This window comes from Gopherus evgoodei, chromosome 2 (genome assembly GCF_007399415.2).
Source record: "Gopherus evgoodei ecotype Sinaloan lineage chromosome 2, rGopEvg1_v1.p, whole genome shotgun sequence".
Taxonomy (NCBI): Eukaryota; Metazoa; Chordata; order Testudines; family Testudinidae; genus Gopherus; species Gopherus evgoodei.
In genome coordinates this window covers 122,483,921-122,556,009 of record NC_044323.1, presented here as the reverse complement: position 1 = coordinate 122,556,009, position 72,089 = coordinate 122,483,921, and the positions used below count along the sequence as shown (strand labels likewise).

Below are 72,089 nucleotides of genomic sequence, written 5' to 3'. Positions count from 1 at the left end.
ACAGTAGAACTGTACTTGGCATTTTATGATGGAAGGACTCGCCCTCAACTAAGCAGAACCCACTAGGCAAGGAGCATGGGTTCCAAAGCCCAGTGAATGGAGAGAGGCTGGGGACAGGTATGTGTACCTGGTAAAGGGGGCCCCAAACACCATTTTGACCCCTCCTCTTTCCACTGTGTAATAACAGAGCTAATTTTGACTCCATTAGGAGTCTTGTTTCATGCTGCAGAGCTGAAATCACTGATACCTAGGTCTAAGCATTAGACCTACTTTAGGCTAGTGGTGCACCAGCACTGAGGCTCCCCTACTACCAGCTAAACTCACTGAGAGATGAAGTCACTAAAAAGCTGAGGTTACTAAGATCTGAGATCACTGAGAGTTGTGTTAAGTGTGTGCGGGGGCAGGGCTGAAGACAAGTTGGTGAGCAGCTAGCAGGATGGCTAGCCAAGAGGCACAGAGAGTGGAGCAGAGCAAATAGCAGGGTGGCTGGCAGAGAGCAGAGTGTAGCGGATAGCAGGGCAGCTGGAGGAGAGCAAGAGCAGAGCAGATAGCAGGGAGGCTGGTGGAGAGCGAAGCAGAGTGGATAGCAGGGAGGCTGGCAGAGAGTGGAGCGGAATGGATAGCAGGGTGGCTGGTGGAGAGACACAGCTGGCGGTGAAGACTGCAGCAGAACCCCATGGAGAGGTGTGGCATTCAGCCATCAACGCGAGCAGCGGAGCATGTAAGATGCCCTCCATACCTCCCCCAACTTCCACCCAGGCTGAGGTAAACTCTGCAGATAAACTTCTGAACTCTGGGGGCTGCACTGACCAAGGTCAGAAATGGTGGGTGGGGTGACTGTTGGGTTGTTGGGCTTAAGACCATGAGGGGGAAAGGACACTGCTAAATTTCCTTGGGGGTGGGTCTTTTGCTCATGGTTTGTGTTATGAATCCTGTTTGTGGTGTATCCTTAAGATAATGCTGCATTGTTTCCCTTCTTTATTAAAAGGCTTTTGCTACATTCAGAATCCATGCTTGCGAGAGGGGAAGTACTGCCTCTTAGAGGCGCCCAGGGGAGTGGTATGTAATTGTCCCAGGTCACTGGGTGGGGGCTTGAGCCGGTTTTGCATTGTGTTATTAAAATGAAACCCCTAGATACTGAACCCAGCCCTTGTTGCTGCCAATTCTGACTGGCAGAAGGGTTACTGTAAGGAGGCGCCCTGGCTCCCCACCGCGCCTGAGAGGGATGAGCCAGAGCAGGTGCCTCAGTGGGCGGAGCCGCCGCCGCCTGTCCTCGCCCCCCGGAAGTCAAGGGGCGGGACAGGAAGTATAAAAGCCCGGCTCAAGCGCTCAGTTGGTGGCCGGCTGCTGGAGAGGACAGATGCTGGAGCCCGAGCTTCTGCCGGGCCCAGCCTACCCTGTGCTCACTACCCGGAGGAGCACTGGCCTGACCTGCCTCGCGCTCGGTATCCGGAGGCGCGCTGGCCTGACCTGCCCCGTGCTCACTACCCGGAGGAATGCTGGCCGGACTTGCCTTGTACCCGGAGGAACATCGGCCTGACCTGCCTTGCGCCCGGTACCCTGAGGAGCGGCCTGAGCTTCCCTATGACTGGTATCCCGAGGAGCTGCCTGAGCCTCCCTACGACCGGTACCTGGAGGAGCCCATGGTCTGGGACCCCCCAGACAAAGCTGGTGAGAGACAGGTACCTAGAGAGGGGGAGGTCAGAAGTGGCCCGGGGGTAGCCGACCCTGGTTTGGCTCCTGAAGAGCCTGAACCCATGTCAGTGTGTTTCGGCCAGGATCCCCACTGACAGCAGCGTGCCTTTGCCGCTGCTAGGGCCCCAGGCTGGAGTGAAGTGGAGTGGGAGGGCCTGCGTTCCCCCTGCCACCCCCCCAAGGGTGGCAGACTCCCCCTCTCCCTGGCCTGAGGAGGCCTGCTGTATAGACTTCTGGGATACTGTGTTTGCTCAGCCTGCTGAAGGCCTGAGCCTGAACTGCTACTGCCCCGCCCTGCCCAAGGGCCTGGGCTGATATACTGTTGCTCAGCCTGCTGAAGACCTGAGCCTGAACTGCTACTGCCCCGCCCTGACCAAGGACCTGGGCTGATATACTATGCTTGCTCAGCCTGCTGAAGGCCTGAGCCTGAACTGCTACTGCCCCGCCCTGACCAAGAACCTGGGCTGATATACTGTGTTTGCTCAGCCTGCTGAAGGCCTGAGCCTGAACTGCTACTGCCCCGCCCTGACCAAGGACCTGGGCTGATATACTGTGTTTGCTCAGCCTGCTGAAGGCCTGAGCCTGAACTGGTACTGCCCCGCCCTGTCCAAGGGCCTGGGCTGATATACTTTGTTTGCTTAGCCTGCTGAAGGCCTGAGCCTGAACTGCTTACTGCCCCGCCCTGTCCAAGGGCCTGGGCTGATATACTGTGTTTGCTCACTGAAGGCCTGAGCTTGAACTGCTTACTGCCCCGCCCTGCCCAAAGGCCTGGGCTGATATACTTTGTTTGCAGACCCTTTATTCCCTCAACGCCTGTTGAGGGGTTAGGCCTACCCGGACTGCTGTGTGTAAGGAGGCGCCCTGGCTCCCCGCAGCGCCTGAGAGGGACTAGCCCCGACACCACCGGCTTACAGTTACATAAGAATCCTGAGTGGCACTACCACCTTGTCCAACCTGTCTTGGGGAGACTATGGAAACCTGGTTTAAATGCCAAACTAGAAAAGTGCACCATCCACCAGGTCATCATTGAATTTTTGGGTTGCATAATCTCCCTGAAGGGAATTCAGATGGACCCATAGAAGGTGGAAGCCATCTGCAACTGGACAGCACCCTGGATCCTTCGGAAACTGCAGCATTTCCTGGGCTTTGTGAATTTTTATAGCAGATTCATCACTAACTTCTCTGAACTAATAACTCGCCTGACTTCCCTCCTTTACAAAACCATGTGGTTTGCTGAAGCACAACTTGCTTTTGATCAGCTAAAACCACCTTCACCACAGCCCTGATTCTGGCACACCCTGACCCAACTCATCCATTTATAGTAGAAGCAGATCCTTTCAATGTGGCCATAGGGGTGGTCCTCTCACAGCAACTCAGACCCAAGTCAGTTCTGCATCCTTGTGCATCCTATTCTTGAAAACTTACCCTCAATGAGATGAACTATGAAATACTGGACAAAGAACTACTCTCTATTAAAAACTACATTTGAAGAATGGAATCATCACCTTGAGGGAGCTTGTCACCCAGGACAGGTTTTCACTGACCAAAAGAACCTCAAGTACCTTTGCAAGGCCAAAGTGTTGAACTAGAGGCAGTTGAGGTGGTCCTTTTACTTTTTTTTCTCAGTTTCACTTTACAGCTACCTATCACTCAGGAAAGTCAAATGGGAAAGCCGATCTTCTATTGTGGAAGCGGGAATACTACCAGGGAAACAAAGAACAAGCCACACTATCTCCTCAAGCCTGGTAATTTTGCCAATGCCACAGTTCAGAAAGATCTGTTCTTTCTCATCCAGTCTGCCTCAAAAGAGACACACTGGCCCAACAGACACAGTCCAAGCCACTGAGGCTAAGATGCACTGTTCTGTGTGGAATGGGATAACATACTTTTATGAGCACATATACATGCCCCTAGGGGGCCTGTGACTGGAGGTGCTAAGGCTGTGCCAGGACACTCATTTAGCAGCTCACTTTGGCCACAAGAAGACCTCTTGCATGGTTGTCCCCTTTTTTCTGGTGGCCCACATGGACTCCTGCAAGTGCATGTACCAAGACACCCTGAACTAGACCCACTGGGACATTGGTATCCCTAGAGATTCCAGCTAGGCTGTGGTCTTCCATCAGCTTAGACTTAATTATGGAACTCCCATCATATGATGGCCACACCATACACTGAACGATTGTGGACTGCCTGACCAAAATGTCCCTCTTCATCCCCTGCAACTACCTGCCTTCTGCCAAGACTGCTGCCCAATTCCTGCTGCACACCATTGTCTGCACTCCCAGACAACGTAATTTCTTACTTCTGGCACAAAGCATTCAGGCTACTGGACATCTGCCTATCCACCTTCACTGCATACCACTCCCAAACAGATGAAAGAACTAAATGGGGGAACCAAGCAGTACTTTAGGTGCTTCATAAATTATCATCAAGATAACTGGTCCACACTTCTGCTATATGCAGTTTTCATAAACCAATGTCATCCATGCCTCCACAGGTCAGAGCTCCTTCTTTTCAAATTACAGGTTCCACCCCCATTTTCACATAGCATAACCAGCAGCTTCACTGAGCCCCACCACGACCAACTGGGTCCAATAGATCCATCTTATTCAGGAAGAGCTCAGGAACCACCTAGAGGAAGCAAAGAAGGCCTACAAGAGGCATGCAGGCTTTCAGAGACAAAAAACTTCAATGTTCATAGTAGGCTAGATGGAGTGGCTTGCCACCAGACATATCCAGAACAGCTGACCCTCCCAGAAACTGGACCACTGGTTCCTGGGACCCTTGCCAATATGTCAGCAAATTCTAATTACAGCTTCCCCGACGTCTGAAAATTAATCCAGATTTCCATGTTTCCCTTCTGAAGCCCTACATTGCAATCCCTTCTCTGACCAAGCCACACTGCCATTTCCACTAGTCAAAATCCAGGGTCATGAGCATACCACCCTCAATTTCTGATAGATGCCTGTACTATCAGGTGGTCTGGGAAAGCTATGGCACCAAAGAACAGACAGGGAAGCCTGCTTCCCATGTCCATACCCCAGACCTTTGGGGTGAATTCCACAAGGCTCACCCAGACAAGCTTGGACTGACATCACCCCGAAGGGGGGGCCAATGTAAGAATCTGAAGGGCTAGAACTTGGGCTTATGGGGTTTGTGGGCCACTTATGCCTCCACATTGCCACTAGAGGTTTACACTAGGTGTCCTAGAGAGGACCCTGTAAAGCTAGACTTGGCAGGAAATATCATGCCCCAGGGCCTGAGTGCTGGCCCCTCACAGCCCACAGATTTGTAAAATGCCAGTATATAAACCAGGAAGTCATGAATGGGAACTGTTTGAGCAACAGTACAGACTGTCTGCCTGCCTGCAGTCCAGATCCTGCTTCCAACAGACCCTAGAACTCCAGCTCCTGGAAAGTCTGCAACATACAGAGGAAACCCATAGCAGGACTGTATAGTTATTTACTGCTTCAGGCTGAATATATTTTTAAGGACTTCAGTAAAAACTATTCAAGACAACAAGGGTAGTAAAAAAATAGATGATTTTGCCCAAAAAGTCAGTGATTTCTTTGAAGAGCTCTAGCACCTTTATGCTCTGGAGCAGAAATTTGGAATTTGGCATGGGGATAGTCCTATGGTCAGAAAGGTCCCTTATGCTAGCACACAGACAGAGCACTCAACACTGGATGGAGTGAGGAATCTGAATACGGCATACAGTTAACATGGCAGGGAAGTCATATAAGTAATAAAAAGTTCAATTCAATTCAGTGGGAATAGAATCAGAAATATTTTGTTCAGAAATAATCAATACTCTGTTAGTGTTCTGGGACTGACATATCCCTGTCAGTAAGTTAGGTATTGCACTGCACACTCCCAGTCAGCTATGAGTTCTGAATATTCAGTTCTGAGTAGAGCTTATTGGAAGATCTTGATGGCAATGAAATTCAAAAAAATGAAAATTAAAATTTTCTTGACTTTTCACTTGTCAACCAGCTCTTGTTCTGCTTCATAGAATCATAGAAGATTAGGGTTGGAAGGGACCTCGGGAGGTCATCTAGTCTAACCTCCTGCTCAAACCAGGACCAATCCCTTATTAAAAATTATGTAGCATGTATCACAGGAATTATACAATAGGAGTAATTAGCCATATATTTATGGAACCAGATTTGTTTATGAAAGACAATTGCATTCATTGAGATGTCTATGAATAGTCAGACTTGGAGGGGGAGCATACAATGACTAGACCAACAGGCATTGTGATTTGCCATTTAGATACTGAATCAAAATGTATGGGCTTGTAGACTCTGTACTGACATTGACAATATGTATGAACTGCCTGAAGGTACTGTGGAGTTAACCCCAGGCGAAATTAAGTATTGTTGAGATTGTGTTTTCATGTAAAATTGGAGTGTTCTCCTTTAGTTTGTAAACCACTTGAAGAAAATCTGCTTTGGCTTCCCGTGATGATATGTGGCTTCATATCAAAATAAATTAAAGGCAAATCAAGGCAGTTCGTATTTATTTATAAATTTTCTCTGAGGCAATTTTTTCCTTCTAATTAGGACATCCTTGCAAACAGAACCCTGGGCTACAATACTATGACCACTCCCGTTAAGCCATCTCAGAGATGACTGCTCCCATCCCAATGACACTAGTGAGATGAAAAGCAAAGGCACAGCACTCTTCGAGTTAATCTGAGGAGTTGAAGCTACTATTTTCACCTTTTAGGCAATTGTTTTTACAATGTTTGAGAGCCATACAAAATGCAACGAAATAAAACCTCTACCAATTTCAGGGCCTGATTATGCTTCCACATCAGTTTCACACTGGTATAATTCCACTGTCTGCAATGAAATTGCTCCTCATATACACTAGTGTGACTGAGATCATGATAAGATTTAAGAAGTCGAATCACTAACCTACGGATCTAGTTAGTTCTAGTCATCATAATGTCCATACTCAAATATTCTGTTATTGCATGTTTAGATTAGTATCCTAACAAATAAACACTAATTTATATCAAATGATTTTATTTGTATTGCCTGTGTTTATTTTGCAGTCAGATGAGAACAGCAACAGATAGAATTAAACTATTCAGTTTTCATCAGCTTCTTCTAGACACTATTGTGATTTAAAGTTCTTGGAATTTTAGCTGGAGAATCTGATTTTCTTGGTAACAGTTGTTATAAAAGAAACAATCCAAAGAGGAATTTATTGCTATCATTTATAATAGGCAAAGATTTGTGATCCTTGACATTATCTGTTGCCTGATGTACAACACTTTTTATCATTGTATCATTCTTAATTTTGTATAATAATCTTTTGCGAGCTAACCTAACACCACTGTGGCAATTTATCTGGTGAAACCAAACTGGCTGGAATGTTTTGTTCAGATTGTAGTGAGTTTTGTTTATATTAAGTTTCCAAATGTTGTGTAATTGCTTGTTTGTTTGCCTGCTCCTTTGAACAAGTATAGTAGCCATTATTGACCTTTAGAAATCAATTGCATTTCAGGTGTCCAACAACCATTTAGTGATTTGTGAATATTGAGTATTTGTATATACATCCCAAATGCATAGTGGTCAATATGTTTATTTAATTCTTCACTTGGTTCTCCAAGATATATGACCTCTAAAAAGTAGTTTGTATACTCAGGAGTTCTCCTTTTCTTTTGAGTCAGGAATTATACAGGTATCTTGTAATTTTTTAAACTTTTACATTTTCTATGTCTGTATTATATTTTCTCTAGATGATAACAGGGTAGTTTAAAAAGTATAGATTTGCTTTCTGTAGGTTTTTTATGAAATTTAAGATTCTTTTTATGTTCTGTTAGAATTCTTTACCCTTCAAATATAATATGTACCATGTGACTTGAGGATAAATTGCCTCAATAAATCCCATTATTCTGAAGAACAATAAAAATAACAAGATGGTGACACTGAAACAGTGATAAATAACACTTTTTATTTTCCTGTGCCATTATAATCTCATTCTCACTCTTCTGATGCTACTCCTAGTTCCCAGCTCTGTCAGAGTATGAAAGAGCTACCTCTGTTATTTTTGTTGAGGAAAAATATATTATTGAAACTAATAGTTTGTTAAATTTAAAATGTGATTTAGGAATTTAATACAATCATAATAATATTTGAAATTGCCACAAAAACAAAACTGCCAAACAAATCTTGATCTTGCCTCCCCTATTGTAAACAAAGAAGGCCCTTTTGAGCAGATCCTATTTGAGGAGAAGGAGTGCAAACTTCATGGCATCATGGACTAAAAGAGCATTATGGAGTGACAGCAGGAGCACCATGATTAAACTTACAATAATGTTTCCCTTGCAAGCCTGCTTTCCCATACACACACAACACATACTTCTAAAATCCACAGACAAAGGAATATCAGCATCATAAGAATATAAGAATGACCATATTTGGTCAGACCAATGGTACACTTAGCCCAGTATCAGGTCTTCAGACAATGGCCAGTGCCAGATGCTTCAGAAGGAATTAACCAAACAGGGCAAATTTCAAGAGATCCAACCCCTGTCATTTAGGCCCCGCTTTTAGCAGTTGGAGGTTTAGGGACACCTGGAGCATGGGTTTGCATCCCTGACCATCTTACTTAATAGCCATCAATAAACTTGTTTTCCATGAACTTATATAATTCTTTTTTGATCTCAGTTATATTTTTGGCCTTCACAACATCACAAGGCAATGACTTGCACAGGTTGACTGTGCGCTGTGTGAAGAAATACTCTCTTATGTTTGCTTCAAAACTTCTGCCTATTAATTTCATCAGGTGACCTTAATTCTTCTGTTATAAGAAGGGGTAAATAACACTTCCCTATTCACTTTCTCAATAGCATTCATGATTATATAGAACTCTATCATATCCCCACTTAGTTGTCCCTTTTCTAAGATGGACACTTGGGATTATGTTTTCCAATGTATATTTAAATAACACTTATCAACATTGAATTTCATCTACCATTTTGTTGCCCAGGCACCCAGTTCAGTGAGAGCTCTTTGTAATTCTTCACAGTTAGCTTTGGACTTAACTATCCTGAGCAATTTTGTATCTTCTGTAAATTTTGCCACCTCATTGTTCACTCCCTTTTCCAGCTCATTTATGAATATGTTGAATGGAACAGATCATTAGGGGATCCTTCTCTTTATTTCACTCCATTGTGAAAACTGATCATTTATTCCTACACTTTGCTTCCTATCTTTTAAACAGTTACTGATTCATGAGAGGACCTTCCATCTTATTCCATGACTGTTTAGTAGGTTAGGTCTGAGGCCTAGATATTTTTAGAGTTTTTAAAATGAATTGCATAAGAGGTTTATGAACTATGATACCCTAAAAGTAGAAGTTTTACACTAGAGTTCAAAAATCTGATTTTGTTTGCCATTTTGGGAGAGTGAGGGAAAGAATTTCATTTCTTTGATTTGCCTATCAGAGATCTGGTCCCCTAAACCAAAATATAGTTAATAAATATCAAATTACTAAAGTTATTACTACTTAATGTTGCTAAGAAACATTGGCTCTGGTGAGCTATTGCAATATCGGCAGAATCTAAGCTCACAAGCACAGGCACAATATTTCAAACAAATATAGAAGGGAGTCAGAAAAGCTATGATGCAGATGCTATATACACATGCCTTACAGCATCCACCCCCACATCAGAGATTCAGTGATTAGGAGGTGGATCAGGAACAGCTCAAGGGTGTAAAAGGAGAAGTTGAGGGGAAAGCATTAATACAGCTCTCTTTTCTCCACTCATTGAACCTGGTTCACAGCAGTGGGGCTACTCTCTGACAAATTACAAGAGGTCGGCCAAGTGGAGATAATCTAAAGAGTGAAATCCTGACACTATTGATTTCAGTGGGAATGTTTACATTGACTTCAAAAGGGCCAGGATTTCACTCTGAAAGGAAATACCTTCCCCTTGCCTTCCTCCTCTGCACCCCCAAGCTGCTCCTGAGTGCCCTCATTCAACCTTAACTCATATGCAGCTAGAACCCCCACCATAACCTCCAGAAAGACATCAAACCCCCTGACATCCTCACACTATTCAAAGCCTTCTCCCGCAGGTCTCCTCTATGACCTAATGACTGCTGAAAGCCTGTTCAGATGTCTAAGAGAAGATAGCATAATTTAGAAGCCCTACCTCTTCTTTTTTTTTTTCTCTCTGTGATAAACTTCCTGTGATTCACAGCAGTGGAACTCTCTTCTTGCAAATTCCATGGTCCCTGCACCCACAAGGGCCCATCACAATCTGGCCCTATATTGGCACCTTAGCAGAACCTTCTGCATTACATAACTTTAAAGAGTTATCTGGCTTTGCCTCCACAAACAAGAGAAGAACAGGATACAGTTAAGGTTATATGAGGCATCTTAAATATGAATTTCCCTGCTTTCAAAGGGGGATTCAAAAAAAAGAGTCAGATGACATGACAGTAGAAGAATAGATGGAACAATAGATGGGTAGTAGGGCTGTCACCTTACACATAAGCATAATTCCCTACTTCCCCTGTGACACTCCCTGGGAGTACCACAGGAGTTGTGAGACCGCTTACCACTACCTGCTCTTAGCATGAGTCAGTCTTGTCTGTGCCCGCTGTGAATCAGCTCCCTGAAACCAGCAGCCTTTCGCAGCACAAACATGGTCTTCCAGGACCTCACAGGCTTTGCTCTCTCTGAATAGGTAGCAATAAGCACATACTTACCCCAAATACTTGGAGTATTCCCTGCAGTGTCCAGCTCCTTATCCACTGAACACTCACAGAATTACCAGGCCTGCTGTTCCCAAAGTAGCGCATACCAGCTTGTAAAATTCAACTCAGGACCATCACTTTGCTTAGTGCCACACCATTGAGATATATTTATTGTGAAAACAAGAATAAGTTTATTATCAAAGAAAAGAAATTCGAGGGAGAGAGAGTGAGAATATTGGAAACCAATGGATGGAAATAAATAGTTATACATAAAACAAATTCATAATATGCTTTCTAGAGACTAAACGTAATTAACAAGTTACTCTCTTGTCTAAGGAAGCTTGTCTTACCCAAAATTCTTTCCAGTGTTTTCAGTGAAGCTTGGTTGAGTCCCCTTTCTCATGTAGCAAATGCATTGTCCTTTTACTTCTGCAGGGAAGGGTGCCACAGTGTCTTCTTTTCCTCTCAAATCTAGTGAACCGTTGAAGTAGTGCTCCAGATATGGTTCTTCCTCCCCATCCCACTGCCGTTTTTTTCTTCATGTTAGTTTCTTTCTGAAGTCTCCACAATCCTTCATTTGCATTCTGTTCAGACATGTGATAGGAGACCCAGTGTGAATGAGACAATACTCAATTTATATGTAAACTGATATACGGATAAACATCTCCTGTCTGACTGTAAACCTATTTTTCATCTTTGCTGGTGACCAGTACCTGGATACAGACTTTAAAAACATATTGTCAGTATATTTACATAACTCGTTATATAATATCTGTACAAACATTTCACGATGATATTAATTATCAGAGTAACATCGGCTTTCATTTGAGACCTCACATGACATTCCTTAGTGAACTAGAATGTACATATCAGATTCAGGAGATTCCTGTAGCCCCTCTACACCACCTTGCCAGTTGGCATTAAAAAGTTCTTGGGTCACCACTCACCACTCGGCCAGCAGAGGATGTGGACCTAAGTAGTATGCCTTCAGCATGTAAATCTGAAGAGACTAACAGAATGGAGAAAAATGAATAAACTAAAAGTGTTTCCCAAACTTGAGATGCCGCTTGTGTAGGGAAAGCCCATGGCAGGCTGGGCAGATTTGTTTACCTGCCACATCTGCAGGTCTGACCGATCGCAGCTCCCACTGGCTGCAGTTCGCTGCTTCAGGCAAATAGGAGCTTCTGAAAGCTGTGGCCAGTACCTCCCTCAGCCCACATCACTTCCAGAAGCTCCCCTTGGCCTGGAGCAGTGAACTGCGGCCAGTGGGAGCTGCGATCGGCCGAACCTGCTGACACAACAGGTAAACAAACCAGCCCAGCCCACCTGGGGCTTTCCCTACACAAGCAGCGTCCCAAGTTTGGGAAACACTGAACTAAAACTAAAGAACTGAAAACTCTCTTTTAAAATGTCCATTTTATTCACCTCACTAATAAAGCCAGTCTTTTGGACTTTCTGTGGATTTTATCTTATATTAAAGGCAACAATATAATAAGAGTTCTTCACCTCCCATTACTGCACCTGCTTGTATAGTTTAAATTAAAACCAGCAACACTGCAAATCCCACTTCACAATGCCTTTCAGTGTTCAGGACTCTGAATTAAAGGCTTTCATTGTTTAGGAGGATTATTTCATTGCCTTTTCAGGCTTCAAAGAAATAAGAATCTTCACTCACTTTTCTATTGATCCCTGTTGATCAGATTAACTTTGTTTTGGATTCCTAATGAAACAAAGGATAAATAGAAACATTTTAAACCCTTGAATGTATAGTTTTGTTCAATTCAAGAGTCTATTACCTATTACAAAGATTATTATTGGTTAGACAAAAAAAAATAAAGGAATTACTGTAAATTCCATTCACCCTAAATGCCAACAGTAAAAAAATTATCTCAGTTATAAAATATTTTGGAATGCCATGTAATCATGCTTAAATCATATAATTAAAAATGTATATTTTATTTAGTATAATTTACTATTTATTTATAGATGAGCCTTATGATTAAAAAGGACCACAGAACACTGGAATTAAATTCCTCTATTGACACTGCAAAAATACATTTAAAAATCTTTATTACTCCTAATCGCTTTAGATTTAAGACTTAATTCTTAATTACTTCTTATTATTTAATGTACCTTAAACGTATCATAAAGGTAATTCCTTGGAAAGGGAATATTCTTCTGCCCTTTCCTATATTTACAAGACAAGCTTTCATTTCACACTCTGACACAAACAGGGACTCAATATGAACAAGAATTAAGGCAGGGCCAGATTAAGGCATAGGTTGTGCCTTGAGCCACAGCTCCTGAAATCATACAGGATTACATCAAAAACTCATCTTTTTTTAAATGTAATTTTCTAGAACTCATGGTTGAATAGAAAAGCTTAAAAATATGATCTTCATGTAGTCAAAGCAGTGACTAGTAAACATGTTTATTATTGTAATACCTATGGACCAACCAGGATCCAAGTCCCACTTACAGACACAAAAAGTATAGAATCCCTGCTCCATAGAGCTTACAGTCTAAATAGACAGGACAGACACAAGACAGAGAAAGTCCAGATAAAACTGTAGAAAATGTTCTCTGTGTCCCTCAGTCCCTGCTTAAATTGCTTCTGTAGCCACTCTGCTGGCTTCAGTCTCTGGCTTCTCCCTGCAGTTTCTTGCTCTGTGCCCAGATTGTGTTGGGAGAGGGAGAATGCCATTTGGGTCCTAGTGCACAAGAAATTCTCTGATGATCGCCTCTTCACAGTTCTGAGCCTAGGGATGCTAAGGGGGAGGGTTGGCCCTGGTGGTGTTCCATTTTACCCCCTACCTCTGTAGTGGAGAAGTACCGGGCTTAAGCTGCTTTTGCAGCTGCTCAGTTAGGTCTGCCTGAGTCTGTAGACAGCCTGAAACAATAGATCTGAGAGATGTGAACTAACCCATGTATCTCAATGAGATGGTAACTCCAAAACCCACTTATCTCAACAAAAGAACTCTGGATAGCAAGAGAAAAATAGTGTATCGGGTCCAGCCCATCCACTCAAGCTGCTCGGAAAAGTATTGCTTCCATCTTTGCCTCTCTCTGGGGAAAATGAGGCCCCCTGTTGATCCTAAGAGGAAGCAGGTCTCTATTGCCACTACTGAATGGGGATGGGGGACTCATGCTGCTGTCCTTGTCTCTCTGGGACAAGAGGAGGGGAGGCACCTCCAAGGGACAGGGTCACAGTGCTGGAGTGGCACCAGATTGCCAGATACTTGCACTTAAACATGGCTCTCCCTTCCGGAACACACCATCACCTTTTTCAACTCATACCCCATCCCCACATACCTTAGACAGCTATTAATGCTGCACCAGTTGTGATAACATTATGTTTACTTTTTTAAAAAATGCATGTCTTCAAAAGAAAGTCAAAATATCCTAGGTGAATACCACTGAAGACTGAACTGAACACTGGTGTATATGGACAACTCTCTCTCAGGCCAGATTTTAGCAGCGTTAAACCGATTTAACGGCGCATCTGTCCACACTACGAGGCCCTTTATATCGATATAAAGGGCTCTTTAAATCGGTTTCTGTACTCCTCCCCAACAAGAGGAGTAGCACTAAAATCGGTATTACCATATCGGATTAGGGTTAGTGTGGCTGCAAATCTACGGTATTGGCCTCCGGGCGATATCCCACAGTGCACCATTGTAACCACTCTGGACAGCAATCTGAACTCGGATGTAGAGGCCAGGTAAACAGGAAAAGCCCCGGGAAATTTTGAATTACATTTCCTGTTTGCCCAGCGTGAAGCTGTGATCAGCACGGGTGGGGATGCAGTCCCAAATCCAAAAAGAGCTCCAGCATGGACCATATGGGAGATACTGGATCTGATCGCTGTATGGGGAGACAAATCTGTTCTATCAGAGCTCCGTTACAGAAGATGAAATGCCAAAGAGTTTGAAAAAAATCTCCAGGCTACACAGTGCTGCGTGACAAGCATAACAGGAAGCCAGAGACTCAAATGGACGCTCATGGAAGGAAGGAGGGGGTACTGAGGACTCCAGCTCTCCGACAGTCCACAGCAGTCTCCGAAAACTATTTGCATTCTTGGCTGAGCTCCCAGTGCCTGTAGGTTCAAACACATTGTCCAGCGTGGTTCAGGGTATAGCTCGTCAATTTACTCCCTCCCCCCACCACATGAAAGAAAAGGGAAAGAAATAGTTTCTTGACTTTTTTCAATGTCACTCTATGTCTACTGAATGCTGATGGTAGACGCGATGCTGCAGCGGTGAAGAGCAGTATCCGCTCCTCTCCCCTCCCTGGTGGCAGACGGTACAATATGACTGATATCCGTCGTCACCATCAGCCCGTGAGTGCTCCTGGATTGCCTCAGGTGAGGTCGGCCAGGGGTGCCGGGGTAAAAATAGGAATGATTCCTAGTCATTTCCAGTAGATGGTACAGAACGGCTGGTAACCATCCTCATCATAGCAACTAGGGGCTGAGCTCCATCAGCCCCCTCCCTTTCCTGTGTAAAGAAAAGTTTCTGTCCTGCCTGGACTATCATAGCAGTGGCATGCTGGGCTCCTCTCCTCTGCACCACTTAATGTCCTGCCTGGACTGTCATAGCACCGGGAGGCTGCCTCCCGTTCATTTTATCTCACTAACAAGTCAGTGTTTCTTATTCCTGCATTCTTTATAACTTGATCACACAAATGGGGGGACACTGCCAAGGTAGCCCAGGAAGGTTTGGGGAGGAGGGAAACAACAGGTGGGGTTGTTGCAGGGGCACCCCCCGTGAATGGCATGTAGCTCATCATTTCTGTGAGATCTGACACGGAGCAGCTGTGCTCTCTGATACACTGGTTCTCTAGTACACTTGTCCCATATTCTAGGCAGGACTGACTCTATTTTTAGAAACCATAAAGGAGGGATTGACTCAGGGAGTCATTCCCAGTTTTGCTTTTGCACCCCCTGGCCGACCTCAGCCAGGGGCACCCATGATAGCAGCAGATAGTACAGAACGACAGATAACCGTCATCTTACTGCCAATTTACAATAGCAGCAGACGGTACAGAACGATTGATAACCGTCTCTGCTATCATGCAAAAGCAAATGAATGCCGCTGTGTAGCGCTGAAGTAATGCCTCTGTTAGCGGCATCCAGTGCACTTATGGTGACAGTAAAAAAAAGCTGAACGGGCTCCATGGTTGCCGTGCTATGGCATCTGCCAGGGCAATCCAGGGGAAAAGGGCACGAAATGATTGTCTGCCATTGTTTTCCCGGAGGAAGGAATGAGTGATGACATTTACTCAGAACCACCCGCAATAATGACTTTTGCCCCATCAGCCACTGGGATCTCAACCCAGAATTCCAAGGGGCGGGGGAGACTGCGGGAACTATGGGATAGCTACGGAATAGCTACCCAGAGTGCAACGCTCCGGAAATCGATGCTAGCCTAGGACCATGGACACACACCGCCGAATTAATGTGCTTAGTGTAGCCACGTGCACTCGACTTTATACAATCTGTTTTATAAAACCGGTTTATGTAAAATCGGAATAATCCCGTAGTATAGACGTACCCTCACACTCACTTGCTCTCCATTTATTCTGATTAACCTAACAGTTACTGAAAGGACTGAAACAAAGCATAATATGCTGTAAAAACTGGCAAATGCATTTTGTAGGACAAAATCATGAATATGGACATGCAAGGCTACTTCTTGCATATCTCCTGGAGTAGGCCATTAATGCATCACAGGGGTGGAAAAAGCAAGTTTCTCAGCAGAGCAATGTCTACCCCCCAGGCTGTTTTGCTCACATTTTGCCCATATCTTAACTATTCCATATTCAGCTTCTTCTTGAGGAACAGCAAAGAAGGTGTGTAATAAGGGTGGGAAGAGAGTATGTCAGAGCTCAAGCTAACTTATTTTGCCTGATGAACATGCAAAACAATAGCACACTAGCGATCTTGACCTTACAAAGTTACTTCAGACCCAGAACAGGAATAGTAGTGCTGTTATGCAGCACGTTCTGATGGGAGTCAAAAGCTGTAAAATAATTGGCAGTCTGCCCCAAATGGCCCTGTGGCATGAGAGGATATGTTTTAAAAAAAAAAGAGTGTTATGAATTTAGGTATTGTACGTTTCAGGTTTCCTTTCTAGTATTCGCTCTTTCATTTCTACCTTCACCCTCAAAAAACAACAGATAAAGCTAAATAGTAGGGATAATATAAAAAGTATTCAAAAACTTGCATGAATTACTTCCTTACTACCAACCCCCCTGGTGTACTGCAGATCAATGTACTACAAATGGTGGAGTGCCCATCTTTAGTACTGTGTGAACAGATTGATTTCGGAGTACAAAAGTCCTTAATACTAGCTTTGATTCAAGTTTGGATTATATTCACAAACCAATAGTGGTTTTCCCCAAAAGTTGTTCACATACCACAAAAAACCTGTAAATGTTTTTGGTTGTTCCTTTTTGAAATCTTTAGTTCTGTCTGGATACCTGCAAATTCCTTCAGGGTGTATTTCAAGTATAAATCTAGTACGTTCAGATGGCCTGCATGATTGAAGTCACTGGTTTTTCACCTGAGTCCCTGATTTCACATGAGTGGGGGGTCAGCCCAGAAAAGAGAGACGCGGTATTTGAACCTGGAGTAGGAGTAGCAGTAGTGATAGGATATGTCTACACTACAAGCACTATAGTGATACAGCTGCAGCGCTGCAGCTATACCAGTGTAAACACTTACTACAGTGACGGAAGGGGTTTTCCATCACTCCAGTAAATCCATCCCCTCGAGAAGCAGTAGCCAGGTTGAAAGGAGAATTCTTCCACCAGCCTAGCTGCACCTATAGTGTGGATTAGCTCAACCTAACTATATTGTACAGTGCATTTTTTTCACAGCCTAGATTGACCAAAGTTGTAAGTGTAAACCAGTCCTTAGTGCTTGCTAGCAGGACCTTACTGAACTAAGCTCTGTACAAACAGACAGGAAGACATAAGTATCTGCTCTGAAAACTTTGTAATCATAGGTGCTGGAACTAAGGCCACTGGGGGTGCTACTGCACTCCCTTGCTTGAAGTGATTTCCATCATATACAGGGTTTACAGTTTGGTTCAATGGCTCTGAGCACCCCACTATACAAATTGTTCCAGCACTTGTTTGCAATCTTAAACATACACACACGCACAAAGGAAAGAGGTTACAACATCCAATCAAAGTGATTAGGGTGCAACTGACACATGACTTATTAGTTTCATTTATTCTCTTTATTTCTTTGTTTTCATTGTGTTTGGTTGGTTGTTTTAATTATGAGGTAAGCATGGGTTGAGAAGAATAGCAAAATAGGAAGTGGAAGATAGGAAGAAAGGGAAAGAGGGACATCGATGGGGAGAGGGAAAATGGAAGATGGAGAAAAAAGGGAGGGAAAGATCAAGCTGGTAGGGCAGTGGGGCTGGCAACCAATAATAATGACCAGTGTCCAAATCATAAATGTTATTCTGCTGTCATCAGTAGCCTCTGGAACTGTGTAGATGAATGAGAGCAAGGAATCCAGATTGGACTGCTCCACGTCTCATTGCCACTGCTTCCAGTGGTTAGCTTTCACCCAAGGATGTCCTAAGTATACACTGCTTCCTCTAGCCCACTGGTGCTTGGGATGTTATTTACATGAACTATGACCGAATATATCATTGTTGCAACCAGGGTCCCATGGTTTCACCAGGTCTTGTACACAGGAGGTCAAGTGGGATGTCAATGGCAAGGTTGTAGTTTTCAGATTATGATTATGCTGTCTGTATGTGTGTATCATTTTTGTATCTGAAGTTATTAATATTAGCTATGTACTTGTATCTCAATGTGTTTGATTCTAAGTAGCCTCAGTGAAACGTTTGGTTAGCTTCTTGAGAAAGGACTATTCTCAGTAAGTGCCCAGTCAAGAAACACTTAACTGACAACGGACTTTGGGAGATAGCAATCCACAGCTTTCCTGAGAACGTTCAAACTAATATGTAAACAATGGTGTCGGCCTGCAAAAAGCTGAATCATTCATAGATATGTGACTTGCTCAGGTGGCTACAAACTCCATCTTGTTCCTGTGACTTTGCAAAGAAGAAGAAAGGGGTTTCCTCCCACAAGAGAGAGAATATAAAAGGTCCTGGAAGCCTCTCCATTTTGTCTTCACCTGGCTCAGGAGATGGCCTCTCCAGCCCAAAGAGATGCCTGAAAGAAACTGGAACAAAGGACAGTAACTATGGGGGCGTGAGTGATTGCTGGACCCAGACTAGGAAGGAGTCCAGTCTGTGAAAGAAGCTTATTGGAACATCTCTGGGGGTGAGATTTCATCTGTAATCTGTTTCTTAATATATTAGGCTTAGATTTGCGTGTTTTGTTTTATTTTGCTTGGTAACTTACTTTGTTCTGTCTGTTATTACTTGGAACCACTTAAATCCTACTTTTTATATTTAATAAAAATCACTTTTGCTTATTAATTAACCCAGAGTAAGTAATTAATACCTGGGGGAGCAAACATCTGTGCATATCTCTCCATCACTCTTATAGACGGTGGACAGTTTATGAGTTTACCCTGTATAAGCTTTATACAGAGTAAAACAGATTTATTTGGGGTTTGGATCCAACTGGATATCTGGGTGCTGGAGACAGGAGTACCTGCTAAGTGGTTTTCAGTTAAGTCTGCAGCTTTGGGAGTGTGGGTCAGACCCTGGGTCTGTGTTTGAGCAGACTAGAGTATCTGGCTCAACAAGGCAGGATTCTGGAGGCCCAAACTGGCAGAGAAAACAGGCTCAGAGGTAGTCTTAGCACATTAGGTGATATTCCCAAGGGGGTCTCTGTGGCCAAACCCGTCACAGGTCTCAACTGGGGTACTGTACATGTATCCTGAGGCATACACAGAGGTCTTCCAAGGGGTACATCAACTCATCTAGATATTTGTTTAGTTTTATAGCAGGCTACATAAAAAATCACTAGCAAAGTCAGTACAAACTAAAATTTCGTACAGACAATGACTTGTTTATATTGCTCTATATATTATACAGTAACATAAAGTGCATATACATAGACATGTGTTTTAAATCATTTACTGAGGTGTGCAAGTATGTTAATGAGATTGAAGTTGTCATGGTGTGTTTGTGTTGCAATGTAAAAATGGATAGATTTTTAAAATGAGGAGCTGGAAATGGCAGTAGTGTTGACAGTGAAAATTGTAAGAAATTGAAAATGCCTGGAAAAAAAACACCATCATCAGTTCTGCAAGGAATATATTGCTTTTGGATTCACATCTACAAACAGTGATTCTCCTAAAGCTTTGTGTTTTCTTTGCAGAGAAACTCTATCAAACAACACTATGAAGCCAGCACATTTGCAATGACATTTTCAGACACAGTACCCTGTGCCTGCAGGTAAGCCGGTGGAATTTTTTCAAAGAAAGCTTTCTGAGTTCCAGACTTGCCAGCTTAAAATGAAAAAAAGTTTCAACTATTTCTACAAAAGCACTTGAAGCTTCATATGGAGATCATTTGGCCCACTTGACATCTGAGTTCAAGTCATATTTCCCCAACATTCAGCACAACTCAGCTCAACTTGACTGAGTAAGAAACCCATTCATTTTGTCAAACGCTAGCCGCAGTAATGTCTCTGACAGTCAGAAAGAAAATCTTCTTGAGCTGTCCTCAGACCATAGTCTGCAAATGAAGTTTAATGACTCCACACTAACCCAGTTCTGGTGTTCAGTACAGAAAGAGTACACTGACCTTGGGAACCATGCTTTGGATGTTCTGCTACCTTTTGGGTCAACATATCTTTGAGAAATCACATTTTCTCCTATGACTGCCATCAAGACAAATTGATTCAGCGTAGAGAAAAATTTAATTGTTGCTGTCCCTTCACTGCCTCCCAGAATGACAAGACTCAATAGTGAAAAAGAGGTTCAAGTATCACACTGAAATGTAAGTACAATATTTATACTCCAGTTGATTTATTCTACTATTATATGGTAAAAAATGAGAAAGCAATTTTTCAGTAACAGTGTTCTGTGACACTTTTACATTTTTCTGTCTGATTTTGTAAGCAAGTAGTTCTTAAGTGAGGTGAAATTTGGGGTACACAAGACAAATCAATCTCCTGAAAGGGATCTGGAAAGACTGAGAGCCACTGCTCTAGCCCATTTAGCTGGAGCAGAGAATAAGGCCTGCCGGGAATTACTGCCCCAGGGGGATTAAGGGGACTCTCAACATTAGGACGAGAGTAGGATGGTAAAGGGTCCTGGACTGACTTCACCCTGCCCTGGCTCCTGCTAGGAAAATCACTGCTATTACAATTGATGATGGTTTAAAAGAACAGGTTAAATTTGTAACTGGGCAGTGAGTCTATACTAGCCCTCCTGATTAGTGAAAATCTATTCAGCGTGTCCTCACAGGATTCCCTCCAACTATTGTAGTACCACTGCATTGCAGGTAACTCTCCCACAGTTCCCACAACAGATAAATAATGTGGGGATTTTGAAGAGCACTAATCCACAGCCAGAGAGGTGCTGTATCAATTGTATTTAGTTGAACCAAAGAAAGCTTCATTTGTCATTGTATAAAACAGTATGAAGTGATTTATAACAAGAAAGTAATCAGTCGCAGGTGAGACATTGCATAGAGTGGTTCCTGAAAGAATTACAGGAGTTATGTGGATTATGCTGGCAGTACCAATTTCATCAGTGCAACTACAGTACCAATGCTTTCAGTCTGCACTAGCACTGCAAGAGGTCAGAGAGAGACAATGCAGGATAAAATGATAGAGAGCCTGCTCTGAACAGGTGCAATTACCATGGTGCTGCCAGCACTCGTGTACCCACTGCAAACACATTTATGTGTGAGCATGAGGTATATTACAAGCGTGGTAACTACTGCAATGGTGCTTGTAATGCCAAAATTATCTCGGGTAGACAAGGCTACAGAGACAGAGAGAGCTCAAGGGAATGGGTGAGTGAGTCTACCTAACTGACCCAGTTGGAAAAGTCTGGGAATACAACTTAATTATTTTCTTCCAGTTCTAGCCCCCAGGTCTGTCTTTTTCAATTTCTCATAAGAAATGGCCTTTTACAATTTTTACTTTCATATTTTTAGGGAATGGTCTTACTTTTATTTTATACTTGGCCTTATTATAGTATCACCCAGTGTTACAAAGGGAATTTGTTCTTCACTGATATCTGCATTCCCTTGAGCCATCATCCTGATGTGTACAACATATTATTATAAGACAGAGGCCTCACAGAGTACATACTTTGATGCAGATTCTGCTACCCTTGCACACATTGAACAATAACTACATTAGTAATCTCATTGAGTTTTGGTGTAAAGTAAGGTGAGGACTCACTTCCCTGCATAGTTTTTTCTGCATAGAATAGCAAACCTCTAAATGCTTAAAAACACAGGACTGGGGTCGTAATTTGGCTTATAATGTTTGAAAAAACAAAGAATGTTCTGAATATGCAAGCACTGAGTAACTAACTATCATGAACCATTAATAATTATATCTTGTCTGCAAACATTTCTAAAGCATACAAAGAAAACACAGAATACACATTTGAAAAAGACAAAAGAAAAATAACAAAGAGTCCTGTGGCAACTTATAGACTAACAGATGTATTGGAGCACAAGCTTTCATGGGTGAAGACCCCTCCGAAGTGGGTATTCACTCACGAAAGCTCATGCTTCAATACATCTTTTAGTCTATAAGGTGCCACAGGACTGTTTGTTGCTTTTTACGGATCCAGACTAACATGGTTACCCCTCTGGTAAAAGAAAAGTAGTATCTGCATTATATTATACATAAACATCATGTATAAGAAGCCCTGTAAATTAATTAACTAATTTTGTATGTGAAATGAATCATGGGCTTAGTTCAGTAGTTATTATACCCACCATCCTCAACATTGGACAAAATTCACCTTTGTTATCTGCATTACAGAACTTTCATCTACACTTGTTCCACATGTAGAAATTCCCACTCATGTCAGTGTAAATGCCACACATGGATCAGATGACAAACGTAGCTTGCAAAGTAGAATGATTCAACTTTATAAACATCATGTGATATTGCACAGCACAACTATATACATGCTGTGGACCAAATTCTGCTTTCATTTACACTGGCACAACTGAGAGGAAAGACTAGTGGTCCCTCTAGTCCAGTATCCTGTTTCTGACAGTGACCAGTACAAGATGTTTCAGAGGAAAGTGATAAAAAGCCCACAACAGAAAATTATGGAGTAACCTACTTACAGAGAAAGTTTCTTCCTAATCCCATTTGTGTTATGCCTTAAAGCATGAGAGGTTTTATCATAACGTTATGCCATTGAATATAACTGGGGATATTTTCATTTTTCATATCAATATCTATTTTTATCCCAATAAATTATTGGCTTTAATGACATTATATAGCAATAAATTCCACAGATTAATTATGTATTGTATAAAAAGGTTTTACCTTTAATCAGTTTTAAATGTGTTGCTATTCAAAAGTATTGTTGTATTATAAGAAAGAATAAATAGGAGCAGAATTTGGCAATACAAAACTTAGAATATGTCCTTCCCCCACCCCATCTCTTTTCCTCCAAAAATCTAAGCAAGCAAACATATTCTTCTAATATATATCTAGACTTTTGCAAATTCATGTGTTGAATTGCAAGTGCCATGTGTGGTTTCATCCCATGGAAAATTACCACTTGATACATCTCTACAGTGGTCATTCTATAAAATTTATAAATCAATGCAACAGTTTATACCTATTAGGAAAATAAAATCATATAATCATATTAAAAAGTGTTATTGGACAAAACAAAAAGTCATCATTAAAAAGTAACACAAATTAGCAGTTACATAAATCAATCACATCAGCAAAGAGAGTGAATGTGCAGCTAAGAAAAAAAAGTAACCAAAGGAAGAAATTATACCCACTGCTACTAAAGCTGAAAAAGAGAAGACAGCTACAGAAGATATAGAATGGCATTGTAAAGTATGCTGTTTATAGTATATGAAAAGGAATCCTGCAAGCTTTTGTTCATAATTTTAATTCAACAAGTTCTATTTTAAGATTTATTGAATAGATGTTGCTTATCATATTGTAACTACATGGTTTAAATTAAACGTCTATATACTGTAAATAATAATAAACTGGAATGCATACCTCTTCCAATAGCTGGAAAGAATAAATACGTATAGTCAAATATGTCCTGTTGATTTATGTATTTGTTCAACAAAATAAATAGAAGTAGACTACATTATGTAGAAGCTTTGTGGCTATTGCACCCACAGCTTTAGAAAAAGCACAGGTACTCATGAATTCAAATGCCAGGCTTATGAGTCTATAGCACTTATGTCTTAAGCTCAAACAAACATTTATATCTAGTCACCAGTGGATTCTTATATACTGTGTATGGAGAATATATAATGGAGAAGAGAAAAATAATGTATTTATCTGCAATCTGCCACTGAAAAATTATAATAATCTCATCTTAACACCAGGCAATATTATAAATTTCTCAGCTCTAAGTGTGTAATATAAACCTTTAACGTAATTGTGGGAGCTGAGGTCTGATCCTGCTACCATTTACGTCATTATGCATTTTACCATTGTTAAAGTGTCACAGAATAAAGGCTACTCTTGAGATCAGACTACAGACACCAGAATATTCACCTGAGAATGTGAAATAGATATTCCATCACTTGGGCATACACATTTCTAATATAAAGCAATAAAAGAGCAGAAACTCAGCAACCATCATATTTCTCTGCTGTTCCTGATTAGAAGAACTCTAGTTATGCCATGGTATAACGTTTGAATATCTTGCTAAAATACATTGATCTTCAACTAAAGATCAAAACGTGACTCAAAAGTAGCACAAGCCCTGAGAAAAGTAGGGAATTCTTTCCCCTTAAATGGAGAGCACACACGCTCATTGCTCACCTAGGGTTGCCAATTTTGGTTGGATGCATTCCTGGAGGTTTCCTCACATGACATAATCTTTAATTAGACTCCAGGACAATCCAGGAGAGGTAGCAACTCTACCCACAACTCATTTCCTGTCTTATTTCTAGCATGCCACCAAATCACTCCAGAAGGTGAAACATTAACTTTACAATCTGAAAGAAGCTTCTTTGGTTTAACTACAAACTGCTTTAGCACAGCTGCACTACGATGTAATTAAGTAGTGTGCAAGCTGCTCTCAAATTGACTCAGGACTTGAGCAGGCTTGTCTGAAACAAACTAGCCAACTGTTGTGGAAACTATAGCAATCCTATATTTATTTAATACACCAGTATGGAAACATGAGAGGGCATTAAAAACAACTACTGAGTGGCTGAGTGTAATTGCTATTGAACTTGCAGAATCTCTGTCTATCAATCATACATACACACATTGCAGGAAGATGTCTCTCCCACACCACCGGCACGGGCGCTCCAGGCCTGAAACCCTACAGGACTATTACATTTCTGTTGCTTAGGGAGCCTGGCTGTGAAGAACCCATGCAAGGGAGGAATCTGCAAAACCCTGATGGCTCCGCAGGAGGCACAACGCCAATCTGCCCCTTGTCCGGAAAGATGCGTAAGTGCTTCCCAGTTTGTAGGATCAATGTCCCCGATCTGACAGCTGTGCAGCACCAAGCTGTAATTACAGGCGGTAGAAAATAGTTTCTCCCCACCACCTCACACTAACGTCGGAGACAGCTTAGAGCGCTTGCTTCCCGCTCCACCCCTCCTCAAGATCCCAGCTGCCCCCCAATCGCGGTCGGACCCAGGAGATGGGCTTCAGTAGGCAAGGAACATTCTCCACCCCTTCCCCTGAGAGGCATTTCCATCTTATTCGCAGAGCCCATAGGCTTTGACATTTTGAACTGTGGTTAAAGCTCCAGATTCTCCATTGCATGTACAGGGTGTTTCCAATTGAGCGGTGTGGTTTCGCATTCTACATGTCAACATGCTCCATGTAGTCACCTCGTCGGTTTTGTAACCAATTGCCTGAGCAGTAATATCGTGCTATATTGAATAGATTGTGGGCCCACCATTACTTTGGACAGGGTTTGCACTAACGTATCAAGATGGAAATGTGTAACTTAAGTTTGGATTTTGTTTTTGTTTCCACCTACCAACTCCCTCCTGTGGCCACACACACTCCTTTATCCCATCCGGAGCTACACCGAGAGGTATTCGGTCGGTTTGCTTAGGGGAGAAAAATGTACAGGCATTTTAACATGTTGGCTAATAGTCTCTCCCGGTGTTAATTGTCCACGCTGTTTTTGGTGATCTGTAAAGCTCATGAATAAACAACTCTTTTAAAATTTGCATCTATGTATTTCCATTCAGAAATACATATTATTTATTAAAAACGAACATGCTACCAATTACTGTGGCATCACATCCGAAGATTGTGCAGAAAGAAAAAAAAACAGTAAGATAAATACGCTTTCTTAACTAACTTGATCCACTCTCCACATCTTGTTCAAGGCCTGGCCACCATGACCTCCTGAATAGAATACTGTATTGTTGCTTTCAGTTGAAACTGGAAAATGCCTCTGTTTAAACATTTTCAGTCTCACTCGAATGCAAACATACAATAATCTATTCATGATAACATGATGGCTAATGCTAGCGAAGATTCCAAGCTCCAAGAGAAAGTGAAATTTAAAAAGTTAGTTTTTCAGGAACAGCTCAATGGGAATCATTAAAGAGAAGCCCAGAATAGCATATAAAAATCATTCCCCCTTTTTAAAGGGAAAATAATCCCACAGCTATGATGCTTTCAAACGAATCTTCTGACAAATGTTGCAGTTTAGAACCTTATGCTTTGTATCTTGGAAACAAGAAACGCAATAGCTGGAAAACTTGAGAACAGAATGAGAAAGGTCAAGGTTAGGTGCTGGTCAGTTTTTGTTTTCTTTACCACGATTTTTTTAAAAGTAACTGAAGAAGCATAAATAATCACAGAAGTATTACTAGCTGCACTGTATAACGCACAAATAAATTACATTGAAGTCTGAAATACTACGCTCTAAAATACTCACTTCCATAATATTTGCTTACCATGCCGTCTTCATATTGCACAGGGACCAAATGGAAACAAATGTTATCTAAAGTAAAATCAACTCCAAATAACCACCGAAAGGTGGCACACTCTGGAGTGAAGAATGAGTTCAATAAATTAATTGAGAGGAAGAAGGAAATAAGAGAAGTGAGCGTTTTATATAAATGTTCTATTTAAAAGTTCCTTATCGTACTTGGTATCAGGACATACTGTGCTATTGGGTTTGAGGCAGAACTTCCACAGAAATCAGTTGCGGGAAGTCTGCCTGAAAACCGATGGAACAATGTGGGCCTTTGTACTTATGATATGAAATTGAGCCAAAATTTGTTCTCTTTACTTAGATGATTAGTCCCATTTACCTCAGTGGAACTGCTCACTGGAGTAAACAGAAGGGGATTTGTTCTATAGTCATTGCATATTTTGCATGATAATAAATGATTAAAATAATCAAAGAGTTAAAAACATAAAACCAAAAAAACGTTTTAATAATAATGTTCTCATAACAGAAGTTCTTATCTGTGGATTGCACTGTACTTGGCAAACAAGCCTTTTTACCTTTTAAACAAATAATTCATTAGGTAATTAAATTCAAGTGAGATTACTCTAATTAAATATACACTGCTGTTGAATCATAATTTCTATGTGGCCTAGTTAAAGATGAGCAATCTCTTATTCCTGACAAAAAAAGAAAGCTTTAAAAGAATTCCCCAGTGACTGATTTATCCACCACCCTACAGAGGTCATTTCAAGAAAGAAGAGACACTAAACACAACATAAAGGGACTTTTCATGTCTAGAGATACTAGAATTTCAGGTTTTATTGCTCTGAGTTCTTTAAAAGACTTTGTGGAACCTAGGAGGAAATCAAAATCATCTTTCAAAAGGCGATAAGTTATATAAATATGTGCACAAACAGAAATGTGTCTCTGAAGGCATTAGTTCTGCATAATTTCAGATGAGTAGCTACTAGGCCTCAAAGGAAACAGTGCATCTTGAAATGCTCTGAAGGCTTACATTGGCCAAAATAAGGCAGGACTTTAGCAAAATTAGAAGTAACTTTGTAGCCAACGATGTGCTATATGTCCTGGTTCCCTTTAATAGCATTAGGAGTTCAAACCATAAAGACTAATCTGGAGAGTAGAAGTTCCTGCTCTCTGCTTTGATCTCCTTCCTCTTGGCTGTTTAAAGCTGACAGTTTGGCTGAACCGCATTCACTGCTTTCATTTGTAAGACATGGGTTTCCTAGTGTTCCAGAGCTAGCAGCTACACCTGTACTGCAGGAATTTACATTGCATTGCTCCAGGATGGCATTGATTTGGGACGGGTGAAATACAAACACAAACTAATTAAAAACTGCATAATGCAGCCCTACAGGAACAAGACAGAAAAACAAATACATACAACTGCAGCTGGCACAGCAATTGTGCCTCTGCCCCCAAGCAACAGTCTGGTGACATAAAAATATAAACCTTAAAAATCTCACATAATTGCTATTGATAATTTTGGAGGCAGAATGAAAATTATTTATTAATTAAGTTAGGGTCTGAAATAGATAGATAGATTAGATAGATTTGTGTGCATGTTTAAATACACAGACACGTGTTTGTGTGTAGCTTTAACTATTAATTTATAAAATGTATAAAAGAAATAATCTAATCAATTATAGAATCAAAATTAATGGAGATTAGAATGGAGATACAATAATAAAGCATTGTTAATAACTCACCATCAGATTTCCTAAGCATTATTTACTGTTTAATCTATAAATTAAAGAAATCAATATTTTTCTTTAAAACAATGTGATAACTCTGTGTTTACCATGTTCATTTCAAGTTTCTTTCCTAGTTATTAAAATGAGTATATTCAGACACCCTGGTTCGTCACTGGTAAAAGATTTTGAAATCTCTCTCTCTCTCTCTCTCTCTCTCCAAATTTAGAAAATCGCCCAGATATCCAAGATGTCTGGTTACTGTTTTGCAATAAAAAACCATTCATTCTTATAGTCATGAATAGTCAGAGATGCTAATGTGAATGAAGTTTTGCAAAAGGTGGTTTTCCTTTATATATATATATTTCGGTTAAAAGATGCATAGGGGATTCTGTAACTCAAGAGATGCATTGCCTTTCTGCCTGTCATTGTTTGACAGGTCTTGTTGTCACAAAGTGGGGTTGTTTCCCAGATTTTGCTGGAAAAGGTACAAAGTAATAATGACTGTTTAACAAGGCTCATAAATCAGGGTTGATGAGAAGTGATCTTGAACTGCATGTGGGATGGATGCAGGAGGAAGGCAGGCCCTGACTATAGATGACCAATGAAAGGAAAAAAATAACTTGGTTCATTGAAATGTTACTAACGATATTAGTATCACAAAAATACATATTGTCAAATGAAATACGGTCCCACCCTACACCAAAAATAATACAGTTAATAAAATCAGTCAACTGACCCAAAGAGTTGACAGTCAGTACTTAATTATAATCTAGGCAGGATATATTAAAGTAATGGACTTAATTCTGCACAAATGAACCACTAAAGTGTATAGCTTTGATACTTAAGATATCTTATCTTATACTTACACATGTTAATGATTGGGATGCTAGATGTAAAGAACAGTTCGTGAATTATTTTCATCTTTGTATTTTAGTCTAAGCACTGTTTCCACAAGAAAAAAATGAAAGTAGATTATAAATTTAACAGATCAACTTCAATTCCTTTCTATAGTACAAGTGCAAGCTCAACATCAAGAGAGGATTTGCAAAGAAATCGATATAAGCCTCTTTCAAAACAAAGAATAAAACAGAAAAGTTTTTCTTCTCAAGCCATAAACAGGAAGCTTTGGCAAATAGACATGCATCTCTTTTTGTATATATTATCAGCGCCGAATATACCCTGATTTTAATAATATATTTATATGCATGTGTATATGGATGGCTGTACAGGGCACAAATGTACATATCTATGTGAAAATTATAGCGGTGAACCGTATACCAATACATATATAAACCAGCTCCATTCTCAAATTGTACTTAGCATCTTATTCTCTCTATAGTTTAGGTGTCTTCTTTCAACATCTCTGTCATCTCCATTTGAAGATATTTTCAGCGGTTTATCACTGCCATCTCCAGCCCTGCACATTTCCAGCAGGTTATCACAATTGCCAGTCCCCACTTCCTGATATGTTCTGCTGATTACCATCAGTGCCCTCAGATATTTGGTGCGGATTCCTAGTACTGCAATATCCACTCTTAGGACATCTGGAGCAGATCAAAATCACTGACTTCATTTTTAGTAGTCAGTGTTAAAGCTTTCACATATCCTCTCTGCAAACAAACCTTTTAGCCAATTCCTGCAGACCCAGACTTAAGTTTTAAAATTCGGCCAAGCAGCGACCCCTATGTCTGGATTTGCATTTCTTATCGGACCTCCATCTAAACTGATTTGTTAATAATAAAAAAGAAAATCTCTTGGCAGTGGATGCATCGCCTTGAGAAACTGGAAGGATCACACTGTTTTAGGCAAACGCGTTCTCAGAAGGTGTTTCCTTTTTTTAACTGAAGTTTATCTGCCCACCGATCTTTGAATTACAGAAGCCTGTCCATTCAGGTCAATTTGTTTTAAATAGTATACAATGTATTTTAAACAATTGCCCTAGGTATAATCACATTATAACCAAGGCTGGTACCCATTTCCCTCTTGCTTGTTTTCATATGTAAATCCACTCTCCAATGGAAAGGTGACCGTGTTTTTACTCTAATCCCAATTCCTTTCTTTGCTACATGACTGATTGTTCTTGTCGTTAAAATGTGTTTAGCTAATGAATTGGCATTATGCTTTTTTTTGGTTAGGATTTTGTCGAAAGTTAAGGAGACATTCAAACACAGGATTTTAGAAATAGGCTGGATTTTTTTAACACGGGTCAATTTGGAGAAGAGAAAAACCTCTAAAAGCCAGCATTTTAATTCCTCCTCGTTAACAATTTCAGACTAATTATTTGGGGGAAGATCTCTTTTCATTGTTTTGGATTTGTTTGGTTACAGAGGAAGAAGTTTCTGTTTCTTTTGATAGTTGATGATGATGTTCGTAATTTTCCGTACAGTTTTTGTTCGTTGTGATTTTTAGTTGTAATTAAGCCTCTGATATAGGTCTTGTATGGGGGAAATAAACCCAGAATCTCCCAGACCTTCACTAAACTGATTTTGAAGCTAAGTAGCTTTGTACAGGAGCTCTGTTCCCATCTTATTTGCAGCGGGAAAAACATTAAAAAGGGTTTGAAAGATTGGCTACTAGACTGACATAAACTGTTGTAAAATGAACAATGTTAAATTTGCAAGTACTATCCACGTACTCCTGTTTTGTACTGAACAGGCTTACGAATAATTAATGGCGTTCGCGGAACGCTGCTCATCTATTACCCTGAGAACTTTGCAGACGGGGAAACAAAGCTCTTCCCCCAACGTTGAAACTTTCCCAATCTTTTGTTTTTAAGGACATGGTTGTTTACAGCCTTTTCCCGACTCTCCCGGCCTTTTTCTCCAGTTTTTAAATTTCACATTAAGAAATTATAGCTAAATTTTGCCTGAGAAGATGCTGGGTAACAGAAGAGCAAGCGACCTAATTTTCTGAAATGATCTGTGCAGGATGGAGGTGGAGTGGGGAGGGGATGATTCCCTAAGCCTCCAACAGGAAACTTCTCTAGATGTACATCCCAGCAATATCTAAAAAGCTAAGAAGATTTCGGCCGTGTCCATGGCTTATCCCACCTTCATTTACCTGCAACCCTGTAATGTGACATTTCAGTTAGCAAAACACTGCTCTAGTTTTCTGGGACCGTTTACCTTTGTTACAACGGGGCACTTGCGTGTTTGATGGCTCTCCTGGTTAGAGGGTTAGAGAGCTTTTGTTCTTCTCCAACGTTTGAGGCTGGTACTGGAGGGGGTAGGGTCTCTATCTCTAAATGGTAGAGAGGGTAAAAAGGAAGTTTAATCAACTCCTCGATGGAAAGGTTTCCTGGAGAGTGGGGAGGAAAGGGTTAGCCCGAAAAAGAAAAAGCAGAGGAGAAGGCGCACTTCAAAGAAACTGGGCACTTACAATCATTATTTGTGCTCTTAGTATTAATGATATTCGTGAGTGAATCAGTGAATATTTGGCTGTTCAGAGAAAAGCAGAGGGTAAAGGGGGCATGTGACATCTTATAAATGTTATATTGTAATATATCATATATAAATAAAAGCACAAATAAGGAATCCTCGCTTAGAATACGTGTTCGCAATAAGGTTGGAAAGTAAGCGAAATTACCGCAAATGCTTTAGTTAAAAAATCAGTGCGACATCCTTAAAATGAATGGTTTTGCAAAGTATAACAAAGTTCGGGTCCAAATGGTTCTTTTGCTCTTATTTCCCTTTAGTCCTTCCTTTTAGGAAAAACTTCATACCCTCTTTTTTTCTTCTTTATAGCAAATAAAGGAGCTTGGACTGTCGTGTTTGCACAGGATAAGCCTGCACATGAATGTGGAGCGGGGGTTGCTCTATCCCACGCGGCTCCCTGAGCCCAGGAAGACAGGGATTAGCCCAGGTGAGTGTGCCTTGTGCTTCCCGCTGTTGCTGTTAAATCTCTCCTGAACACTGGGATGGGACCTGCCTGCGAGGGGAGAGCGCGTGGGGTCCCTGCCATAGGCTAAACAAAGGTCCGAGAGGCACTCGCTACGGTGTGGCGAGGCAGGGGAAGCCCCCTAGGACCGTGTGAACTAGAATGTGGTGGCTGGGAGTTGAGAGGAGCCGGGCGAGCTCCCAGCAAAGGGCACGGCGAGACAAGGAGAGAGGCGACCTTAGGAGAGCGGAGAACCTGCCCGGAGGGGTCGAGGAGAACCCCCACTAGACAAGTGGAAGAAAATGCCCCAAGGAGGGAAGCCCCTGCCCGGTAGAGCAGGAGCACCCGCGGGTCTTCGGGGCTCAGCAGTGCGCAGGGAAAGCGGGAGGAGAAGCTCCGCGCCAGAAAAGGGAAAGTTAGTTCCGCAGCAGCCCCAGGGTGCCCGGGCTAACGCGCAGCTAACGGGCAGGCGGGGCCACTTCTCACATGCTGAGACTAGACGGACAAATCGCCACCACAAATCATTTCTTTAAGGCGGCTGGGTCTCCAGCTACATCAGCCCTCCAGCACAGGGGGTTCTTTCCCTCCTGCTGCAGAGTTTGTTGTAACCAAATGAGAAAGGAGGCGGGGGCAAAAAGATTGTTTTTAAAAATAAGAACACCCTTCCAAGAACTCATTTCCTCTATGTCCCTACCGACTCCAGGGATCTTGAAAGTTTGCAATAAAAAAAAAAAATCCAGTGGAGCATCCCGGTTGATTTGCTGGATTATTTATTACTAATGTTCTGGATGTTGCTGCAATGCTGCTGATATTGTCACTGAATGTCACTCAGGTGGGATAAAGGGGGGGGAGATCTAGTGATATTTGTAGCTAAAGATTTCTGGGGAGAGCTGCTAGAAAAGGTTGCCCCTAAAATGTGTTTGAGGGGAGTTGGGGACAGGCGTTGTGCTGGTTGCTATAGTTAGCATTTTTTTAGTGGTAAATTGTTACCAGTCCCCGGGCTGCAAAGCCCCCTTTCCTCCCACGCCACTCTCATTTGTTCCTGAGCCTGGCGACGACAAGGGGGACTCAGTGTTAAAGGTGGAAAAAAAACAGCAGCACAGTTGTTTTTGTTAAAAGAGGACACACTAAGGCTGCAAAACAGCAAAACCCCAATGTTGGACAACTGTAAAATCGTGTAGACAGGTTGTCATACAGCAGTGGGGGCTTTTCTGAAAGGAACCCATTGCTAAACATTAAATACACACACACGCAAGGCACAGCAGCTGCGCGGGTGTATACACACACACACACACACATCAACGAAAGTGGCCGAGCCGGGGCTGAACACCACGTGCTTCGCCAAGGGGGGTGGGTGAGGGCGGGGCGGGGCTTGCTGCTCAAGTGGCTGCCAATCAAAGCATCAACTTCAAATTGTATCTGAAAGATCAGCCTAGGACCTAAGGGCAGACACATCAGTTGGAGCTCAATTGTTGATCAGATCACATCTAAGGGATTTAGGAGCGCAGAAGAGCCGAGATTTGAGGAAAGGCACCCCACTGAATCCACCCACACTCCTCCTCCTCATCCACACCCACATTACAATACAGCTCTGACAGAAAGAAATCAGAACGAAATAGAAAATTATCAGATCGATTTTCCTCTCGCCTGGCCTGCCTTCTGTTAAAAAAAGAGCAAAGGCACGAGGGAGAGAGACCCGAACCAGCTGGATTTGTTCCGCCCCCACCCCACCCCGCTCCGGCTGCTCAGTTTCCCTCCTCCCCTGCCTTCTTCTTTTTTTCTTTCTTAAAATTCCTTCCCCCATTTTATACTGCTGCCGCCGCCGCCGCCGCCGTGTTTGCGCCCTGGAGATGTCCTTCCCCCAGCTGGGTTACCCGCAGTATCTCAGCGCCAGCCAGGCGGTGTACGGGAGCGATCGGCCCGGGGTGCTGGCTGCCGCTGCCGCTGCAGCCGCCGCTGCTGCTGCCTCAGGCCGGCCTGGGGGCGCGGAGCTGGGGAGCGGCTCGGCTGCTGTCACTTCGGTGCTGGGCATGTACGCGAGTCCCTACAGCGCCCCCAACTACAGCGCCTTCCTGCCCTACACCGCCGACCTCAGCCTCTTCTCCCAGATGGTAAGTCTCGGGCGCTGCTTCCCTCCTCCCTCCGCCCCCACACACCTTCCCTTCCCTTCGCTCTTCCCTCTCTCCGGTCCGGGCAGGAACGGGACCGAAGTGCTGGGGCTTTTGTCCCGCGTTTCTCCCTGGCAGTGGGGGTGGCTGGGGGAAGACCTGTGGTTGTGCCACAGAGATGGAGCCCACTTAGCAAACTGCTTGAAGCAGCAAGAACAAACGAAAGAGCCCGCAGAGTAACTTTCCGTGCTCCCGGCGGTTAGACACTTGCTCCCTCTGCAGCTCTGCAGATCCCCAAAGCGGTGCTGCTTTCCTGCACTCCTACTCGGTGCTAGTGCGTGTGTGGGATGCGATGACCGAAGACCCCAGCAGACAGGAGAGAGGGGTCTGATATGGAGAAAGTGTGTGTGCGTATGCGGGGGTGTCTCTGGGCACCGGGCTGATCGGCCGCTACTCCAGCCGGGAGCAAACTCCATAAATTTTTTCTTCTTGGTAGTGGATTTGCTGGGCAGGAGCCCTGTCCTTGTTGTTGGATTACCGTAGCAACTCAACTTTCCGTTTAAGAAAATTACTAATGATTTTTGTTGTTATTTAAACTGGCTTTAATAATATCCCTTTATCACCTTTTCGTCTGGAAATTTTATTTGACTGTGGAGCTATAAAAGAGTCCGTTTGTAAAAGAGAAAACAAAAAGACTAGAGAGCATTCTAAGTAGTTGGCGTATTTCCTTACTTCAGATGTTTTGCTCAAGGCTTAACATCGCCTGTTTAGTTGCATATACTTTTTATACTTTATTTTAAGCTTCACATATTTAATTTGCATCAAGTAGAATAGTGTATCTATACTGAAGTAGAGAAGAACATTGTCCTTAATTTGTCTATAACATTTTTTATTATTGTCCTTGGATCTGTTGCTAGAAAATTTACCCAGTGAAAAGCGAAACAGATCAGTTTGTTAACTAACTCCTTTTACTTGCGTTTTTTGTTGAAATACTAATAAATAAAATATCTGAATTTCTGAGTGATGACGTTCTTAGGTTTCGATTTATTTTTAAACACCTCTTAGCCCCCCTCCTTCTGCTTTCTCCCCTCCCCCCAGTAAGGTATAGGATGTGAATATTTATTACTATGCACACGTAAGGAATCTATTGTGCAGGTTTTTTTCCCAAATATATTTTATTTGAACAAGAGAAGACATTTGGAATGAGGTTGTTTCACCATACAATCATTTTTACGAATAATTTTTATTATAAAACGTATTTAATATTTTACCTCTATACAGTAGAAGTTGACACAGAAGCAATGAGTGATTTGCAAGTGGCTCCTTCAAAAGAATTCCCAACAGAGATTACAGAGAAATATAATGTCAGATACAGTAATAAAAAAACAACGGAATAAAGGGAGTGTAGCAAGACTACTCTGTGACAAATTATAATATAAACATTACATCTGGCCTTCTAAAGATGGGATTCTTTTCTTTGTGGACTGTTTATAACCCTGGCCTATGAAATTAAAATACATGGTCCTATTCAACTGCCTGCCAAAGTAAAATCATTTTCTTTGCAAAGACATTTGATACTTTTTGAAAATTAAAGACTTTTTGAACTTTTATTTTTCAAAACGGCTTGTATAACGTTTTGCAAGTGTTAAGACTATGAATATAGTCAAGCACAAATAGAGCAAGGTTGTATTGAACGGAACAAAAACAGAAATACAAGGTGGTTTCAGTATTAAAATATTTAAGAATATTCCCATTTGCTATTTGCAAAGATATCTGTATGTTTGCACACAGTGGCAATTCTTAAAATGGATGGTAATATCCTGAATTAATTTCTGGGCTTTTTATTATTTGGAAATAAAGAGGTAAAATATTATGTGACTGTCTGAACAATTTGCGATAATAATGAGGCCTAATGAGCTTATTATAAAGATAAAATGTTATTTACCAAAACACCTGATAGGATAATTTGACTTGCTGTGTTTTACTACTGATGATAAAAAGAATATTGATTGCAAATAAATCACCACCTCTAAGCGCAAGCAAACAATTTTCTCAGATCAAAGTAAAACTTAAGAGATAAAGTAACTGCATGCATATATATCATAAGTATGAATCCGTCTCCATTCCAGCGTACAAGGGCTCTTTTCTAACCAGTTAATATTTTATAGCACACGTCTGAGGTTTGTGGATGTGTGTGAAATTTCTCACATTTTAGTGTTTGTGATTCAAACTCGCATGTTACCTTTCTCGACTTATTTAACCTGTTAGCAAACTACTTTTTAACATTGATTTAGGGCTAAATAAAGATACTTCTGATTTAATTGTGATATACCCATAGCTAATTTGAAAATAGGTGTATTATTAATATGCGCTGACGTTAAATTTGTAAGTGTGAGGTAATCTCTCCTCTTTGCTGAGTGCTTTTTTTAAATACATAATAAATTTGACTCTTCGAGGTAAATGTGGAAACATTAAATTTTCATCGTTTGATTTGATTTGCCTGGAGGTGAGGGCTCAGAGGGTTGAGGAGTGGTGGAGGTGCAGAAAATAGATCTAACGTTTAGCAGATCCCTGTGCAGTCACTCTTCCCTTTCACCACAAGAAGGGGAGTCATTTAGGAACAGTTCTGTTCAAACTAAATGTGAATAATCTAGAATGAGGAGGCCAAAGTTTTACTGTAAAGACCCCTTGCTGTATTTTAGAGGCGTATTTATGCCTTGCTATGTCCCTGCCAGTGTATTGAGGGGAAAGACAGCTCTCTTAAGAAGGGAACAAACTGCAGCAGCAACATATTCAGGTCTGTTAGAGACATTAAAAAAAGAACTCATTTTCTTTTCTTCTCTGCTTGTCTGAATGTGTTGCAGGGCTCCCAGTATGAATTGAAGGATAATCCAGGTGTCCATCCTGCTACCTTTGCTGCCCACACTGCCCCTGGTTATTACCCCTATGGACAGTTCCAATATGGGGACCCAGGGCGTCCCAAGAATGCCACCAGAGAGAGCACTAGCACTCTGAAAGCCTGGCTGAATGAGCACAGGAAGAACCCCTACCCCACCAAGGGCGAGAAGATCATGCTGGCCATCATCACCAAGATGACCCTCACCCAGGTCTCCACCTGGTTCGCCAACGCCAGGAGGAGACTCAAGAAGGAAAACAAAGTAACTTGGGGAGCAAGGAGTAAGGACCAAGAAGATGGTAACCTCTTTGGGAGTGACAACGAGGGAGACCCCGAAAAGAACGAAGACGACGAAGAAATCGACCTGGAAAGCATAGACATTGATAAAATCGATGAGAATGATGGGGAGCAGAGTAATGAAGAAGAGGAGGAGAAATCTGAGCTCCTGCGACAAAGCAGCGAAGATGAACATTTGGAGAAAGAAAAGGGTTTGTCATTGTCAGCGTCTGAAGGTCTTAAACCCAAAGACTCTTTCTCTCTGGTAAAGGAGGCCTCTGACAACAGTACACGAATCATAAACCCCAATGGACAGAATAATTTACAGGTGCCACCTCACAGCAAACCCAAGATTTGGTCTTTGGCAGAGACAGCAACCAGCCCTGATGGCGCCCTGAAGTCTTCGCCTCCTCCCCCTTCTCATTCCCAGGTTAACCACACTTCCACCCAGATTCAGCATCCGGCTTTCCTCCCTAGCCATGGACTCTACACATGCCAGATTGGCAAATTTCACAACTGGACAAATGGGGCTTTCCTCACTCAGAGTTCCCTGTTAAATGTGAGGTCTTTTTTGGGAGTAAACCACCATCATGCCGCTCATCATAACCACCATATCCAGGCCCATCAACAGCCTTCCGTGTTAACAGCAACTTTGGGAGCCCTAAGCAGTGAAAAACCTACAGAGAGAACCAGTCCCAAACACATAGGTAATGTGATTTCCCCAAATACGGTGGAGAGCTGTTTTATTTTTTTTTAAATGAGGTCAGATACAGCCTTGTTGTAACTCACTGTCTTTAACAGACTTTCACCTAGCTTACTCTAGGGCTGAATTTAGCTTGTTAAATAATATGCATTAGTGTCTTTCATGTGGAATACTACCAGTCACACACCAGGCACCTCAAAAATAAATTAAAATCGTTAGGGTAGCGCTATTTAACTTATCCCCGGAGCTTTCTCTTGATTTGTTGTTTAGTTCAAAGCCCTCGGCTTCAAAGTGATTCAACAAAACAAAAAACAACAACAAAAAAAGTGGGAAGACTATCTTAAATCTGCTTTGGAACAACAAATAATCAATGAAGGCAATACAAACGTGAACTGATACCTATATGTCTTTTTAGGTACATGTGTGAGTGCACGTGAGTATGTGTTTTTCTAAGATGTTTCTTGGGTTTTCTTTTCCTCCAGAAAGAGAAAATGCACCAAGGACTGAAACCCCACCCCAGCAGTTAAAATCGCCTTTCCAGCCTGTGCGTGACAAGTGAGTTATTCTTCACTGAAGGAATGTTACTTATGTGATACACAGTATTTGAATAATAAAGACTAATTATAACGACTACTCATCTTCATATCAATACATAAAACAACAAGGATAATACAGCACTTCCTGCTGTAATCCTTTCAAAAGTAGAATAACTTACAACTATCCATAACCAGTTTGTAACTTTTTTGAAACTTAACAAATCTCAAATATCTTTTGGCATTTATGACCTAGAAAAATATTTTCTGTGTAATTAGCTAATGTCAGGCAGTTATATCAACAGACAGACACCGAAGCGATGCTTTCACTCTTTCACTGATAGATTGTTGCGTCTTTTTTCCCCCCTACAGCTCTTTGGCTCAGCAAGAGGGAACACCGCGAATTTTAACAGCTCTCCCTTCTGCTTGATTAAATGGGTTGGTGAAAAAAATATTTCAGAGACTGGTATAAAGGACAAAAAATATTTGAAACGATATAAACGACTCCCATCAATCTCTCTTTGCAATAAGGTGGTGCAAATCCATAAAAGCAATCATACAAATCTGTAGATGGATCCCCCTTCTCCATTGTACCATTTCAGATCGTGTTACTCTAACCATTCTTGAATTATTTGTTTGGTAAATGTTTCCCATGTGTTTGTGTTTTTTCTGTATATAGAGTGATTTCAGATTGTATATAGGGTGTCAGCAAAACTTGTCTAAATCATATATTTTTGTCTAATAAACTAAATGAAATTATGAAATCTCCTCAGGTATGTATTTTGTTGTTGCAGAATTTAAATTTAAATTTAAATTAGACATCTAATCAAACTTTTATTGTTTTCCTCCTAAATGTTAGAGGATTTTTTCCTTAGGTAATTGTACCGTAAAATCATCAAATTGAGGCTTTACTTTACTGTTAGTGAAAGGTATATCCTCTAAGCCAAGCTGTGAATTTTGTATTCCATACATGTACATTTAAAGAACTGAGTGCAATTTTTTGTTGGCTAGCTAGATGATAATTATCCTTTCAATTAGTAAGAGACAAAAGTGCTCAGACACATATGATCTTCAAAAGGGTAGGTGGTTTGATTTCCAGTTACTCTATACAATTAATTTTTGAAAGTAAAAAAAAGAGAAGTTTTCTCTCACTTTGCTAACATATAACTTGACTTTAAAAATCAATTTATAAATTGGATGGCCAGTATTTAGTCCATATTTTGGGCTAAGTGGGAAAATAGTGGAATAGGAAATTGTGCTTTGATTTTTGTTCCAGTTATTCTTTAAACAACTACATGGGAAATGTAACTTTTGAAAGATGTTTCCACTTGAGATCTAGTAAAATCTTAATAAAAAATAGGGGAAAATGAAATTGCAGCTACTGCACTTTTCCAGAGTGTGTCTTACCAGTTTCTGTGCTTTTGGTTAGAAGGAGCCAGAAGAAAAAAAAAAAAAAAAGAAGCCATCAGTTTATATAGACATGGTTTACATTGGCATTAATCTTCCAAAGACAAACAGGTAAAATTTGTAATATTTTCAGTGTTTCCTTCTTTTTTTTTCTCCTAAAAGAGAACACTAAATGAGCATTGAGGTGCTAATAAGCTACCAGATGGTTGTTGATGGTGGAAAATGGAAAGAAGCAGCTGGGAAAGTCATTAAGAAATAATGTGGTGACGCCCTATCCAAACTGAACAAACCTCAGAACAGGAGTTGTTTGAAACAAGACTAGATCTTGAAATAAAATAGTAATAAAATCCTCATCAAGGTTCAGAATATTGGTCTGAGTTTAGCTGCAATATCATTGAATGCAAAGATGGTTTCTGTGTAAACTACTGCTCAGAGACATGTTTACGAAGAAGTGAAGATAATTGAGTTTTATTTTAAATTTGTTAAAATTGAATCATATTCTTAGAAGAACTGGGGCAGAATATGTGAGGTCACTGACATGTATGTTGTTTCCCCCTACCTCCCCGCCCCCCCCGGAAAGCAGTTGATTTTGACGCACTTTGCAGGCTTTTAGCATACAACCTTTTTAATGTTTTTTAAAAATCCTAATCAACTCCACCTTTCTAATAATAAACTTTTCCAGTTTCAAACAAAAATAAAGCTTGATTATTTCGATAAAGTGTTGAGCACTTGAATGAAGGAGATAAACAGTTAAGCATTTAATGTAAATCATCCAAGTTTCTTAAAGCCAGTTACAGTACCAACTAACTGCTGGTATAAACTTGACCCGAATTCCTGCTCAATAGCAAATACATAGAAATAGCTGCGGTTCAATGCCCGTTGTCCCCGACATACTTTCCTTGGGCCCGATGTTCCTTGATCATTCATAACATAATTACCATTGCCTTCAGTGGTAGATCATGATACTCAAGGAATGCAGGATCGGACCTCTTTTTGCTACACACTTAGCTTTCATAAACTGGCATCTTTCATTTAAAAAGCATACAATGCTGCTCTGTGAAGCTAAGCAAACAAGGTGGTGCCAAATTGACTTGAGAGGAGAAGAGGGAGATTACTTTGCTTCATGTTAATGTAAGAGGGGACTTTAATTGTTGAGAGCGGGAGGGTGGGGGGAGGTAGGCGTGCGCCTGTGCCTGCACGTTGTGAGGGTTTTGGGACTGGAGACTATGGCTTCACTTGGATCACTTGCACTTGAGCTGCCGAACTGGGGAATCATATTTCTTGGGAAGGCTCGCAGCGCCCTCTGTAGGTAAAAGGCAGCACAGTCACCTTCCCTGAAGCAATATCACCCAAGGGGTGGAGACAGACTTGCCCTCAGCTTTTCTAAAACAGTTTTCAAGAAGGGGGCGTGTGTTTGTTTAAATACAAACGAAACTACCCCATATCTAGATGATACAACGAAATAATACTTTTATAATCATATTATGTTATAATAAAATAATAATAATAAAATAATAATAATAATAACTCTGTTGCCAATCTGCAACCTCTTTGGACATTTTTCTTTGGAATCTCATGTCTTAACTGCAAAGTTTGTCATAGATTATTTTTATTTACTCTTTTGCAGATTTTCTCAGGTTTTTCAATGTTTTATGAAAACTCGGATTCCAACCTTAAAATACCGTAATATCAGTTTTTTTCCCAGTCAGAACTGGTTCAAAGCTCGGCATGGAGATAAATCCTGATCCCTGCTCTGTGCCAGATGAGAGCAGAGCCGGCGCCGATCGGCATTTTTCCCAAGTAAACGGGTTTAATTTACTAATGAAACAACAGCAACAAGATCGCCATATGCCCCTCCCTCCCCACACACCCTTTTCTATAGTATGCTCAACTTTCAGGATCGTTAGGGAGTTGTGTTTCACTGCAGTCTGCCGGGGTGCATTTTGGTTGCTGGGATCTTCAAATCAAACAGGCGTTCAGCTCAAACAACTTGTGCAATTCATTCCAGCTGGGTTTTTAGGATATTCCCAACGTTTACTAAAAGGAAAGTGCTTTAGCTCCGAATTAAGACCAGAAAAATAATAGAAACTGAACATGAATATGTCTTTTTCTTTCTTTCTTTCTTTTTCTTTCTTTCTCGAAAATGAAATAAGGCTTCCGTAGGTATGTCCATAACACCTGTCACTCCTGGAGCGTAGAAGAGTTAATCTAGGTTTACTAACTTGTAGGCGAATAGGTAATTTCGGGATTTTCCCCTATTGACTTTCAAAACAGTTATTTTTCTTCAAGCAAGTTTCCGTTATAGTCAGTCAGCCCGTTTGATTGTCTCTGTGTATGTGTCTTTGTATATTTCATTATGTCACTGGGTCATTATGACAAAAGATGACACATCTGAAGGATGGTGTATTCTCTGCTCTGTGTAATATATCGATTTTGTTTGTATTCTTGTGTATTTCTGGTGCATAGAGGATACGTGCGGCGGTATTTGTGTTTGGCGTATAACGTTAGAATTACCCTGAAACGTTTATAGGCAGAGGAACTTTAGCAGAGGACGGTACTGCACTCTTAATGACATTTTTTACAAGCCCAATGGTTCTGCTGTATGTTTAACTTTTCACGTGAGTAACTCCAGAAATGATAGTTTATGTCTTTTCGCTGGGACATATTTTTGCAGTTTCTGTTGTATTCACGTTCATAAAAATCTGAGTATTCAAAGAAAAACAGTTCATAAAAATTTGAGTATTCAAAGAAAAACAGTCTTAACTGTGCTTCAAGCCGATCAAAGCAAACTGGAAAGTGGCACTTTCCTACTTTTTATTTCTAGTTAATATTTACGGGATTAATCCCTATGCCGATGAAGTCCATAGCAAAATTTCCACTTTATTCAATGGGAGCAGGATCGGGAGCTATTTTTTTTTTTAAGAAAATCACCAGACATCAGAACGCTTTCCCTTATAATTAAATGTCTGTATGTTTAACAATCCCTCACCTCCTTAAGATAGAAAGTAATTCATTTCTCCCCTCTATTATTTATTTGACATTTACGGAGGATATCAGAAATCTAAGGTTGTAAAGAGAAAACGTTGCAAACTTTATATGACCCCGAGTACAGCGAAGTACCTGAAATTAATATAGGTAAAGCAAACGGAATATTTGTTGGGGATTTAGCTTTTCCACAGCTACACAAAGTTACCGAACGTTCGTGTGCGTGTTTATGCCTGTGTGTATTTTTAACTCTTTTTCTAAAGCAGAGGTCTGTATTTTTAATGATTGTTTTTCAGAAAAATCGGGAAAAGGAAAGAGGAAATTCGTGGACTGCAAGTGCTTAAACTGATTTTCTCCTATATTGTGGGTCCCTTTCAGTTATTGTTACTCATTTAACGTTTTGGTTTATTTGTGGCTGTTTGCTCAAAAAACTTTGGCCAGTTCCAAGCCTGCAGAAGCCAAACTGTCGCTGCCAATCTGAATTAACCCCCGTTTATTGTATGTGTTTGCTAACGATCGTCCTCAGACTCGTTCTGCTTGAAGCTCCCCCTTTCTGTGCAGTGCACACACAGAGGCTGACTCCAGCGAACAGAGTCAGAGCGTTGGCTGTGGTGGGGAGGGAGATTCAGCAAGAGGTCAATGTCCAGCCGTAATCACTGATCGAGTTAAGGCTCCTGGTAACTTTCATTGTGTGATCATGCTTTCCTTTTCTCACGCGCACCGATCAATTATTCACAAGCACATTTATCTCCCCAGCAATATGGAGAATTCATATTCATATCTCTGTTTTAGTGGCCTGACACTGATTAATGTAATATGCACCATGGCTCCAAGTGCAGCTCCACTCTATGAATCATGCACTATAAAGTTTCAATCGTCCTTGTAGATGAGACTATTACAAAGAGTGCAGGCCGAGGGGGCGGGGGAGGAGCTGCTCGAGAGAAAACGGCTCTTCATAGCTGTGGGCCACTGTTCCTATGTTAAACAGGCTCTTATTTAAATAACCCCACGACTGATTGGGAACAATAAGTGTCCTTCATTAGTTCCATCTGGAGGGGATCCCCACTGCTGCCAGCGGCGAATGGCCGCAGGTCCAGAGCCTTTGGCAGCCTGAATCTGCCTCATGTGCCCCTCTCTTCGCCCAGGTACTTAGCTCCGCAGCGCTGATCTCCCCCAGCCCCTCCCGCGCCTCTCCCCGCCCCACAGCCGGGGGAAGGCCGGTGGGTGCGGGCGGCCGTGAGCTGTGCGGTGTAGCACGGAACTGAAGGCGCGCGGCGTGGACGCGCCTCTAGTGAGCCCCCTACAGGAAGGGGGCGGATCCTTGCTGCCTCCAGCCCCGGGTGGTGGAGGGAGAGCCGCGAACAGACCGCCGCAGGCCAATTCCCTGGGGCAGAGGCTCTCTGCCCGCCCCGAGCCCTGGTTGGTCGCAGAGCCCGGCGTGCTGCTGCAGCCTCCAGCCCCGCTGTGCAAGGGGCCGGGGGTGGCCAGTTGGCGGCCTCGCTCCGGCCAGGGCTTGACAAATTATATCAAGCAAGGAGCCGGGCGAGCGCTTTTCCAAGGGGGCAGAGTTTGTGCCTGGCCCCTGGCTCCTGCTGCCGCAGCCCACCCACACCGGCACCGCCACGAGGGGAAAGGCCGCGGCTTCCCGCGCCCTCGCTAAGCAGCCAGACAGTAAAGCCCGCTGCATTAGGCCATAAGTAAATGCCTGATTTGGAGCTGGACGGTCCTGTAGGCCCTAGTGTCCACAGCGGGTGCCTGCTTAGTCCCAGCGCTGCACCTAAGGAGAGAAGGTGGGGTTAACTAGACACCCACCCAGGGGCACAGCACAAGAAGCAGTTTCCAATTTGCTTAAAAAATTCTCAAATGTTCTTAAAAGGTGAGGTGTAAAGAATGGCTCCAGCTGGCCCAGGGTTGTTGGTCCGACGTTAGGCGCACACAGTGCAAACCACCGTGAGAAAGGACTAATGAGTAATAAATGGCTTGCAAAAGGCTTTTTCAAACTAGAGTCTCCAAGTACATTTTCCCCCTGGTTTGAGTTCAGGGCCAAGGTTGCTTTAATCCCATAGACACCTCCTGCTTAAACTCTACATTTAGTGCTAACTGCCTCCCATCAGGCCAAATTCAAAATGTGGAACAAAACCTAGCCGGGACATAATACATAAATAAAATAATAATAATAGTATCTTAGGAATCATAAAAGCCATACAGCATAACAAATTAACTTTTCACCATGAATAACGTTCTCAATCATTTTAGTTTCCTTAATCAGGCTATGGATGATGTATCCCCATAAACGTGAATAACATCAGGTTTGTGTGGATTTGTAGCAACTGTGAGTCCTTTTTCTTTATATAAGGAAGGGCAGTTGAGGTCGTATGGCACTGAACTATCCTGCTAACCATTTTTGCTCTCAGAGACACTACGCTATGTCAGTTTTTCAGGTTGCAAAGTTTTCCATTTATGCAGTAAATTTTACCTGGACCTAACATATCAAGTAAAACGCTAGAACATATAGTAAATGTGGCATGTGTGTGACATGCTTGCCAGTGAAAAGGTATATAAATGACTCTGGGCTAGGTTGGTGTTCCCAATTGTATGGTGCCCCCATGCAGTTTCGTTCATAGCTTGCCCATAAAACCAGCCATGTGTACCGGAATCACTGAAAACATACCAGGAGACTGAAATCACCATAGAAATAGGTATTCAAAATTTAAGACTTAGAAAATATGAGCTCTTAAAACTAAATGATGTACTCCTGTAAGGAATTAATTTACTTTAATTCCCTCATTATCATTAATATTGTTTTTGGCTCTCCTTTTGTATATATGGAGAGCATACATGCATGGGTGTTTGTAAAAACAGAACGTGGAAATTAAAGCATTTATCTGATTTTACTTACTTTAATTAGCATTTCAGACATCCTTTTGTTTGATATCAAAACTTGTTTCTCTGCATGTTTAATGCGGTATCAAAAGAATACAACAAACTGCTTGTTTAGTTTAACAATGAAAACTCAAGACACACTGAGTTCCATGTATTGCTTCCCTTAAGAGATTAGAAAACACTGAAGCAAACTTCATGCAGAATTAAAGGGCGAGTTTTAAATGTAACATTTATTTTTATTCTAGATTTATGACTGACCCATAGATAATGAAAGGTTTTATTTTTAGTTGTTGGCTCCACACAATACATTGTCCTTTGTTGCTGTACAAGTGGCGCTTTCCCTGCGCTGTCTACGGCTCAAATACAATGAAACAATCCATTTATTTTGTTGGTGAATTGCAGCACAAAGTGAGGTGGTCAGTGTTGAAAGTTTATCACTGTCTTGTCCCTTTGGTAGAGGCAGAGCATTCACACACTCTCTGCCCCAGTACACAAATGTCAGGCTTTTTGCAGGCTGCTGTTTTCTTTTTGAAGATGCCGATGGTGTCTCTGATCCACTAATCCATTTATCCAGTTTCATGAGTGCATTGGCTGAATACGTACACAATAGTCTTGCCCAGCTGGAAACAACAAGTCAGTGAGTCCAAGCGGTACACCCACCAATGCCTGATCCCGCTTTCAGCTGAGACTTTGGTACTTGCCTCAAAAAACAAAATGATGTGCTTACACTGAGATCTTCCTCTCCTTTTTAAACAGAAGTGTTATTTTCCCTTTATAACATGTCCCCACTGTAACATGCTGGAGGCTTGTATTATTTTCATGATATTCGACGGTATCAATGAGGTTTGAAGCATGCTTGAGAAAAAATTGCTTCGGGGACTCTGCATATTAAAGAAGCTGGTCAGTTTCAGCCCAGGAGAAGATGTGAGGGAACTGGCTTCTATTTGTGTTTATTGTTGCTCCGTTATTTGTCAGATTTTTTATTACATTTTAAAAGTATGTTTAATGACAAGAGTTATTGGTAATAACAGAATGTTTGAAAATATTAAATACATTTGCGAGCTTGTGTAAGAAAGAACTTAAAAGGTGGTTGGTGCGCAGAATGTTAAAAAGATCTCACAATGAAGTGATTAACATTTTTATGAATAAAATTAATCACGCATTAACTCTGCAGCTCAATACATCTGAATGCCAAATGTTGCACCACAGCCCTTTTCCCTAAACCCAAGAATTTTGGACGTATTATTGACCCACATCAAATACTCATCTATTAGGACTGGCAGTGTATTTATGAGAGACATTTTAATAATGTGCGTTTAAATTTGAGGCAAGCAAGTAAATGGGGGTGGGGGAACAAACCCTGGGATTTTTCTTTGTGCGTGTGTACTGTTAGGCACATAAAACATGTTAGGCAAACTGTCAAAAGGGGCAAGTGATAGGAGAAAAAGAGAACTTTATGTACAACTCAGAGAAACAAATAGCAAAGTCATTATAGTAAACTGTGTTCAGAGAAATATGCTTAGCACTGATTGGCGCTTATTAGTGCTTTCATTGTTTTGGGCAAAGCTTATTAGGTTGTAAAACAGAAACTTACCCATTATAAAAATTTCCACTGTGTCAGATAATAAAATGTGATTTCTCTTCTTCTGTTCTCTCTCCTCTCACCCAATCGCTTACCACTGTGGTTTTGGGATTATTCCAGCAGGCTGTACAAAGGGAAGCAAAGGCATCTGAAGTGTCACTCTACAGCTGTGGCAAAGTAACAGAATTTCCATTTTGTTGATGCTCCCAGCACATGTGTGCAGCAGAAGGTGATATCAAAGGAGCCGTTCTTCCTCAGTTCTGCACATTATTTTTCACTGCTGTGGCGAATCTCTCTGAGCTCCGTGAACCAATAAAACAACAGTCCCTGTTTGAGTTGATATATTAATATTTACTGAGGATTTGCAAGGTCAGGGCTAAATGTCAGCAGATTGCTGGGGCAGTACTATGGGGAATAATTAAACAAATCTCAGAGCAGTTCAGCATCCTAACATCTTTATTAATCTTTTTGAAACAGTACACTGAAATATTGCTTTCCCAACCTTAGTGAAGATTCTGGAGAAGTTTAAGAATAAAATCCTGGCTTGGAAGTATTTGTTTTTGACAGTTTTTTGGCCCCCTCACTGGCAGATGTTAGTTCGTTGGGAAGGCTATGATGTGTGAATTATCCCCAAGCTGTTGGGATTCTCACCTGCCTCTCTATCAAATTAATCTTGACCAATCTGCCAAGCATAATAATATTGCTACTATAAATTGACACTCAGATTAGCTAGTTAAAGAGGTCCACTTGGTTGCAGAAAGGTAGTGGGGGACCCCAATTCAGTATGCATGTCTTCCTTAACTTGATTATAGCCAGCACTTTAGTACAACTTAGACAATTCTCTTTAATAAGTTTCATAATTAGTGTTGGGATGCCTCATTACAAGTCATTGCCTGTAGCAGTCCTAGGCCAAACAGCCCTTCTCAATCTGATTTTTTTTTATCAGGCAGCAGGAGCTGTCTAGAGCTTTTTGTTTGTATAATGGGGACTTGCATTAAGCCCCCAGTGTAAAAATACCACAAGGAAATTAATTGCTTCTGTGCAGATTCACCACAGATGTGTTCTGTTGTGGGGAATGGTATATTTCTGACATTGCTCTACTGCTATGAGCTGTGTAAAAATAATAAAATAAATTGAAAAGCTACCAATGCAAACATATTAGCATCGGTATAGATTCCTTATGGCATAACTGAAAACAAGAGATTTAAAAAGTGTATCATATGCCTTCAAGAGTCTCTCTTTTTTTTTTTTTCAATATGTAGGGCTGCCTCCTCCACCTCTTTCTTTTATTGTACAGTATGTATAAAAAAATAAAAAATAAAAAAGGCAGCAAAGCTCACTAATAAAATGCACATGGTCACAAATTCTGTTTGGTAATGGTTGATATATGTGATACTTAAAATAACACACACTAGGAGTGTGGTGACTCAATGCAATAAGAAGTCTGACACACAAACCTACCCTCAAGGTCAGTGGTTTGTTATCTATCACTGTTGGTCAGGCTGTGAATCACAGCTGTAAGTTTCAGCAAGTTAAGGGGAGGAGGAGTATTAGAGGGCTTGCCCTGTGGAAAAGAAAAGCTGAGCTGGTGGTTTGTCAGCCATGTCTAAACATCACTTTGCAGCTTCTGGGTAATGCCCATTCCCCTGTCACTAAAGCAGACCAGGAAAGTGCCTTGATCTAGAAAGATACTCTGCTCTGATTTGTTTACTAGAAATCAAGTGTAAAGAGTTAGGGTATGCAAGACCACTACTGGAGAGACTTGTAGTGAGAAACAGATAGCACTGCCCTACATTTATTTGTTTCAGTCTTTTTAATCTCCTTTCTTCTTACTCTAGTTTTGACTTAGGGGTCATTCCTCTAGTGTAAATGCATCCATCTAATGCTATCTCTCTTAATAACTCTTTAAAATTGGCCTGCATAACTATTACAATAACGGAACACATGATAAGGTTATGTTAATGTGTATTTTAGTGGTAAGAATTACTTGCATTGTTCCCATGCAGTTAAGGAGGAAGAAGATCTGTATTTATCAGTTTGAAAGGTAAACCCCACCCCCAGCATTCAGCCTAGTTAGAAAAGCAAATAGAGCAGCAGCAGGTGTAATAAAGCAGTTCCAATAATGAACCTCCCAGGCTGAATTGGATAGGTACATGCCATGTGAAAAGTTCAAGGGCATAGTTAGTCTTATATACATAGGCATAGTGAACCTTGTAACCCTTTTAGACATTAATAAATACACACCATTATCATAAATTTAAGGCTCTCAGAAACGCATATATTATTTAAGGTGATAGTGGGGAACTTGGGAATTAACAAGCCAGATCAGCCCAGTGGTCCATGTAGTCTAATACCCTCTCTGGGACAGAGGCCAGTACAGAAGCTCCAGAAGAAGAGCCAAGAAATTCAGCAGTTTGCATCTATTGCGTAACATCCACTAGAGGCAATGTCTTCCTAGTTCCCATAAGTGACTGGTTGAGTTTACCATTATAAGGCCTTAAAAATAATGTTTTGTCCATATGTATGTATGCTTTGTATTCAAGAATATCAAGGAGCAAACATTAGCAGATTCACAACCCTAAGTGAAAGAAGGAAGCTCATATGTATTTGTATAACAGTCCTTGGTCACACTGAGCAAGGGTCTGTGCAAAGTAAGAGTCAGTCCCTATCCTGGGCAGCTTACAATCTCAACAGACAAGGCAGACAAAAGATGTAAGAAAGGAAGTATTATTATTCCCAGTTTACAGATGTGGAAGTGGAGCAAAGACATTAAATGATTTGCCCAGGGTTATATAGGAATTCTGTGGCAGGGATGAGAATTGACCCATTTTACTTAATTTCAGAGGTAAAATGATTTTCCAAGGCCACAGAGTGAATCAGTGTCAGAGCCAGATTTAGTGCCCAGGTTTACTGACTCATGATCCCATACTTAGTTCATTAGGCCCTCCTATTCCAAAGTAATTTAGACCAGAATTTTCAAACATGGGCCCCTAAAAGTTAAGCAACTAAATCCTTATTTATGCATATAAGTAAAAGTGGCTTGATGTTCACAGATGCTGAGCACTCAGAGCTCCCATTTACTCCCTTTGAAGTCAGTGGAACAACTTACACAAGGAAAGGTTACTCATAGAAGTAAAGCTTTGCTGGGTTTGGTCTGAAGATTCAGATTTTCAAAAATATGAGTTTTAAATTGAGACTTGGATTCTCAACACTTTGGAAAATTAGGCTGCTTAGTTCTGTGCCTGAACTATGAATTTAGGAGATTAAATTTAATTTCCTATTCTTGAAAATTATGGCTATCTCTATCTAATAAAAATCTTTAGTCCAGATTAAGGATGAAATCATAACTAACATTATTTTATAAACAGCTATTTTTTGTGAATTGCTTTGTAGAAAAAGAAAGCCTCTCAAATTTAGTTTAAAATTTAGTTAACTTATTTTGCTACTCTGCATAAATATGCATCCAAAGAAATTTTGTAAGATATTTAACAAATGGTTAAAAATGTATACCAGAGATGTTAAACCTTGGAAAATACTGTTTTGTAAGAGAAATTAAAATACTTGTATCTGTACATCACTATATATAGTGTTACTGTTACCTGAGGTTTGCTGAACCGAAAACTATGGTAACTAGTCCTTGTTTTTCAGGTGGCTTTAAGACATAAATCAATGGAAACACAGCTTCTTCATCTGATAAATGATTGGTACACACAAGAGTGCTTTCACAGAAAAACCCTTGTTTTTATTGAGTCTAAAGCACACATGTAAAATAACAATAGTCCAGAGCACCCCAGATATAGTTACTCAAAGTCTGAGATGGTGTTGTGTGGTCAGTAGCAGGGTTCTGGTGGTCAGCCTTCCTCTGAGCCACTGGGGAATTGAGTGTCAGTCTTCTAGCTAGCAGCTGTTATGTCAAGTCCAGTTCTCTCGTAACATTGCCAGTAGTTTTATGGAGTAAAAGAGAATCAGATTCTTAAAGAAATTGTGATTCTAGTCCAGTTTACCTCTTTATAGAAGTGTACTTAGCCAGGTACAAATTCTACTCTTTCTCCATCAGTGAATCCATTGGTGACCTCCCAAGTATAGCAAATTAAAAAAAGAGAGAGGAGGAGGGAGGGGGAAAAAAACCCACCCACAACTAACTATGCTTTTTTCAAATTTGTATGATCGCCTATAGATTTTATTCTTAGATTTTGGATCTTGTCCCAACACCTTATGCTCCTCTATCAAAAACATACCTGTTTTTTTTCTTGGTTTTCAATACTATCAACCTTAGAACATTATTTTAGTGTGTCTTTAAAAGTATTCTGTTCTTATCTTTCAGTGATAATGCAGTTAAACTCTAAAAAGTTACAAAATGGTGGGTTATGAAGAAGTGGTGCTAATATTAACAGTTGCAGCCCATTTTGAGGCATCTGGGACTTTCCCAACCAATCACCAAGATCTTCGAGATCTTCTAATTTTGCTTACTTGAATGATAATTATCAAGAAAGCAAGGAATGTGTGTGTATGTAGGGCACGGGAAAACTGTTCCCTGAGGACCTACTAATGAGGACCAATTTATGGGTTTGAGTTAATGCGTATGGACAGGATATAAAGGGGATGGCTTGTGGTGGGGCTAGGAGATACACATCATCCCTACAAACTACATGGTGAATCCACTAGGAAGCTAATGAAGCTAGATCTTGAATTAACTTTTATGTGTCTCCTAACTCTGCACAGAAATAGCACTAAGGTCTGTGCAGAAGAAAACTCTCTGTAAAGGTCAAACACAGCCCATGGTGGGGCATGAACAGGCCCATAAAAACCTCTCATGTCCAGCCTTCACCAAATCCCTATTGGGCTATGTGCGATCTTAGGAAGGGGAGAAAGGACTCTGCTCTGCCCAACAGTTCCTTCCCCTTGCCTGGCCCCACCAAAGACCCAAGCCACAAACCAGTGTGTGTCTGTTTTCCACTTTCCTAGTTCCTCATCAAGTTTGCCTTCTTGTTTTTTAAAAAAGAGTATTGAAAAATATTGGTCTGCCATTGATTGATTTTTACCAGCTTCCTTAAGAAAATAGTTAATTTCCAGATTGTGAAACCAGTCCTACAGGGCATGAAAGGGGCTAGACCACCATGATGTGAGTGAATAATTGAATATTTTTGCTAAATAAAAGACACATAATATAGTGAGCTGGTAGCCTACTGGAAACCTTGTAGCCTACTGGAAACCTCTGTATCTGTGGAGGGCACTTAAACAGTCTTACCATTTTTGATAGATTCTGCAATTTCTAGGAGCATTAACCAATATACAGATAGACTCTACCATTTCCAGTGCTATTCTCTTTCAGAAGTGAAGAACTTTATAAGTACACTCACCTGTATTTTGTTGTGGTGGATGCAGAATGTTCAAGGTGTCCTTCAGTTGTGAGCTCATAGTGTTTCACCTGTTTGGTTGGTGTAGGCACACAAATCCGTCAATGAGCTTATTTGCCTTTTGGTTATCAGTCCACCATAATTAGTGTGGCTTTGTTCAAGCCGCCACTAGTCATGTGAGTGAAATTCTGAATCAGCTACTCACAGGAGTAGTCCCCTTGGCTTCCAGTTGTACTCACATTAATTTGGGTGGCAGAATCAGTCCCATTTTGTGTTTAAATAGTTGTAAAGCCTAAAGACAAGGGAATTAGTATTTTTAGGTTGCCAGTGGGTATGCCTATGGAATGAAAGGAGCATCATCCTTCAGACGCAGATTGGCTATGGAGCAAATGCATGGGTTATATATTTCCAGTGCAGAAGCCATGCTTTGTATCATTTCATATCATTTTTGGTAAATGTTATCAGTGGGAACAATGATCTTGTGTATATTTTCGGGTACAGACAGGCCTTGTAAGAATCTTATTTAATTATGTGATATATTAATGTTATATTGATTATGTTATTGCCTGTAAATCCTGTTGCTTAATAAAGCTGCAGTCATTTTGCAATAAAGTTGTATTTGCAGTCAATTAATGGGTGTCTGGGGGCAATGGACTGACTATGAAGTGGGGGTACTGGTGTTAAGTAACCTATAAGAAAGAGTGATACTAGGACTGAAAGTGGAAAACCAGGAAAACATAAAGGTTTGGATTAAATAAAAAGGAAAAAAAATATTTTTAGCACTTCAGGCTCCACATTAGGTACATTGATTCACAGTTTTCTTTAAGGTCCAACAAAAAAGCGGCATTGTGTGAAGCATATGTATGTGAATACAAGGGAGGAGAATATTTGATTTAAAAAATACAAGTAAACTAGAACTGCCAATATTGAGACCATGTGAAGGCAAAGGAACAAAGCATACTTTCATTGCTAATCATGTTAACATCAAAGTTTGAAGAGTACATTCGCCTATTCAGAGGAAATGCCATCACACTTCTGACGATCACATCTGCCACTAATATCATCCGGCATGTGGTCAGGTCTCTGTTCTGACTTTTATCTCTCTACCAAATTTCATGTCTTGATTTTAACATCTGATGTTGAATTCAGGTCACTACAAAATAAGTACAACTTTTATTCCTTTTCCACTTTCATGATGTGTCCAAGATGTGCATTTTAAAATAAAAGTATGTAATGTGAAATAAATGTTAAAATATTTCTCTGTGGCCTTTTTGTTTTATTAAGGCACCTTAGCAAACATTGGCGTATATCTATATAAAATGCTTGTCTGATTCATCATTGAAATACTCAGGTTTTATGCTAGAAATAAATAAAGACACATAGAACTAGAGTAGTGCAATCAGGCCTCGTACATTTCTAACTCAAACAGAGATGCTGCCTTTTACTCAAACCAAAATCATTTACAAATCTATTATATGATTTCTTGAACAATTTTTTCCTTAAGTCTGGCTGATGACTAGAGCCCTGTGCAGAAACAAAATTTGTGTCCACACCCGATCTGCTATCCGCAAACATGGTCCGTGGATATCCTCAGTTATAAAGTGGATATCTGCAGATTTGCCGGGCTGTACTGATGACAACAATATATACTCTAGAATTCATAGTACTACTCTTAAGTAGTGCCCGTAATGCCAAATGTTTCTCCTTTTTGGTGGTGAGAGATTGAGCCCTAAGCGCAGTATCAAGATCTACAGCTGAGATTTAAAAAATGAATGCCTAAGGTTAGGCTTATAAATCCATGTTTAGGGGCTGTTAGGTGCTCAGTACTTTTAAAATTGGGACATCTAAATAGGTGCATAAGTATGGACCCAGAGACTGACTTTAGGGTCTCAATTTGAAAATCTTAGTTTATAGGTCTAATTGTTGTTAGGCAGATAGTGATCATGAAATAAATATTATAGCAAAATATACAAATTCTTTCCTATATGTGTCAATATAGCACTCATCTTCGGATTAGAAAGCGATAGGTTCAAGTCCCAAAGTTGACTTGGAGAGTCTTGCATTTACATAGAGGAGTTAATCTTCAGTAGAGATGCTAAACCTGTGTCCCCATGTGTCCATCTACGAAGGTTCATTAGGTGGAAGCCCACGGAATTTTTCAAAATAATAAGAGGATAAGTCTGGGTTTTAGTCAACATTTCCTTTCAGTAACAACCGGTGGTAATGAACAAAGGTTGTGTATGTTTTAGTTTTTGCTAAGTGTACTGTGGTTGATATGTTAACTTATAGAGGCACTGTAATATCAATCCAATTCATTGTAAAGAACTTTTGGATATGTTTGGAAGTAGAAAATACACTTAATGACTTTCACTGGCTCCTATTGCTTTTTAAATCAAATTAATTCTGCTTGTTTTCACCTTCAAGACCCTCCACATCTTAGCTGCTTCCTATATTATTAATTACAACCAGTAGCTGAAAACCCATGCTGTCATAGGGGTGTAATTCACAAAGTCAAAATGGCCGAGAACTTAAAAATTGGATGGTAACAGACTGCGAATACCAGCGATGATTGAACCTGGCGCTATTCTGAGCTCTCAGCCATGATTGTAGTTGTTTCTATTGTTTCACACTGACTCAACAGACATTCCAGGCTTCAGAGTGACAGACACACAGATAGGTAACAATTCTAGAAACTTATTGTACAAATTATTATTAGGCACATGTAGTAGTGCCTATGTGCCCCAGTCATGATCCAAACCCATTGTGCTGGGTGTGGTATAACAAAAGAATTGTCTGTGATCCAAAGGGTTTACAATCTGCTTTCATTGTTTCATGACCTCTTTGCTTAGCCCAAGATACTGACTGCACATCAGGTCCTTTTACCTTGTCCTCCTCTGCAACTTTTTTTTGGTGGTTTCTTCTGTTGTTCCTTCCCCACTGCATCTCCTCTTCCATGTATCAATATAGACTCACATGACCATGGTTCACAGAGGTGTACACCCTCTGTCTCAGTTGTGGGTAGTTTCTCACACATCACGAACTATGAAAAACTAAACCAACAAAATTTACCATAGTGATTTTTTTGAAAAGACATTTTCTATTGGAAAAAATGTATTGAAGGGAATTTTTTGACAAGCTTTAAAGATAAGTTAAAGCTTCCAGACACACTGAGGTCCTTTTCACATAGGGAGCAAAAATCTTGGATCTAAAACCCGATTTAAACACAGTTGTTGCTAAGAAGGTAACAGGAGTTTCCCCTAGCAGTGTGGACATAGAATTTCTTTGCTTTCTGATGACCAGGGATGCCCACATCTTTGTATACATTTAGTGCAGGTAGATCCAATAAAGATAATGTCAGAAAGCAGGCTGGAACACTACTGGCAACACCCGCTTCGGCTCAAGCATGGGCCAGGCCACAAAATATAAGTGTTTTATTCAAATAATAGAGTTGTGTTATGTATGTTTCTTGTTAAAAATCCATGAAAATTGGTGACTACATGGTTGTTAGTAAAGTGCTAGCAAAACTGGCCCATTTTTATTACAATATGGATATATAAAAATGTGTTTTAAACTACTTCAGTATATAAGATTTGGGCAGTTGTACTTGGGATTATTGGTTCTGGAGAACTGTAGAACCAGGACATTTTGTGCTCTAATTTTTCAAATAATGTTTTAATATTAACTGCATGTCTCCCATGCACAACAATGGAAATCCCCATATGCCATTTAATAAAGTACACTTATCCAATCATCTTTTTTTTTTAAATCATTTGGCCCTTTCTGCAAATGCTTAATATTTTAAATCTTGACTCTGAACAGTCACACACATTTCTATATACACCAGATGGCATAATTTTCAGTTTTATAATGTAAAATTTTCTTATTAAGATTTATCAGGAGAAGCACATTCTGTTGTCTAAAGATGTACGAGACAAATTAATACTGCCAAATTGTATTTTGTGAATTATTATTTCAAATCATTTTAGCAATTCAGTACAGCACATTGTGACACGAGCAAATGTACTGTAAGTAAGAACTCTTGGTGTATTAAACATCTTGTAATGTTCTGGCTGAATTGTAATTTAAAATGGATAAAAATTTCACTAGAAATCATATAAGGTTAAACTTTTCTTTTGTTTGGAAAGGAAAAATGCTTGATATATGCTGTAATTTTTTTTAATGAGACTTTGGTAAGTAAAGGAAGCAGATAAATTGAAGACACTATTTTTAATAGATATTTTAAACATGTCATATATCAACCTAGATCAGATATTCAAGTTTACTGGATTAAAACTTGGATCAATAATGGTTCCTTATTCATTTTAAATATTAATCAGGAATGTCATCTTTCGGCAGTTTTTCTTTTCCTCCTCCATAAAGATTTGAGTTGGGTGTTACAACACTACAAACATTAAATATGTGTATTGCCTTTTCCTTTTAAACTCAGGTTAGTACTGCTGTGGTACAATTAATAGTTTAAAATATATAACAGAACTGTCACAGTTCTAGAAGTTGGTATGTAGCAAGCGGGAGTGGATAGCAAGGACGGGGTTATACTAACTAGCTAATGAGCATGTGTCTGACGAAGTGGGTATTCACCCACGAACGCTTATGCTCCAATACTTCTGTTAGTCTATAAGGTGCCACAGGACTCTTTTCTAGCTAATAAGCAGAAAGTAATCCTGTCTAGTGTTTGCTTAGCCATTACTATGGCCAGGGGTATGGTGCAAATTATCTGCTCTTTTAAGATAGTAGTATATTCATTGTTTTTACCTCTTTAAGAAGCACTGCAGTAAAAATCTTTATAGTCCCCCAAGACTCTTAGCATGAGGGGATAAAATTCAAATTTCACAGCTGTGCTAACATTAGACATAGGCCATTTTCAGTACATATTAATCACAAAATATTAAAACAACACTAATGGTCTGATGTAAGCCAACAAATGCAAAGAAATCAGAATATGAGGTAGGAGGAGAAGAAAAGCAAACAGGAAAAAACCTGGTCTTTCAGAGAAATTGTATGAGGTCTGAAATTCTTTTGGACAGAATAAAATGCCACTAGAACCATTAGGACACAAATATTAGGGGATCTTTTTCAGCATAATGCATTGTGATTTATCTGATGACTTCTATTAATATTAAATTGGGAGCTACACCCTAACATATCATAGTGGGAATTTACTGATTTCTGTGCAGAGTTCCAATGAACTCCTTTGGAGTTTTCATAGTGTGCCTATTAGGCATATGATGCTACAGTACAAAGCATGTAATAATATGTATAGTGAGGCGATCTTATAGAAAGCAGTTACAGTGTGTTCCCAGAAACTACTATTCATATATATAAATATGTCTTGCTCTGTGTTTATTTTGGGGAGAGAAGTGGGTGAGAAAGTTCAACTAGTTCGAGTCTATTTTAAGAAATAACAGTTACATTCATGTAGAGGACTATATATCAATGGGAGTTGCATCAACATGACATAACTAGAGTTGGTTGCAACATTTTGAAAAAAATAAAATTCTGTCAAAAATGAAAATGAAAATTATGGGGGATTTTTGTGACTGTTTCCATTTTCTGACCAGTGCTGGCAAAATGTTATTTGCATAAGCCCAGCTGTTTAAGCTATACTACTGAATGAAAAATAACATGATAATTCTGTTTATTTTCTTGTGCAGCTCTAAATCAAAATAAGACAAAGAGATTTAAATACACTTTTGTTTAAAAACATGACATCTAAACTGGAATACATAAATGCAAAAAAAGTATGAAATGCCAATTTAGAGCACATTTGAAAATGGGGTTTGTGATGAAAACACATATGGTGAATCTGTAACAGCACAGATATTCAGCTCAGTTCTGAGGTATATGATATGCTAATACAACTGCATGAAGCTTCATTAGTGACGAGTTCTCTTGAGCATGTCATTTGGCTAGTCTCTGCTGTGTTATACAGTTGGGCTTCATCAGACACTTAGTATCTGGAGTAGGAAGCTAGGTTCTGAAGTGCCAGTCTCTGTTATCATAAGGTGATTGATCTTTTTAAAGGCATGAAAAGTCAAAGGTCTTCTAATCATCTATCAATACAAGCTAGACTCAGAATTCTCTCAATGGGCTCAGATATTGTATCTTTGCTTCTCTCTTTTAATCCTGCAGATATAACCTTTTCCCTTAAGACAACAACACTACATTTTGATTTCAACCCAAGGGCAGACCAGGGGAATTTTTTATACTTATTAAAAACAAGTGAGAAAGGAAAAGTGATTTTTAGCATAACTTTTTTTCAAGTCTTGCTTGACATGCTCATGTGTGCCATAACTATCTTTATCAGAGACGGAATGTTGCATAGTGAATCCAAGTAGAGACAAATATAAAATCAATGCACAATAGTTACAGGTACTTAGGTGATGTTAATTCCAAAGGTTCATTCTCAGTAGGCCAAACAAGTACTGCATACAAGTTCATTATGTTTAGTTCATTATAGCTATATATAAATATACTGAACTTTTATACAGCATTTGTATGTACTTTTCTGTATAGTAATTATAAATACATTTTCCATTCTATTTCTATATATTCAAACGAATTCACAGCTCTTAATTCATTGATATAAAGACTGGTAAAATATCACACTGAGAAGGTAATTTTTTATATTTTGGGGTGATCTTTTAGTTCAGATATCCATACATAGTCCTGTAGTTTTATATCTGATATTTTTACTACAGAAAGTTTTAATTAAAATATAGTCTTTAACCAAAAATGCTAAACATTGTTTTCAAAGGCACCATCAAGTCTCAAATTTCTACATTTTTTTTTCTAGATAGGGACAGAGACAAGACAGTTATAAGCAGTGGGAATATACAATACCTTCTATCAACATAAATCAATTAAAAGATAATGGAAAAACTCTCATAATAGAGCTACATTAAGCCTGATCCAATCTTTATTAATTCAAACAGCTTCATTGCAGTTTCCCAAAGAGTGATATTACAATCAGTATTAAATAATGTTTCTGAATGTGCTAGCAATCAGAGGCAACTTCTGGGTAAGTCTGTAGGTGAAAGGAAACAACAAATTTTTAAATAAAAAGGAAAAAAGCAAGCAAAATCCCCCAAAGAATTGATAGGAAATTTTACATTTAAATTAGCCCATGAAAATAAGGAAATTCACAATTAAAGGAGAAAGCTTAACACATGTCGGTACAATGTGTTGACATTTTAATGGTTGTCTTATTACAGCCTATTATAGTCAAATATTTGAATATACAGTATACTGTATACATATTCTGGGCACTTGTGGTTCTTATAGTACTTTGCAGTGGGAGGAAAGAAGGTTAGACAGGTGATCAAAAGGGTAATTACACGTAACAAATTCTGATGAAGTGATTAATTGTTTCTGCTGTTCACCCAAACATGCACGCTATGGGCTGACTCCTGATAGAGGGTAATTTTTCAAAAGAACCTAAATGAATTAGAAAGCTGAGTTTCATTGCAAGTCACTTAGGTGCTTTTGAAAATTTTATCCGACACTCTCAAAAGCAAGAGCAGCAGTGCATACCCAGATTCAACAGCAGGTATTTTCTGCCCTGGCAATTCCTGTTAGCATGGCCTAATTTGCTGTAAGGGTACCTGTTGAAGTTGCTTTCTCATGGAGCACATTGTTCATTTCTAGTTAATCTTTTAGTTCTGGTTTATGTATGCATACTTATTTGCCAGGTCTTGGTTGACCATGTCCCTTTTCCATGTTGCAATACTCATTTTTTCTGGGACAGTGTTGAATATTATCTTACTCTGTGAGTACTGTTGAATATTATCTTACTATGTGAGTAGTCCATTGATTTGAATGGTGCAGGTTGCGTGAGTATGAGTATCAGAATCTGGCCCTCAAATGTTTGTCTCTCTTGGATTTATATCTGCATAGCTCTTTCTGCACTCTTCCCCTAGGATGGGGTTCCATCTTTCCTCCCTTTCCTCCACACTCACTCCTGCTTGTGGACAATCACTGTGTTCTTTTGTCATGTAATGGGCTTGTGTACACTGAATTTTTGTAGCAAATGAATACCTCAAAGCATCTGTATAATAGCAATCCAGTGTAATCTTCACAGTAACAATTGCCCCTTTCCTTACTTTCCAAAAACTTCAATAGCCAGTTAGCAGATTTATATTTTAGATAAGAGTCACGTAATTGCATTCCATGGTATGAGAAAAAATAAACTTACAAGAAACTCATCTGTCTTGGCTACAAAGTGAGTTTACAAAAGAGCTCTAGTTGTAGCCTGATTTGGGGTGGGTTACTAGGGTTGGTGTAATTTATCCACTTAATTTAATTTTATTTGATTAATTAATTTAGTTAATTATTAATATTATTAATAATTATTATATATTAATTAGTATGGGTTTGGCTCACCAATATATTTGATCAGAAGATAAAGTTCATCCTGAATCAGGCTTCACAGAGTTTAGAAAAGGAACTTCAGGGTATATGACAGGAGCTTACACTGAGACAGATATAGTCATAAAGACCTTTTCATTAAAATCAATGAAACAATAAGTAAATGTTAAAACAGTTCAAGATTACAAAGTTACAAAATATCACAGTTCTTTAAGAGATATATTTATGATAATACACTGTTATAAGCTCACTGTGTGTAGTGCAGTAGAACTTTGGGTTTTTTTCACACCTTTGATAGGGTACGTCTACACTACAGGATTATTCTGATTTTACATAAACCGGTTTTATAAAACAGATTGTATAAAGTCGAGTGCACGCAGTCACACTAAGCACATTAATTCGGCAGTGTGCATCCGTGGTCCGAGGCTAGCGTCGATTTCCGGAGCGTTGCACTGTGGGTAGCTATTCCGTAGCTATCCCATAGTTCCCACAGTTTCCCCCGCCCCTTAGAATTCTGGGTTGAAAGCCCAGTGGCTGATGGGGCAAAAATCATTGTCGTGGGTGGTTCTGGGTAAATGTCATCAGTCATTCCTTCCTCTGGGAAAGCAACGGCAGACAATCATTTCGCACCCTTTTCCCCTGGATTGCCCTGGCAGACGCCATAGCACAGCAACCATGGAGCCCATTCAGCTTTTTTTTTTACAGTCACCGTATGTGTACTGGATGCCATGGACAGAGGCGATACTCCAGCGCTACACAGCAGCATTCGTTTGCTTTTGCATGATAGCAGAGACGGTTATCAGTCGTTCTGTACCGTCTGCTGCCGGTGTAAATTGGCAATGAGATGATGGTTATCTGTCCTTCTGTACTGTCTGCTGCTATCATGGGTGCCCCAGGCTGAGATTGGCCGGGGACGCAAAGGCAAAACTTGAATGACTCCCTGAGTCAATCCCTCCTGTATGGTTTCTAAAAATAGAGTCAGTCCTGCCTAGAATATGGGACAAGTGTACTAGAGAACCAGTGTATCAGAGAGCACAGCTGCTCCGTGTCAGATCCCACAGAAATGATGAGCTACATGCCATTCACGGGGAGTGCCTCTGCAACAACCCCACCCTTTGCTTCCCTCCTCCCCCAACCTTCCTGGGCTACCATGGCAATGTCCTCCCCATTTGTGTCATGAAGTTATAAAGAATGCAGGAATAAGAAACAATGACTTGTTAGTGAGATAAAATGAGGGGGAGGCAGCCTCCCGGTGCTATGACAGTTGAGGCAGGACATTAAGCAGTGTGGGGGAGAGGAGCCCAGCATGCCGCTGCTATGATAGTCCAGGCAGGACAGAATCTTTTCTTTAGACAGGAAAGGGAGGGGGCTGATGGAGCTCAGCCCCCAGTTGCTATGATGAGGATGGTTACCAGCCGTTCTGTACCATCTACTGGGAATGACCGAGAATCATTCCTATTTTCACCCAGGCGACTCCAGCCAGCCTCACCTGAAGCCAGGTAGGAGCACTCACGGGTTGATAATAAGGATGGTTACCAGTCCTACTGCACCGTCTGCCACTGGGCAGGGGAGAGGAGTGGATACTGCTCTTCGCTGCTGCAGCATCACGTCTACCGGCAGCATTCAGTAGACATAGGGTGACATTGAAAGAAGTCAAGAAATGATTTCTTTCCCTTTTCTTTCACGTGGGGGGGGGGAGTAAATTGACAATCTATTTCCTGAACCACGCCGGACAATGTGTTTGAACCTACAGGCATTGGGAGCTCAGCCAAGAATGCAAACAGTTTTCGGAGACTGCTGTGGACTGTGGGATAGCTGGAGTCCTCAGTACCCCCTCCCTCCCTCCATGAGTGTCCATTTGAGTCTCTGGCTTCCCGTTACGTTTGTCACGCAGCACTATGTAGCCTGGAGATTTTTTTTCAAACGCTTTGGCATTTCGTATTCCATAAAGGAGCTTTGATAGAACAGATTTGTTTCCCCATACAGCGATCAGATCCAGTATCTCCCGTACGGTCCATGCTGGAGCTCTTTTTGGATTTTGGACTGCATTGCCACCCGTGCTGATCAGAGCTCCACGCTGGGCAAACAGGAAATGAAAATCAAAATTTCCCGGGGCTTTTCCTGTTTACCTGGCCACTGCATCCGAGTTCAGATTTCTGTCCAGAGCAGTCACAGTGGTGCACTTTGGGATACCTCCCGGAGACCAATACCGTCGATTTGCGGCCACAATAACCCTAATCCGATATGGTAATACTGATTTTAGCACTACTCCTCTCGTTGAGGAGGAGTACAGAAACTGATTTAAAGAGCCCTTTATATCGATATAAAGGGCCTCGTTGTGTGGACAGGTACAGCGTTAAATCGGTTTAACGCTGCGAAAATCGGTTTAAATGCGTAGTGTAGACCAAGCCATAGAGGAAGCTATTGTATGCATTTTGGTTTTAACCCTACATATATCAGATGCTTTAGAGGGTAAGAATGAAGCAGAAGGAAAATTAGATTCCTTTTTACTTATAGTTTTGATAAGAAATAATACAACGGCCTATTAATAGTTAATAGCCTTCGCAGATGGGTAGCATCGATACGTAGAAGGGGGTGGAGGCGGTGAAGAGTAGACAGAAACAGATAGATGGATGTATCACCTATCTAATGGTGATTTGTTTCACCTTTTATAGAGCATTAATTGGAAATTCTTCCTCCTATGCCAAAATTTCATCTTTCCCCCACGGAAATGTTAGGATACACCTGCTTCATAGGCTAACGTGTGTGTGTATGAATGACAGTTATGTATGCATTTGTGGTGTACTTGCTAGATTTGTGAGCAAAAAATCCCTTTTTTCACCCTTTACTGTTATTGGTTCACTTAAAGGTCTCCAGACATCTGTGTAGGTATTTTGTCTTATTATTACTTTTCTGAGTAAGGGTTCCAAAGGTTGCCTTAGCGTCATACAGGGTGTCTGACCTGTAGGTATCTTGCATTTCAGCTATTGCAAATCTATAAATCTATAAGCCTATGACATATTAAATTTATCAAAAAGACATTTTATATATACCAACAGATTAATCCTCAGGGCTACACGCCCCCCTTTGACCGGGTGGTTTGCACCAAGAAACCCCACCACCTAACTATGATTTAGTATTTATGGGGCCCTTTTTAGTTTCATACTTGGGTAAATTTTGGTATGTATCTGGAATGGGCACCATGTATACATAATCATGTTCATCCCCAGGTGGTTCTTGTCTATGTGTTTGTCTAGGTGTTTATCTAGGTGTCTGTCTAGGCCTCTGCCTAGTTTTTGGCTTGGGTTTGTTGAGTTTATACTGCATGTAACCCAAAATAAGGAAATTTATTCCAATTCCAATTCCTTGGATAATTACCCATTCTTTTAATCCAAAAATTTCCCTGGGAGTTGTTGCAGGTTCATTACCTTCATTCATTAATTGGGTAATAACTTGTTGGGCTTTGTCCATATGATTAGTAACTTGAATGAGGTGAGTCTCCTTACGAGCCATTAATGATTTTAGCTGTAACCCTAGCGGTGGAATATAGGCCAGAAAAGTGGGTGTGCTTTGGATAGTTAAATTCTGATAATCAGGGTTAGACTGAATAATGGTAATGTTCTCAAAAGTGGGGATAGGGGAAATAGATTGATTTCCTATTACAGTGGGTTGCTTTGGGGAAAAACAGAAATTTGGCTCTGTGACAGGACACTCCAAGGGACCATACTGGTACCTCTTTTGGTTGGTAACCGCGTAAAATTGGTTCCTTCCAAGGTAGGTCACCTTCTCCATGTGGTCAGCCTCACTAGGCATGATGATGATGAACTCTGTGCTTTCTCTCCCTGTAGTCCACACAAAACAGTTTCTGATTCAAACACATTACATCTACAGATATACTGAGGTCCTGTTTCAGAACAACAGGCCATCTGTGGCACTTTCCAGGTCAGAGTTGGAGTGTGATAGACTACCAGGGGAGGTGCATTAATGTGTTCCCTGTAGATGTCATCTTCAAGGTGACCTATAGAATGGATAGCAGCCAATTGCCTGTACACATCCTTGTCTGGGTCAAACACTGGTAACGAGACTATGAATGAAACATACGAAGATCGTGTCATTATACAATCTTTTGCAAGAGAACAACTGTCTTGGCTCGGGTGAGATGTCACAGATCCTATCTCTCTCATAGCACCCAATGACAAATGCTGGCATGTGTCCAAACAAGCAGATCTTTCCTTTTCCAGCTTTTGAAAACATTTAGGACAGTTCCAACTTAACAGTTGCTCATCTTTAATTAAGTCAGGAACTTCTCCTAATTTTAAGGATCGTAATGCATCAGTAATTGTACTTACGACATATTCTCCATTTGCAGAGCATATAATTTCTTTCCCCAAATGCTGATCCCTTTTCTGATCATTGCTTAAAGCAATTAACTGATTAATTTTCTCTTGAGTTTCATTAAACGATTGGATTATGTCATGCATATTATAGACAGTAAATCATTCTTCCTGTGCCAATCCCTTTATTCCCTGTAACATTGGATTGACTACTCGGTTAGCTTCCTCTTTTAACACATAATCTATATGCTTGCGGATTTTCCCAATATCCGCTTGGTTCCAGATTGACATTCCTGCACCAAATAGTCCTGTTAGGGATCCTAACCTCCAAGGAGATTCATGCTATACTTTCTCCTAGGAGTCTGTGACTTAGGGATTTTATCATCCTTCAACAGAACAACATCTTGCACTTGTTGCTGAAAGGCCACAATTCTATCCACAAGTCGTACTGAGAAAAAGGAAGCTACTTTAGTATGCTGACAATAGCTAAATTCTCTTAAGTACCAATTGGATAAATGTAGCACTACAGGAATATGTATAAATTGAACTTGATTAATTATTTTCCCCACTCTGGGCATTGTGGTAAGACTACTAGCGGGTCCTGAGTTTAACACTGGACAATTTACATCATTTGTTATTGACTGATCATAATCTTAGTCAATAACTGGGTCCTGAACCTTAAGTTCAAATGTCATATTTTGGACATATCTTATGTTTCCTGTTTTGGTTTGAAAGGTAGCTATAATGAGTACCTCATATCACCCCTGATCCTCATATTCAAGCTTATACAAGGCTAAACTTCCCCCTGTTATCAAATTATTACAGCTAGCTTTGTTTTTCCAAGTTCCATCAGATATACCATGTTTCAGGGAAGTTGAATTTGTAAATGTCTTGCATCCTTTTCCCTTAAAATTTTCATCTAAGGGTCACATCTTTTTCCAATCACTAGAGGGTAATGCAGTTACTTCCACCAATTGATATTCAAAAGTAACATCCTCCTCCCTAATTCCCTTAACCTGCTGAATCGGGTTGTTGATAAGTTCTGGATTAAGTCTAATAGTCCATTCCTTCTTTGTTGGTGCGTTCTGTTGCTTGGGCTCAGGCAACTGAGCATGATTGGGTCATCTGGTTTCCTGGGGTTGCAATAGTTCAGTTTCAGATTTAAGATTTTGGCTTAGTGCTACCCTTAGAGCAACAATAAGGGTGTAATAAGTCAGAAATATCAATGTCAATTTCATGGTTGCAATCTGCTGGGCTCCAGTTGTTGCGATTTCTTCTGATGCTGTTCACTTAAGTCCTGAGGAGGAAGTTGCTCCTGCGACCTGGATGATCGATACAGCTTTAACTGGTTAGCATGATAAATTTTGTCTTTATTATGCTTTCCTCCTGTTATTCTGATCTTATATACTGCTGAACTGAGTTTATCAATGATTCGGAAGGGCCTGATCCATCGGCTACACAACCCATGTTCTGGTGACTTATATAACAAAAACATTACCTGGTCTCCTACCTCCCAAGTATTCTCTGTTTTTTGTCAAAGTAAGCCTTTGCCTTACATCTAGATTTTCCCAATTTGGCAGCTACCTGCAAGTGGATGTGATTTAAATGTTTTTGCAGATTTTGCAGGTAGGTATCCATTTTTATTCTCTCTAATTGAGTGCCACTAGTGTGCCAAATTAAATGTTCTGGTAATCTCATTGTTTGGCCTATCATCACTTCAAAAGGTGTTTTATCAGTAGAGGCAGTCAGTGTCGCCCTCAATGCCATTAAAATTAAAGGCATGAGGGTGTCCCAGTTACGTTCATTGGCAGCAACCAGTTTCCTCAACATCACTTTTATAGTCCGATTGGTTTGTTCCACCATCCCAGATAACTGTGGTCTGTATGGGATGTGTAGTCTCTGCAGGACTCCCATTAATTTAATACAGTCCCTAAAGAACTGTCCTGTGAAATGTGATCCCTGGTCCGATTCTACCTTTGCAGGGATCCCCCAGCGAGAGAAGACTTGTTCTACTAAGACCCTGGCAGTGGCTTTTACAGTATTGGCTTTAAGAGGAAATGCCTCAATACACTTTGAGAAAGGATCAATAATCACCAATAGATATTGGTTACCTCTTTGAGTCCTTGGCAAAAGACCTACAAAGTCAATCTGCAAAGCCATCCAAGGACCTTCATACACCTGGGATTTTAGTGGTGCATTTCTTTTGGATGGAGTAGGATTAGCTTGGGCACATGCCAGACAATTTTCACAATATTGTTGCACTTCCATCCTAAGTGGACACCATCCCATAGATGCAAGACATTAGACAGTTTTGTCCACTCCCTGATGTCCTCCTGTAGGAGTGTCATGGACCATGTACATCATTTCCCTCCGTATGTGAGCTGAAACTACCTAGACAGGGAAAGGACCGCCTGTACAAATGAGAACTCCATCTACTATTTATAACTGCTGTTCATGTCGTTTGTACAAAGGGTCTATTGTTAATGACCCTTCTTTGCCTATTTTGGCAAGCTCTAGGATTACTCTCATTATGTCCTTATCCAATTTTTGCATATCTTTTAGATCTGGTATATTGGGTTGTACCAATTTAGTTGCAGCTATAGGACATTTAGGACTAGGGGTAATAATAGAATACTCCTGATCCTTTCCTTCCTAAAATTCTCCTGATTAGGCTCCTTCTCAGGCCAATTTATCTGCTTTCTTATTTTCCATAGCATAAGGGTCTAATTTCCAGTGAGCTTTCATTTTTTTAACTTTAATGGGCCGCTCTGAAACAGTAACTATTACTGTTAACCAATGGATATATTTCATCAGTGATGCATACCTAATAGGTGTGCCATCAGAAGATGTAAATCCATTTGTTTCCCAATATGGTAGAAACTCTATGAGACAATTGCATACCCATGCAGAATCTGAAAACAGACAGATATTTTGGTATGTGGTGGTGATGGAGAACTGCACACAGTTCTCCAACACACAAGCCACTGCAGCTAATTCAGCATATTGAGCTGAATGTGGAGTGCATGAATATGCCTTTTCCCAAGGCTCTTCTTTCCCCTCAGGGGGAACTACATAGATTCCGAACCCAGTATAGGGTTTGCCTTGATGGTAATAACTAGAACCATCAACAAAAAAATTATACCTATTAATGAAATCTGTCTCCTGGATTAAAGGTTGAAGGAGCTTTTGTTTTTCCTCCCCCTTTAGATCCAATTGATCAAAATTGGGACACTTGTGTGGCTCTCCTTGATACAATAGAGCTGTTGGTAACAAGGATGGTGTCTTAATAGGTTTAACTGCAATATCTTTCCCTTGCAGTAGTAATGCCCAATGGGTTAGGCGAGCATTTGAGACTTGCCCATCTTTTACCCTATCGGACAGTAAAAACTGAAGAAGAGTGTGGATGAGTGTAATATGATTGGGCTGAGGCCAATTAGAAAAGAAAAGTGTTGTATGGCCCAACTGGTTGCCAATAGATACTTTTCACAATTGTCATATTTAAGTTCAATTGATGACATTAAACATGAGGCATAGGCCACAGGTCTGATTTTCCCATGCCTTTCTTGTGAGGCCACAGCTGCTAATGTATTAACACTCACTGCCACCTCCAGATGATAGGGTATTTCAGGATTTGGAGTGATCAGCACTGGAGCCTTGATAATGGCCTGTTTTAGTTGTGTCAAGGTTCCTTCCCCACTCTGAACTTTAGGGTACAGATGTGGGGACCTGCATGGACACTTCTAAGCTTAATTACCAGCTTAGATCTGGTATCGCTGCCATCATTCACAAGCACTCCCTTCCTTGGGTAGCCTTGAGAAACTTCCCCAATTCCCTAGTGAACACAGATTCAAACCCCTTGGATCTTAAAACAAGGAGAAATTAACCACCCCCCTTCCTTTCTCCCACCAACTCCTGGTGGATTCAGATCCAACCCCCTTGGATCTAAAAAACAAGGAAAAATCAATCAGATATTAAGAAAAAAGGCTTTTAATTAAAGAAAAGAAAGGTAAAAGAAAACCCTCTGGGAGAGATTAGCATACCAGCTACTCTCACAGACAACAGATTCCAAACACAGAGGATGTTCTCCTGGGCAAAAACTTTAATACACACAAGAATATCCAAATTTGATAATTCCCTTAATGGTACCAAGACAAGTTACAAAGAAAATAAACATAAACCTCTTTATCCCTTTCTGAAACTTAGTACTCTGATAAGAGGCTGGTTCCTTGATCTTTTTCAGCACTTTGGGTGTTTTTCACACCTCTGATAGAGGAAACTATTGTACGCATTTTGGTTTTAACCCTACATATACTAGATGCTTTAGAAGGTAAGAATGAAGCAGAAGGGAAATTAGATTCCTTTTTACTTACAGTTTTGATAAGAAATAATACTACGACCTATTAATTGTTAATAGCCTTCATAGATGGGTAGCATCGATATATAGATGGAGATGGAGGTGATGAAAAGTAGACAGGAACAGATAGATGGATGTATAGCCTATCTAATGGTGATTTGTTTCACCTTCTATGGAGCATTATTTGGAAATTCTTCCTCCTATGCCAAAATTTCATCTTTTCCCCATGGAAATGTTAGGGTACACCTGCCTCATAGGCTAACATGTGTGTGCGCATGAATGACAGTTATGTACGCATTTGTGGTGTACTTGCTAGATTTGTGAGCAAAAATCCCTTTTTCCACCCTTTACTGTTATTGGTTCACTTAAAGGTCTCCAGACATCTGTGTAGGTATTTTGTCTTATTATTACTTTTCTGAGTAAGGGTTCCAAAGGTTGCCTTAGCGTCATACAGGATGTCTGACCTGTAGGTATCTTGCATTTCAGCTATTGCAAATCTATAAATCTATAAGCCTATGACATACTTAAATTTATTAAAAAGACATTTTATATATACCAACAGATTAATCCTCAGGGCTACATAGTACAGAAAAAATACTGGGCAGGATTCTGAGTAGTTTTAATATTACAATATTTATCTAAACTACATTTTAAATGCAAATGGACTGTTTTCCCTCTCCATACATTTGCAGCATAATCACATTGATAGTGATAGGAATAATGTACATGTATGGGGGGAATAAACCCTTTAAAGGCTGTGACTTCAACCTACAAAACCAGAAAAAGGCTTATTTAAGGGGAAAATATACTATTAATGAACACTTACATTAACAATGAAATAATAAGCAATTACAAATTAAGGGTGACAAGATAGATGAGGGAGAGTGGATTGGTTATAGGATATAGAGACTACTATTAGTAGGTTGTTGGTTCACATTCACCACAAGTTAGTAGAGATTAGTATTTATTACTACTAGTGACTTTTTGGTGACTTATATGAAATGATCTTGGTATTTAGACTAGTTTCCAGTGGACCGGTGTCCATTTCGTACGTGTGCGCAATCACACACACATTGCACAGTTGGCATTCTCAGCTGAAAGATTCTGGACTGAATAGGACAGAAATTGGATTTAGCCTTTCAAACCTAGAGGTAGTCCCTCCAGCTTATCGCTGAAGTTGAATCCAAGGATGCTAAAGGAATTGGTGGATGTGATTGCAGAGCCATTGGCCATTATCTTTGAAAACTCATGGTGAACGGGGGAGGTCCCGGATGACTGGAAAAAGGCTACTGTAGTGCCCATCTTTAAAAAAGGGAAGAAGGAGGATCCGGGGAACTACAGGCCAGTCAGCCTCACCTCAGTCACTGGAAAAATCATGGAGCAAGTCCTCAAGGAATCAATTCTGAAGCACTTAGGGGAGAGGAAAGTGATCAGGAACAGTCAGCATGGATTCACCAAGGGCAAGTCATGCCTGAGTAACTTAATTGCCTTCTATGAGGAGATAACTAGGTTTGTGGATGAGGAGAAAGAAGTGGATGTGTTATTCCTTGACTTTAGCAAAGCTTTTGATACGGTCTCCAACAGTATTCTTACCAGCAAGTTAAAGAAGTATGGTCTGGATGATTGGACTATAAGATGGATAGAAAGCTGGCTAGATCGTCGGGATCAATGGGTAGTGATCAATGGCTCCATGTCTAGTTGGCAGCCGGTTTCAAGCAGAGTGCTCCAAGGGTCAGTCCTGGGGCCGGTTTTGTTCAATATCTTCATTAATGATCTGGAGGATGGTGTGGACTGCACTCTCAGCAAGTTTGCAGATGACACTAAACTTGGAGGAGTGGTAGATACACTGGAGGGTAGGGATAGGATACAGAGGGACCTAGACAAATTAAAGGACTGGGTCAAAAGAAACCTGATGAGATTCAACAAGGAAAAGTGCAGAGTCCTGCACTTAGGATGGAAGAATCCCATTCATTGTTACAGACTAGGGACCGAATGGCTAGGAAGCAGTTCTGCAGAAAAGGACCTAGGGGTTACAGTGGACAAGAAGCTGGATATGAGTCAACAGTGTGCCCTTGTTGCCAAGAAGGCTAGCAGTATTTTGGCTGTATAAGTAGGGGCATTGCCAGCAGATTGAGGGATGTGATCATTCCCCTGTATTCAACATTGGTAAGGCCTCATCTGGAGTACTGTGTCCAGTTTTGGGCCACAAACCACAAGAAGGATGTG

The 72,089-nt window shown here is 40.6% G+C and overlaps 1 protein-coding gene across 2 annotated transcripts; it reads left to right on the top strand.

Moving 5' to 3' along the window:
* The first annotated feature begins 13,185 nt into the window (after window positions 1–13,185).
* On the top strand, window positions 13,186–39,283 carry IRX1 (iroquois homeobox 1). Of its 2 annotated transcripts, XM_030551637.1 has the most exons (6): window positions 13,186–13,192; window positions 24,898–24,998; window positions 31,928–32,045; window positions 37,033–38,047; window positions 38,526–38,598; window positions 38,949–39,283. In XM_030551637.1, the coding sequence occupies exons 3-6, from the start codon at window positions 31,980–31,982 to the stop codon at window positions 39,004–39,006; spliced, it is 1,212 nt and encodes a 403-aa protein (XP_030407497.1). In that variant the 5' UTR covers window positions 13,186–13,192; window positions 24,898–24,998; window positions 31,928–31,979; the 3' UTR covers window positions 39,007–39,283. The 2 variants fall into 2 exon arrangements, with proteins under 2 accessions (XP_030407497.1, XP_030407496.1); XM_030551636.1 differs by lacking the exons at window positions 13,186–13,192; window positions 24,898–24,998; window positions 31,928–32,045 and adding an exon at window positions 33,523–34,171.
* The last annotated feature ends 32,806 nt before the right edge of the window (window positions 39,284–72,089 follow it).

Coding starts and splice junctions, on each gene's coding strand:
- IRX1 (XM_030551636.1), top strand. CDS start 33,911: ATGTCCTTCCCCCAGCTGGGTTACCCGCAGTATCTCAGCGCCAGCCAG. Junction 34,172..37,032: donor TCAGCCTCTTCTCCCAGATG/GTAAGTCTCGGG, acceptor AATGTGTTGCAG/GGCTCCCAGTATGAATTGAA. Junction 38,599..38,948: donor TTCCAGCCTGTGCGTGACAA/GTGAGTTATTCT, acceptor TCCCCCCTACAG/CTCTTTGGCTCAGCAAGAGG.